Source organism: Mustela nivalis, assembly GCF_964662115.1.
Source record: "Mustela nivalis genome assembly, chromosome: X".
NCBI lineage: Eukaryota > Metazoa > Chordata > Mammalia > Carnivora > Mustelidae > Mustela > Mustela nivalis.
In genome coordinates, this window is record NC_139040.1 from 5,696,036 (window position 1) to 5,768,124 (window position 72,089).

Here is a 72,089-nt window from a genome sequence, read left to right on the forward strand (position 1 = left end):
TGAAATCATATGGTATTTGTCTTTCTCTGATTGACTTATTTCACTTAGCATAATATACTCTAGCTCTATCCACATCATTGAAAATGGCAAGATTTCATTTTTTTTCCCCATAGGAAAACTATTATTTTTAACTCGTTCCCGCTATTCTGGTTCATTTTTTTTTAATATAAATAATTTTTTTATTAAATTTATTTATTTATTTTCAGAAAAACAGTATTCATTCTTTTTTCACCACACACAGTGCTCCATGCAATCCGTGCCCTCTATAATACCCCCACCTGGTACTCCAACCTCCTACCCCCCCACCACTTCAAACCCCTCAGACTGTTTTTCAGAGTACATAGTCTCTCATGGTTCACCTCCCCTTCCAATTTCCTCCAACTCCTTTCTCCTCTCTAACACCCCTTGTCCTCCATGCTTTTTGTTATGCTCCACAAATAAGTGAAACCATATGATAATTGACTCTCTTTGCTTGACTTATTTCACTCAGCATAATCTCTTCCAGTCCCGTCCATGTTGCTACAAAAGTTGGGTATTCGTCCTTTCTGATGGAGGCATAATACTCCATAATGCATATGGACCACATCTTCCTTATCCATTCGTCTGTTGAAGGGCATCTTGGTTCTTTCCACAGTTTGGCGACTGTGGCCATGATTTCAAGCTTTATTACAAAGATTTCGTTATTTTTGATGGCTGAATAACATTCCATTGTATATATATATATATATATATACCACATCCTTTTTATCCATTCATCAGTCAATGGACATCTGGGCTCTCTCCATAATTAAGCTATTTATAATGCTGCTATAAACATCAGGGTACTTGTGCCCCCTTAAATCTGTATTCTTGTACTTTTGGGTAAATATGTAGTACTGTAATTGCTGGATTGTAAGGTAATTCTTTGTTTAACTTTTTTTTTATGATGAATAGCATTTACCTAGATTTACCAAATTAAAAGCATTATTAGTATTGCCAAATTTATGTGTTCTCCTTCTGTCATTCACAATTCTGAAAATTTGAGAAGATATTGCAGACATGATGTGGTTTCACAAATAAATATTTTAAGGTGCAGCAAAACACAAGGACATCTAAAATACAATCATCAGGGGCACCTGGGTGGCTTTTTTGAGGAACCTCTGTACTGTTTTCCAGAGAGGCTACACCAGTTTGCATTCCCATAAGAAATACAAGAGAGTTCCCCTTCTCTACATCCTCAACACCTGTTGATTCTTGTATTGTTAATTTTAGCCATTCTGACAGGTGCAAGATGGTATCTTATCATGGTTTTGATTTGTATTTCTCTAATGATGAGTAATATTGAACATCTTCCCATGTGTCTGTTGGCCATCTGAACATCTTTTTTGGAAAAATATCTATTCCTGTATTCTGCCCATTTTTAATTGGATTATTTGGTTTTGGGGTGTTGAATTTAATAAGTGTTTTGTAGATTTTGGATACTAACTCTTTATCAGATATATCATTTATAAATATCTTCACCCATTCTGTAGGCTGCCTTTTAGTTTTGTTGATTGTTTCCTTTGCTCTGTGGAAGCTTTTTATCCTGATGAAGTCCAAATACTTCATTTTTGATTTTGTTTCCCCATCGTTAGTATTTTTTTTTAAGATTTTTATTTATTTATTTGTCAGAGAGAGAGCGAGCGAGAGCGAGCACAGGCAGACAGAGTGGAAGGCAGAGTCAGAGGGAGAAGCAGGCTCCCTGCGGAGCAAGGAGCCGGATGTGGGACTCGATCCCAGGACGCCGGGATCATGACCTGAGCTGAAGGCAGCTGCTTAACCAACTGAGCCACCCAGGCTTCCCCCGTTAGTATTTTTGATGTTCAAATTATTCCAGACTTAGCCAGTGGGTGTCCCTTCAGTTTGGCTTCTGTGTCTTTATGACATGTTCCCATCACTCTCTGATCTTTTTCTTAATTTGTGATCCAGCAAGACACTCAGGCTCATCTTGTACTTTCCTTAAAATCAGCTACTTCTTTAAGGAAACCTGATTCATCTTCATGGGAAATGGTGTATAGAAACAAAGATCTGAGTGCTAGGCATGTTCACTGCTACTGGAGAGTTTTTCTTCTTATATTCTTTTGATCAATGTACAGAGATAAGGGGAAATATATGCCTAAACATACACATACATTTTAATCATGAGTTCAGAAGACTTCTGTGATAGAGTAGCCTTCTAGCAGACCAATATTCTAACAAGAAAACTAGAAAAGTCAGGTTTTAAAAAATATCTTTTGTGAAGCAATCAAAGGACCACTGAGGCAGCCAAGATTTGAGAGAGCAAATCCAGAAAGAAGAGAAGCTCATTAAGGTAAGCCTTACTTTCTGCATACTATTTTCCCCTCAGGTTCTTTTTGGCATAGGGCATAAGACAAGCCAGCAGATCAGCTTTAGGTTGCCTCATGGGGCTCAGAAGCATAAAACAGTAAAGTCTGGAGTTGTCAAGGTAGCTAACAGTTGAAGGACCAAGATCCTAGAGAGAAACGGAGGACACAAAATAGAACATAATACATGGAACCAGTTTTCTTCTAGAGGTATTTACGGTTTAAGCTGCACTGAAAATAAGGGCAGAAAGCATCAGCAAAGCAGAGCAGGTTTGTGACAGGCTTACAGTGCTGAGAGAGCAAAAGAGGTTATAAAGTGCTACGTAGAAGCCCTATCAAACAATCCTGATTTTTATTTTGAACTCCTAGAGCACTACCCCCTAGAAATGGGGGTGAACCAAAGGCAAACCTGGACATTTAAAGACTGCAAACTACCCTAGAGTCAGCAAAGTCTATAGTTGAAATAAGGTGATCAGAACCTCTGCTTCCTGACAGAAGGGAGGGGTAAACCTCTCTGGAGGAAGATAACATGATCTGGAGCCCTTATAATTTTCACACACAATGCTGGGCATTCAATCAAAATTTACTGGCATACAAATAAGACCAAGAGCAATAGAGAGAGGATAGAAACAGAAACATAGGTGATACTGAAGTTATCAGACACAGACTCTGGAATAATTGTGATGAATAGGTTCAAGAAAATAGATGGCAAGAGAGAAATTTTCACCAGAGAACTGGAAACTATAATAAAATGCCAAATGGAAAATCTGGAACAGAAAATAAAATAACTAAAACTAAGACCTCAACAGATGGATTTAACAGTAAATTGAGCCAAGTTGAAAACATGATTTGTGAACTAAAAGATCAATAGATAATATCTAAAAAGAAGAATGGGGAGCAAAAGGGATGGAAATGAGACATATGAGAGATGGTAAAGAGTGCATTTGGGAGATCCAGAAAAGTGAGAGAATGGGTCAGAAGCAGCCCTTGAAAAAGCAGACAAATTCCTTAAGAAACACAATTCAATAAAACTGACACAAGAAGAAAAGAGTCTTATATGAGTGTTAGAACTGCAGACCTAAATGGCTTCACTGGTAAGTTCTTTCAAACACTTAAATAAGAAATAACATTGATCTTTAACAAACACTTCCAAAGCTCAGACAAAAGGGGATATTTGTTATCTTATTTTATGAAGCCAGCATAACCAAAACCTGAAAGAAATTATAAGAAATGAAAATCACATAATAATAATAATAAAAGGGGCAAGAAGGAAATTTGGGAGGTGATGGATATGTCTTTGGTCTTGATGGTGGTGATTGTTTCAGAGGTATATACATATCCCCAAACTCATCATTAAATATGTACAGCTTTTAACATGTAAGCTATAACTTTAAAAAGTAGCTTAAAAAGAAATGAAAATTATAAACAATGATATATATGTTTGAATCTAATCCAGCGATATTTAACAATGATTAATACATCTCAACAAAGTGGGTTTATGGGAAGATCAATTAGTGTAATTAGGCATATTAATAAGAAAAGCTAGAAAATTATAGATGCAGAAAATGCATTTAATAAATTGTACTCCTATTTGATGTTAAAAAAAATACTCATAGCCAAAAACAGACAAACAAACAAACAAAAACAAAACAAAAAAAACAAACTCATAGATAACTGGAAAGCAAAGGCAACTTTCTTAGTCTGAGTAAATAGTGGCTGCAAAAAAAATCATGAATTTTTTTTAAATCATTATTTTTTTATTCCCCCCGAGATCATGAATAAGACAAGGATATCAGCTAGCAATGCATCTATTTAATGCTGTCCTGGAGGTCCTAGACAGTGTAATCTAGCAAGGAAAACATAGAAAAGGCAAAAGGAGTAAAAACGAAGAAAGAAAAACTATCATTTACACAAGATATGATTATACATAAGAAATCCAAAAGAACCTACAAATAATGTGAACTAATAACTGTACTTAATAATATTGATATAAAGTTAAAATGTAAAAATCAATTTATATAGATCAGGACGAGTAAGAAAAATTTTTAATTTATAATACTACCTGGTGTAAGGTGATATCTCAATGTAGTTTTAATTTGAATCTCCCTGATGGCTAGTGATGGTGAACATCTGTACCCCAATATTTATAGCAGCAATGGCCACGGTCGCCAAACTGTGGAAAGAACCAAGATGCCCTTAAACGGACGAATGGATAAGGAAGATGTGGTCCATATACACTATGGAGTATTATGCCTCCATCAGAAAGGATGAATACCCAACTTTTGTAGCAACATGGACGGGACTGGAAGAGATTATGCTGAGTGAAATAAGTCAAGCAGAGAGAGTCAATTATCATATGGTTTCACTTATTTGTGGAGCATAACAAATAGCATAGAGGACATGGGGAGTTAGAGAGGAGAAGGGAGTTGGGGTAAATTGGAAGGGGAGGTGAACCATGAGAGACTATGGACTCTGAAAAACAATCTGAGGATTTTGAAGGGGCAGGGGTTTGGAGGTTGGGGTACCAGGTGGTGGGTATTATAGAGGGCACACGGATTGCATGGAGTACTGGATGTGGTACAAAAATAATGAATACTGTTATGCTGAAAATAAAAAATAAATTTTAAAAAAAGAAAGAAAGCATTTAGAAAAAAAATTATAATACTACCTAAAAGACACCAAATACTTAAGAAAAATTTTAACAAAAGATCTGTAAGATCTTCACACTGAAAACTAGAAAATATTATTGAGAGAAATTAAAGAAAACCTAAATAAATATAGGGATATACCATGTTCATAGGCTATAGTCTCAATATTGTTAATACTGGGTTTTTTTTTTTTATAGGAAGTAGGATTTATTGGTGGGCATGAATAGGGAGAGGGCAGTGCCAAATTTCTCAAGAGTGCAGTACCCGCCATTTGTCCAAAGGGACATGATTTGACCCCATAACCATCTTGGATGAACCAATTTTTTGCCACCATATCTTCAAATTCATCCATATCAAACTTAGTAAAGCCTTAATTCCTGAAAGTGTGGATATTTTGGTGGCCAGGGAATTTGAACTTGGTCCTGCTTAGGGCCTCAATCACATGCTCTTTGTTCTGTAGCTTGGTACTGATGGACATGATGACTTGGCCAATATGGACCCTGGCCACTGTACCTTGGGCTTTGCAAAGGTATACTGCATACCTCTCTGGAGCCTAGTTTGGAGATAGCATGCATAAGGTCAGACATCAATGTCCACTGGAAAGGGCTATCTCCAAGGTCTCTTAGGGCAACCCATACAATCAACAGGCTGCATACACGATCAAGGAGGGTAGTGGTTGCTGCCATTGTACACTGGGACCCCATTTGGTACACTGTTAATATGCCAATTCCTCCGTGATTTATGGAGTCAATGAAATCCAAATAAAAACTGTAACTGGTTTGTTATGAAAACTGACAAGCCAATATTGAAATTTATATGGATACACAAAAGGTCAAGAATAGCCAAGGCAATTTTAAAGAATAAAGCTGAAGGAATTACACAACCAGGTATCAAGACCTACTATACAGCTTTAACAAGACAGTGTGCTTTTGGGGTCAGCATAGATAAATACATCAGTGAAACAAAATAAAAAGTATAGGAACAAACCACAATGATATAATCTCCTGATATTTACATCTTTTTTTTTTGACAGATAGAGATCACAAGTAGGCAGAGAGGCAGGCAGAGAGAGAGAGGAGGAAGCAGGCTCTCCGCCGAGCAGAGAGCCTGATTCGGGGCTCAATCCCAGGACCCCGGGACCATGACCTGAGCTGAAGGCAAACGCTTTAACCCACTGAGCCATCCAGGTGCCCCAGATTTTTACATCTTTTTTAAACAGATTTTATTTATTTATTTGGCAGAGAGAGAGAGGGGGCACAAGCAGGGGGAGCAGCAGGCAGAGGAAGAGGGAGAGGGAGAAGCAGGCTCCCCACTAAGTGGGGAGTCCAATGTGAGGCTTGGTCCCAGGACCGTGGGATCATGACCTGAGCCAAAGGCAGACACTTAACCAACTGAGCCACCCAGGTGCCCCTGATTTTTGTATATTCAGGTCATATCCTACTGAGATTATTCAGATTCAAAATTTACTTGAATTCTTTCATCTGTGATTAAGTTATCAATCTGATACACAAGATCATTTGTTTTTGTCTTTCTTCTATGATCAAGTTATCAATCTGATACACCAGATCATTTGTTTTTGTATGCATTCAACTTAAGATTCGCTTTTCTTAAATCTTTTTTGGATATGTCAGATATGTACATGATTCAAAAGTCAAAATTATATTAAAAGAGTAGAAATTATTATTTTTTAAAGATTTTATTTATTTTAGAGTGAGATAGAGAGTATGCGTTGAAGGAGGGGCAGAGGGAGAGAGAGAATTCCAAGAAAACTCCATGCTGAGTGCAGAATCTGATGTGGGACTCAATCCCAGGACCTTGAGACCATGATCTGAACTGAAATCAAGAGTCAGATGCTTAACTAACTGAGCCACCAGGTACCCCAAAAGAGTAGAAATTAAACAACACACTACTTCATAACCATAAGGTCAAAGAAGACATCACAAAGAAAATTGTAAAATAGTTTGAGATGAATGAAAATGTAAACTCAACATACCAAACTTATATGGTACAACTAAAACAGTATTTAGTTAAAAATTTATAGCTGTGAAGACTTATATTAAAAGAAAAAGATCTCAAATCAGTAATCTAAACAATAAAAGGAAGAGCAAACTAAACCTAAAGCAAGCTGAAGGGAGGAAATAGTAGATATTAGAACAGAAATAAATAATAGAAAGTTGAAAAATAAAGACAATGACACAAAAGGTAGGTTCTTTGAATAGGTCAACAGAATTGACAAATTTTAAACTATATCAACCAAGCAAAGAAGAGAGAAGATTCAAATTATTAAAATGAGAAATGAAAGAGGGAACCTTATTATCAATCTTACAAAAATAAAAAAGGATACAGAAATAAAATGGATACTATGCACAATTATATGCCAATAACGTTGACAACTTAGATGAAGGCATAAATTCCTAGAAAGGTACAGATTACTGAAATTCAAGAAGATTCAATTAGTAAATTAAAAACTATCCTCACACAAAAGCCCAGGTCCAGATAGCTTCACTGTATTTCACAAACTCCTTCAGATAATAGAAGAAATACTTCTCAACTCATTCTATGAGGCCATTATTACCTTCATATCAAAACCATATAGGTCTTTTCTGAAGACAGTACTGAAGGCAGAGAAAGAAGCCCCTGTCCCTCCCAAAGCTGAAGCCAAAGCAAAAGCTTTGAAGACCAAGAAAGCAGTGCTGAAAAGGGTCCACAGTCACACACACAAAAAAATGACACGTGTGACCTACCTTCCAATGGCCTAAGACACTGCTTCTCTGAAGGAAGCCCAAATATCCTCAGTAGAGCACCCCCAGGAGAAGCAAGTTTGATCACTATGCCATCATCAAGTTCCCCTTGACTACTGAATTAGGCATGAAGAAAAGGGAAGACAATAACACACCTATATTCATTGTGGATGTCAAGGCCAACAAGCACCAGACCAAACAGACTGTGAGGAAGCTCTATGGCATTGAGGTGGCCAAGGTCAGCACCCTGATCAGGCCCAAAGGAGAAAAGAAGGTATAGGTTTGACTAGTTCCTAACTATGATGCTCTGGATGTTGCCAATAAAATTGGTACCATCTAAATGAGTCCAGCTGGCTAAAGCTAAATCTAACTTTTTTTCACCTTAAAAAAAAGATATAGGGGTGCCTGGGAAGTTCAGTTGGTTAGGTGTCTGACTTCAGTTCAGGTAATGATCTCAGAGTCCTGAGACTGAGCCCCTTGTCAGGCTCCACACTCAGTGGGGTGTCTGCTTGTCCTTCTCCCTCTCCCCCTCCACTCATGTTCCCTCTCTCTCTCTAAAATATATAAATTCTTTTAAAAAAGACATAGACATCACAGACTAATATCCATAAGAAAAGCACAGACCAATATCCTTTATGAATATAGGCACAAAATTCCTCAACAAAGTACCCAATCCAGCAATATATAAAAAAATTATACATCATCACCAAATGGGAACTTGAGAATTAGGTTGGCACAACATATGAAAATCAATCAATGCAACATGCCATATCAATAAAATAAAGTAAAAATCCACATAATCTTGATAGACACAGAAAAAGCACTTGACAACCTCTAACATCCCATCAACAGCAAACTAGGAATAAACCCGGAATAAAAGTAATCTTCTTCAACCTGATAAAGGACAACTATGAAAACTGTACATTGTACTCAATGATGAAAGACTGGATGTTTCACCTAAGGATCAGGAACAATACGAGGCTGTCCACTCTTATCACTTCTGTTCAATGTTATACTCGAGGTTCTAGAAAGGGTAATTAGCCAACAAAGAAATAAAAGGCATTCATATCAGAAAGGAAGAAGTAAAACTGTATTTTCCAACTCCATCTATACATAGAAGATGTTATCTTTTATAAACAAAGTTCTAAGTAATCTGCTAAAAAAAAACTATTAGAACTAATAAATGAGGGGCAACTGGGTGGCTCAGTCAGTTAAGCTTGTGACTCTTTTTTTTTTTTTTTGCTTCTTTTTTTTTAAATTTTTAATTTTTTATAAACATATATTTTTATCCCCAGGGGTACAGGTCTGTGAATCACCAGGTTTACACACTTCACGGCACTCACCAAAGCACATACCCTCCCCAATGTCCATAATCCCACCCCCTTCTCCCAAACCCCCTCCCCCAGCCACGCTCAGTTTGTTTTGTGAGATTAAGAGTCACTTATGGTTTGTCTCCCTCCCAATCCCATCTTGTTTCATTTATTCTTCTCCTACCCACTTAAGCCCCCATGTTGCATCACCACTTCCTCATATCAGGGAGATCATATGATGGTCGTCTTTCTCTGCTTGACTTATTTCGCTAAGCATGATACGCTCTAGTTCCATCCATGTTCTCGCAAATGGCAAGATTTCATTTCTTTTGATGGCTGCATAGTATTCCATTGTGTATATATACCACTTCTTCTTTATCCATTCATCTGTTGATGGACATCTAGGTTCTTTCCACAGTTTGGCTATTGTGGACATTGCTGCTATAAACATTCGGGTGCACGTGCCCCTTTGGATCACTACGTTTGTATCTTTAGGGTAAATACCCAATAGTGCAATTGCTGGGTAATAGGGCAGTTCTATTTTCAACATTTTGAGGAACCTCCATGCTGTTTTCCAGAGTGGCTGCACCAGCTTGCATTCCCACCAACAGTGTAGGAGGGTTCCCGTTTCTCCTCATCCTCGCCAGCATCTGTCATTTCCTGACTTGTTGATTTTAGCCATTCTGACTGGTGTGAGGTGATATCTCATTGTGGTTTTGATTTGTATTTCCCTGATGCTGAGTGATATGGAGCACTTTTTCATGTGTCTGTTGGCCATCTGGATGTCTTCTTTGCAGAAATGTCTGTTCATGTCCTCTGCCCATTTCTTGATTGGATTATTTGTTCTTTGGGTGTTGAGTTTGCTAAGTTCTTTATAGATTCTGGACACTAGTCCTTTATCTGATATGTCGTTTGCAAATATCTTCTCCCATTCTGTCAGTTGTCTTTTGATTTTGTTCACTGTTTCCTTTGCTGTGCAAAAGCTTTTGATCTTGATGAAATCCCAATAGTTCATTTTTGCCCTTGCTTCCCTTGCCTTTTGCGTTGTTCCTAGGAAGATGTTGCTGCAGCTGAGGTCGAAGAGGTTGCTGCCTGTGTTCTCCTCAAGGATTTTGATGGATTCCTTTCGCACATTGAGGTCCTTCATCCATTTTGAGTCTATTTTTGTGTGTGGTGTAAGGAAATGGTCCAATTTCAGTTTTCTGCATGTGGCTGTCCAATTTTCCCAGCACCATTTATTGAAGAGGCTGTCTTTTTTCCATTGGACATTCTTTCCTGCTTTGTCGAAGATTAGTTGACTGTAGAGTTGAGGGTCTATTTCTGGGCTCTCTATTCTGTTCCATTGATCTATGTGTCTGTTTTTGTGCCAGTACCATGCTGTCTTGATGATGACAGCTTTGTAATAGAGCTTGAAGTCCAGAATTGTGATGCCACCAACGTTGGCTTTCTTTTTCAATATCACTTTGGCTATTTGAGGTCTTTTCTGGTTCCATATAAATTTTAGAATTATTTGTTCCATTTCTTTGAAAAAGATGGATGGTACTTTGGTAGGAATTGCATTAAATGTGTAGATTGCTTTAGGTAGCATAGACATTTTCACAATATTTTTTCTTCCAATCCAGGAGCATGGAACATTTTTCCATTTCTTTGTGTCTTCCTCAATTTCTTTCATGAGTACTTTATAGTTTTCTGAGTATAGATTCATTCATTCATCTATAATTGTCTCTTTGGTTAGGTTTATTCCTAGGTATCTTATGGTTTTGGGTGCAATTGTAAATGGGATTGACTCCTTAATTTCTCTTTCTTCTGTCTTGTTGTTGGTGTAGAGAAATGCAACTGATTTCTGTGCATTGATTTTATATCCTGACACTTTACTGAATTCCTGTATAAGTTCTAGCAGTTTTGGAGTGGAGTCTTTTGGGTTTTCCACATAGAGTATCATATCATCTGCGAAGAGTGATAATTTGACTTCTTCTTTGCCAATTTGGATGCCTTTAATTTCCTTTTGTTGTCTGATTGCTGAGGCTAGGACCTCTAGTACTATGTTGAATAGCAGTGGTGATAATGGACATCCCTGCCGTGTTGCTGACCTTAGCGGAAAAGCTTTCAGTTTTTCTCCATTGAGAATGATATTTGCGGTGGGTTTTTCATAAATGGCTTTTATGATATTGAGGTATGTGCCCTCTATCCCTACACTTTGAAGAGTTTTGATTAGGAAGGGATGCTGTACTTTGTCAAATGCTTTTTCAGCATCTATTGAGAGTATCATATGGTTCTTGTTCTTTCTTTTATTGATGTGTTGTATCACATTGACTGATTTGCGGATGTTGAACCAACCTTGCAGCCCTGGAATAAATCCCACTTGGTCGTGGTGAATAATCCTTTTAATGTACTGTTGAATCCTATTGGCTAGTATTTTGTTGAGTATTTTCGCATCTGTGTTCATCAAGGATATTGGTCTATAGCTCTCTTTTTTGATGGGATCCTTGTCTGGTTTGGGGATCAAGGTGATGCTGGCCTCATAAAATGAGTTTGGAAGTTTTCCTTCCATTTCTATTTTTTGGAACAGTTTCAGGAGAATAGGAATTAGTTCTTCTTTACATGTTTGGTAGAATTACCCCGGGAAGCCGTCTGGCCCTGGGCTTTTGTTTGTTTGGAGATTTTTAATGACTGTTTCAATCTCCTTACTGGTTATGGGTCTGTTTAGGCTTTCTATTTCTTCCTGGGTCAGTTGTGGTAGTTTATATGTTTCTAGGAATGCATCCATTTCTTCCAGATTGTCAAATTTATTGGCGTAGTATGTTTTTATAATAGTTTGTATTTCTTTGGTGTTAGTTGTGATCTCTTCTCTTTCATTCATGATTTTATTTATTTGGGTCCTTTCTCTTTTCTTTTTGATAAGTTGGGCCAGGGGTTTATCAATTTTATTAATTCTTTCAAAGAACCAGCTCCTAGTTTCGTTGATTTGTTCTATTGTTTTTTTTTGGTTTCCATTTCATTGATTTCTGCTCTGATCTTTATGATTTCTCTTCTCCTGCTGGGCTTAGGGTTTCTTTCTTGTTCTTTCTCCAGCTCCTTTAGGTGTAGGGTTAGGTTGTGTACCTGAGACCTTTCTTGTTTCTTGAGAAAGGCTTGTACCGCTATATATTTTCCTCTCAAGACTGCCTTTGTTGTGTCCCACAGATTTTGAACCGTTGTTTTTTCATTATCATTTGTTTCCATGATTTTTTTCAATTCTTCTTTAATTTCCCGGCTGACCCATTCATTCTTTAGAAGGATGCTATTTAGTCTCCATGTATTTGGGTTCTTTTCAAACTTCCTTTTGTGGTTGAGTTTTAGCTTTAGAGCATTGTGGTCTGAAAATATGCAGGGAATGATCCCAATCTTTTGATACCAGTTGAGTCCTGATTTAGGACCGAGGATGTGATCTATTCTGGAGAATGTTCCATGTGCACTAGAGAAGAATGTGTATTCTGTTGCTTTGGGATGAAATGTTCTGAATATATCTGTGATGTCCATCTGGTCCAGTGTGTCATTTAAGGCCTTTATTTCCTTGCTGATCTTTTGCTTGGATGATCTGTCCATTTCAGTGAGGGGAGTGTTAAAGTCCCCTACTATTATTGTATTATTGTTGATCTGTTTCTTTGATTTTGTTATTAATTGGTTTATATAGTTGGCTGCTCCCACATTGGGGGCATAGATATTTAAAATTGTTAAATCTTCTTGTTGGACAGACCCTTTGAGTATGATATAGTGTCCTTCCTCATCTCTTATTATAGTCTTTGGCTTAAAATCTAATTGATCTGATATAAGGATTGCCACTCCTGCTTTCTTCTGATGTCCATTAGCATGGTAAATTCTTTTCCACCCCCTCACTTTAAATCTGGATGTGTCTTCGATCTTAAAATGAGTTTCTTGGAGGCAACATATAGATGGGTTTTGTTTTTTTATCCATTCTGATACCCTGTGTCTTTTGACAGGGGCATTTAGCCCATTAACATTCAGGGTAACTATTGAGAGATATGAATTTAGTGCCATTGTATTGCCTGTAAGGTGACTGTTACTGTATATGGTCTCTGTTCCTTTCTGATCTACCACTTGTAGGCTCTCTCTTTTCTTAGAGGACCCCTTTCAATATTTCCTGTAGAGCTGGTTTGGTGTTTGCAAATTCTTTCAGTTTTTGTTTGTCCTGGAAGCTTTTAATCTCTCCTTCTGTTTTCAATGATAGCCTAGCTGGATATAGTATTCTTGGCTGCATGTTTTTCTCGTTTAGTGCTCTGAAAATATCATGCCAGCTCTTTCTGGCCTGCCAGGTCTCTGTGGATAAGTCAGCTGCCAATCTAATATTTTTACCATTGTATGTTACAGACTTCTTTTCCCGGTCTGCTTTCAGGATTTACTCTTTGTCACTGAGATTTGTAAATTTTACTATTAGGTGACAGGGTGTGGGCCTATTCTTATTGATTTTGAGGGGCGTTCTCTGAACCTCCTGAATTTTGATGCTCGTTCCCTTTGCCATATTGGGGAAATTCTCCCCAATAATTCTCTCCAGTATACCTTCTGCTCCCCTCTCTCTTTCTTCTTCTTCTGGAATCCCAATTATTCTAATGTTGTTTCGTCTTATGGTGTCACTTACCTCTCGAATTCTCCCCTCGTGATCCAGTAGCTGTTTGTCCCTCTTTTGCTCAGCTTCTTTATTCCCTGTCATTTGGTCTTCTATATCACTAATTCTTTCTTCTGCTTCATTTACCTAGCAGTGAGAGCCTCCATTTTTTATTGCACCTCATTAATAGCTTTTTTTATTTCAACTTGGTTAGATTTTAGTTCTTTTATTTCTCCAGAAAGGGCTTTTATATCTCTCGAGAGGGTTTCTCTAATATCTTCCATGCCTTTTTCGAGCCCAGCTAGAACCTTGAGAATTTTCATTCTGAACTCTAGATCTGACATATTACCAATGTCTGTATTGATTAGGTCCCTAGCCTTCGGTACTGCCTCTTGTTCTTTTTTTTGTGTTGAATTTTTCCGTCCTGTCATTTTGTCCAGATAAGAGTATATGAAGGAGCAAGTAAAATACTAAAAGGGTGGCAACAACCCCAGGAAAATATGCTTTAACCAAATTAGAAGAGATCCCAAATTGTGAGGGGGGAGAAAGGGGATAAAAAGAGGTTCAAAAAGCAAGAAAGAAAAAAAAGGGAAAAAAAAGAAAAGAAAAGAATTTAAAAACAAAGGAAAGAAAACAAATAAGAAAAATATAAAAAAGAAAAAATATATATATTAGATAAACTAGTTAAAAAATGTTAAAAAAAGAATAAGGTAAAAGTTAAAAAAAAAATTTTACCAGAAGGCGAGAAAAAAAACAAAAAATGAAAAAAAAAATTAAATTAACTGCAAGACTAAAATAAATCACAAGGAAAAATCCATGAGTTCCCTGCTTTACTTTCTCCTCCTCTGGAATTCTGCTGCTCTCCTTGGTATTGAAACCGCACTCCTTGGTAGGTGAACTTGGTCTCGGCTGGATTTCTTGTTGAGCTTCTGGGGGAGGGGCCTGGTGTAGTGATTCTCAAGTGTCTTTGCCCCAGGCAGAATTGCACTGCCCTTACCCGGGGCCGGGGTGAGTAATCCGCTCGGGTTTGCTTTCAGGAGCTTTTGTTCCCTGAGCGCTTTCCGTAGAGTTCCCGGAGGACGGGAATACACATGGCGGCCTCCTGGTCTCCGGCCCGGAGGAGCCCAGAGCCCAGGGCCGCACTCCTCAGGGCGCCCTCAGAGAACAACGCCCAGTCACTCCCGTCTGCCTGACCTCCGGCCGTGCTCCGAGCTCACCAAGCCTGCAACCGGTTCAAGGTCACCCCGAGCTGCGAGCTCACTGTCGGCTCTGTCTCTGCAGCCGGCTTTCCCGTTCCAATACCCGCAAGCTCTGCGACACTCAGACACCCCCGATCCTTCTGTGACCCTGCGGGACCTGAGGCCACGCTGACCCCGCGTGGGCTTCGCCCCGGTTTAGCCTCTGGCACGATGTCCCTCAGCGGAACAGACTTTTAAAAGTCCTGATTTTGTGCACCGTTGCTCCACCGCTTGCCGGGAGCCGGCCCCTCCCCCCGGGGTCTGTCTTCCCGTCGCTTTGGATTCACTTCTCCGCCCGTCCTACCTTTCAGAAAGTGGTTGTTTTTCTGTTTCCAGAATTGTCGTTCTTCTTCTCTTCGATCTGCGGATGGATTTTCAGGTGTTTGCAATCTTTAGATAAGCTATCTAGCTGATCTCCGGCTAGCTGAAGCAGTCTCAGCCTGCTACTTCTCCGCCATCTTGACTCCTCCCCCAAGCTTGTGACTCTTGATTTCAGCTCACATCATGATCTCAGATCATGAGATAAAGCCCCGCATCTGGCTCTATGCTCAGCCCAGTCTGCTTGAGATTCTGCCCCTCCCACTTGTGCTCTTCCTCTCAAATAAATAAATAAATCTTTTTAAAAATCTGGGCACAGGATCTGAATAGGCTTTTCTTGAAAGAGGATATGGAATTGACACAAACACATAAGAATAAACATAGAATAAACACATAAGACGCTCAACCTCAACAACCATTAAAGGAATGCAAATCAAAATCACAGTGTAACACAACTTCACACCCACTAGAATGACTACTGTCAGAAACAGAGAATAACAAATGTTGGTGAGGATTTGGAGAAATTGGAACCCTCCTACATTGCTAGTATGGCAGTTCTTCAACATGTTAAATACAGTCGTACCCTATGATCTAACAATTCCAGGTATATGCTAGTATATGAAAAAAACAAAAAGTTGTACATGAGTGTTCATAATCTCATTATTTATAATAGCCAAGAATTAGAAGGAAGCAACTCAAATGTCCATGAAACTAATGAATTGATGAACAAAAGGTGGTATATCCATAGATATTATTGAGCCATTAGGGGCCATGAAATACTGACACATGTTACAACCTGGATGAACCTTGACAACATGATACTAAGTGAAAGAAGCCAAGCACAAAATACCACATATCACATTACTGTACTTATAGGAAATACCCAGAATAGGCAAATTCATAGAGACAGAAAGTATATTAGTGGTTGCCGGCAGCTGGTGGAGGTAAGGCAATGGGATAAGGGCTAATAGGTGTGGGGTTTTTCTGACACTGATGATAACATTCTGGAATTGGATGGTGGTTAGTGATGAAAAACTCTGAGAATATACTAAAAATAATTGAATTGTACACTTTGAAAGGGTGAAATTTATGTATTAAATTATATCTCAATAAGGCTGTTTAGGAATATTATGCTAAAAGATATTCAGAGAAGTCTTATTATAATTCCTGTTATCTGTACCCTATTTCTACCCACCTCTTCTATGTAATAATTTGTCTTAGCTTCTGGTTTATCCTTCTTTATCTTTTTGTAAAAATGAGTATATATTCTTATTCCCTTTTCTTTCTTACACAAAAAGTAGTATATTATATAAATTCTCTTGTAACTTGCATCTTTCACTTAATAATATAGCCAGGAAATCACTCTATGTCAGCTTGGAGAGATCTTCCTTATTATTTCTACAGATGCACAGTAGTCCATCAACCAGTCCCCTATGAATGGCCAGTTGGGTTATTTCCAATATATTGCTATTACAAACAATGCTTCCATAAATAACCTTGTATGTATGTTGTTTCATATTTGTGGAGGGACATCTCCAGGCAAAATTACTAGAAGTGAGATTGCTGTGTCAAAGGATAAAAATCTTGCTAAACCTTTCTCCATAGGAATCATTTTATAATTATTCCATACTCCCACTAGCAATGTTTGAGAGTGACTGTTTTTACAGAGTATTGCTCACAGAGTATGATGCCAAGCTTGACAAAACTCCTCCATCCTAGCTCTCAACTAAAGATGTTGTTTCCTACTTAACTGAGAAAGCTGAAGCAATAGGAACCTCCACAGACTCCCAAGGCCACAGCTTTTGTTTGTGCCCACACTCTCTGCCTTCTTGCCTATTACCATAGGTGAGTTTTCCTTGCTCCTGTCTAATGCCAATTACATATCAGATCCCTCCATTCTCACCCATTGAAGCACATGATTCCAAAAAGTTTGCCTCTCTCTCCTGTATCATCAGTGTTTTATTCTGTACCAGGTCTTTCCCATCAGCATAAAAACATGCTGTTAGGGGTGCCTGAGTGGCTCAGTGGTTTAAAGCCTCCACTTTCAGTTCAGGTCATGATCCCAGGGTCCTAGGATTGAGCCCCACATCGGGCTCTTTGCTCAGCAGGGAGCCTGTTTCCCTTCCTCTATCTCTCTGCCTACCTCTGCCTACTTGTGATCTCTCTCTCTGTCAAATAAATAAAATCTTAAAAAAAAACATATTGTTATTTCTCCCATTAGAGATACAGAGACTCCTTTAGGATGAAGATACTTGAGCAACATAGAGATGGGAAGGGAGAGGGGGAAAAATACACCTTCTCCTCTTAATGAAGAAATGGAGATATTCTCTGTTGATTATTTTGAAGTACACTCACGTGATAATGGTGCTTTCACCAGCGCTTCTCAAATTTTGGTGTGCAGCAGAACCACCTGAGGGCTTGTCAAAGTAAAGATTTCTGATTCTGTAGGTCTTGGAGTTGTATGTAGGTGATATGGTCTGCATTCTAACATATCCCCCAAGTGATACTAATCTTGCTGTCCCAGGAACTTCACTTTCAAAACTGCAGCTTGATTCCATCTTTTTCCATTTGATATTCCATGTCTTAACTCAACACAATCTGCATTAATTGTGCATTTGTCAGTAAACTTCAAATAGGAAAATGATCTCTTTCTTTTCCCATTATGAAATACACTATCTTAAGAAAACCACACTTCTCTCTATCTCAGTCCCCACCACCTACCAACTACTGCTTGATTTCTTTATTTCTCTCTGAAACAAAATCTCTCAAGAGTTGCATGTATCTGTCTCTAATTCCTCTACTTAGTCTTCCTTGAACTCATGTGAAACAGAATTTGACTCCATCCACTCCACCACACTGCTCTCATCAAAGTCTACAATGACCTCAGTATTGATAAGCCTTCAAGTTGAAGCTCTCATCTTATTGACCTATTGGCAGTGTTTAGCCATGGATAACATCTTCTTTTCCTCCAGATTTCCAGATCATACACTTTGGGTTTCCTTCCTACCTCACTTGACATTAGCTGTCTCCTTTGCTGGTTCTCTTTTTCCCTACATCAATTTTGGTATACCCCCAAATATTACTCCTTGGTCTTCTTCTTTATCTTATTCATTCTATCCTGTAGTTTTCAATACCATCTATAGCTGACAATTCCCAAATCTTTATCTTGCAGCCCTGGATTCCTGACCCCTATATCCAATGACAAAGTCAACATCTCCAGTGAGCACCTAATAATCATGTCAAATTCAACATGGCTAATTCGTGTTCATCCCTTCAAATCTGCTCCTCCTGCAGCCTTCCCTAGATCAGTACTGAGAAAAACTCTATTTTCCAGCTCTTCCTGGATTCCTCTCTTCCTTTTATACCTCACACCTAATCTGTTAAAATATCAAAATATCCACAGAATCAGACCTTCTATATTTTTAAGATTTATTTATTTATTTGACAGAGATCACAAGTAGGCAGAGAGCCAGGCAGGGGGTGGGGAGTAGGCTCCCCACTAAGCAGAAATCCCAATGCAGGGCTCAATCCCAGGACTCTGAGATCATGACCTAAGCCGAAGGCAGAGGCTTAACCCACTGAGCCACCCAGGTGCCCCAGAATCAGACCTTCTTAACATCACTTCTCACCTGATTCCACTCTGGTTTGACCTACCTACATCGCTGCAACAGGCTCATCACTGATGTCCCTGCTCCTCCTCTTGCCATTCTAAAGTTTATTCTCAGCACAACGACCTAAGTGATTCTATTAAAACACAAGCCAGGTTCCACCTCTCTTCTGCTCAAAACCCCACACCAGCTCCCATCTCATACAGAGAAAGCCCAAGTCCTCACCATGGCCTAGAAGACCCTATCTATCCTCTGGCCCTGCCCACCCCTCTCACTCCTCACCTCCTACCCTTCCCCTTGCTGTCTGAATCAGCCACCCAGGCCTCTTTGCTGTTCCACAAACATGCCAGGCACATTATTATCTTATGACATTTGTTGTAGCTGTCCCCTCTGCTGGAATGCATTTCCCATGGATGTCAGCTCAGCTAATGCCTTCACATTTTTCCTGAAATTGTCCTTGCTTAATTAATTCTGTCTTGACTACTCAATAGTGCAATCCCTTCAGAGCCACCCTGAACTGCTCTCCTTCTGCTCTACTTTTTAGTTTTTTCCATAGTATTTATGACATCCTAACATATCACATAATTTATTTATTGTGCCTATTGTTTCTTCTCTGTTTTATCCTTAACACATGCTACATTCCAAGGAGAAATAGAAAGAAAGCTCTTCTCTCCATAGGACTTACCTGGTCTATGGGGCCAGTCACAAGAATAGGCACTCTGCTCACTCATCCATCACTAAGATTCTGCCCCTAGAAGCCAGACACAAACCTAACCAGGCCCCATGCCAGATGTAATGAACCTATGAAAATTGATGCCTAGTTATGTCTAAATCTTAGTTTTTACTCAGATATTAACTTCTACTACATATAAAAATGTTCCATCCTAATGGATTGGAAGAATAAATATTGTGAAAATGTCTATGCAACCTAAAGCAATCTACACATCTAATACAATCCTTATCAAAAATCCCATCCATTTTTTCCAAAGAAATGGAACAAATAATCCTAAAATTTATATGGAACAAGAAAAGACCTCAAATAGCCAAAGGAATATTGAAAAAGAAAGCCAAAGTTGGTGGCATCACAATTCCGGACTTCAAGCTCTATTACAAAGCTGTCATCATCAAGACAGGATGGTACTGGCACAAAAACAGACACATAAATCAGTGGAACAGTAGAGAGCCCAGAAATAGACCCTCAGCTCTATGGTCAACTAATCTTCAACAAAGCAGGAAAGAATGTCCAATGGAAAAAAGACAGTCTCTTCAACAAATGGTGTTGGGAAAATTGGACAGCCACATGCAGAAAAATGAAACCAGACCATTTCCTTACACGACACACAAAAATAGACTCAAAATGGATTAAGGACCTCAATGTGAGAAAGGAATCCATCACAATCCTTGAGGAGAACACAGGTAGCAACCTTTCCAACCTCAGCCACAGCAACTTCTTCCTAGGAACATTGCCAAAGCAAGGGAAGCAAGGGCAAAAATGGACTATTGGGACTTCATCAAGATCAAAAGCTTTTGCACAGCAAAGGAAACAGTCAACAAAACCAAAAAACAACTGACAGAATGAGAGAAGATATTCACAAATGACATACCAGATAAAGGGCTACTATCAAAAATCTATAAAGAGCTTAGCCAACTCAACACCCAAAGAACAAACAATCCAATCAAGAAATGGGCAGAGGACATGAACAGACATTTCTGCAAAGAAGACATCCAGATGGCCAACAGACACATGAAAAGGTGCTCCATATCACTCGGCATCAGGGAAATACAAATCAAAACCACAGTTAAATACCACATCACACAGATCAGAATGGCTAAAATGAACAAGTCAGGAAATGACAGATGCCGGCAAGGATTCAGAGAAAGGGGAACCCTCCTACATTGTTGGTGGGAATGCAAGCTGGTGCAACCACTCTGGAAAATAGCATGGAGGTTCCTCAAAAAGTTGAAAATAGAGCTATCCTATGACCCAACAATTGCACTACTGGGTATTTACCCTAAAGATACAAACGTAGTGATCTGAAGGGGTACCCGAATGTTTATAGCAGCAATGTCCACAATAGCCAAACTATGGAAAGAACCTAGATGTCCATCAACAGAAAAATGGATAAAGAAGAAGTGGTCTATATATACAATGGGATACTATGCAGCCATCAAAAGAAATGTACTCTTGCCATTTGCGACAACGTGGATGGAACTAGAGGTTATTATGCTTAGAGAAATAAGTCAATCGGAGAAAGACAACTATTATATGATCTCCCTGATATGAGAAAGTGGAGATGCAACGTGGGGGGTTTTGGGGGTAGGAAGGGAGGGAAACCATAAGAGACTCTTAATCTCATACAAAAAACCTGAGGATTGCCAGGGGTAGGGGGGTAGGGAGAGGGTAGTTGGGTTATGGACATTGGGGAGGGTGTGTGCTATTCTGTAAGCTATTTTATCATGAATATGCATCCCATGTCTGTCTATACTTGAATGAAGGACTTAACATTCTGACTGATCAATCATTCAGTTCATTAGGTGATTTTTTTCACCCTCCAGTGAATCAACTGGTCATTTGACTAAATAGTCTAAATAAACCAAATGTGGAAGAATGTTTTGGAAGGTCATCTCTCTAACTGCAGCAAGACACTGTGGCCTACATAAAAGTGAAAATGAACAAGTATTTTCAGGCTATATTTACCTACCCATTGTCTAACACATTACTTGGCAAGGCACACAAATGTCAATCAGCCCAAAACTCTTCTCCCAGCCTTGGTGCTCAACTAAAACAAAGTAGACCAAATATTTGGGAGTTACATTGCTTTCCCTAGGTGATGCTAGTCTACATTACCTAATTTTTGGTGTTATTTTTTAAAAAAACTTTTATTTTTAAATAATTATAGATTCATAGGAAATTGTAAAGATAGAACAGAGGGGTCCTACATATCCATCACCTAGTTTTACCCAATGGTTACATCTCATATAGCCATAGTTCAATATCAAAACCAGGAAATTCACATCAGTACAATGTGTGTGCATAGTTCTGTCATTTTATCACATGTGTAGGTTTACTGTTACCATTACAGCAGTCCAGATAAAGAACTGCTCCCTCACCCCAAAGATCTCTTAGTGCTACTCCTTTATAGTTATACTCACCCCCTCCTCTCTACATTACCTGTGTTCAATTCTTGAAAAAATAAACTGCCCCAGGGGCACCCCAGTGGCTCAGTCGGTTAAGGTTAAGTGTCCGCCTTCAGCTCAGGTCATGATCCTGAGGTCCTGAGATGGAGACCTGTGTCAGACTCCTTGGTCAGCAAGGGGTTTCCTTCTCCCTCTCCCTCTGCTCCTCCTCTCTGCTTGTGCTTTCTCTCACACACATGTTCTCTCTTTCTCTCAAATAAATAAATAAAATCTTAAAAAAAAAAAAAGAAGAAACTGCTGCAGATGGAAGTTCCCTACTGTGACACACATATCTCTAAAAATTCCAAGAACAGATCTCCTTCATTTTCATAACCAAGAAACCCCTGACAACTCATCAAAGCTGCTTTGAACCGGAGCTCACAGCTATCAATCTGTTTTATTGCCATTTAAAAAACAAACAACAACAACAACAACAACAACAAAAAAAAAAAAAAAAAAAAAAAAAAAAACCTGAGATGTATCAGAGCCTTTCTAGGAATATTTAACATTCAAATATATCTTAATTAACTTATTATATTCTTGTTCTGGTTGAAGCATGGATTTTACAAAATCCCCTTAGTAAGTGATTGTTTAAAATGCCTGCTCCAATGACCTAGTTACATGCTCAATAAGACAATGCAATCTGGATCCAGGGCTCTGAGAAATAACATTTGATCCCTTTCTCTCTCCAATGTGAAAGAAGAGTCATACAGTGTAAAAAAAAGAGAAAGAGCTATGGGTCATAAGTATCTAAAATACAAACCATCTCATTATAATGAGAACATTCCCTCTGTGTTACATCTCCCAATCTCCACCAGTTTTCTTCTCTTCCCCTACTCTACATCCTTCCACTTTTCCAACCTATCAGATTTCTTTTCTCCCTTACCCACAATAATCTACCCCCCTAAAGACACTAAAATCAATTCTATCCACAGAAATTCTACCATCTATCTCAAACATTTCAAAGATATGCATATATTATATTTATTTATAATAAAAATGGTACTCAATTGTACATATAGTTATATCGTCTTTTTCACTCTACATGTGAATATTTTCCCATGTCATTAAACATTTCATTATTCTTAAAGATTTAATATGGAAAAAAATCTGTCAAAAGAGTAGATTGAGCTGAAGTAGAGCCATGCCTTATGCTAAAAATATATAGGAATATTGGATAAAATACAATACTCAAATTTTAATACATAGATTAGCTTGAAAGGAAAGTAAATTTCCAAGGGAAGAAAGAAATCAGAGCCAGAGTTAGGGTGACTGCTTGGGTTTAGCAATTCCTGCATCCAAGAAAACCCCTCTGTTCCGGGCAACCAGGACAGTGGTTTTCCTTGTCTAGAGCAGTAAAGTTAAGGGAAGCTGATATACAATAGACTTGTTATAGACTCTAAGTGCTGGATATAACACTCTTAACTGTCTTTTTAGTCCCAATTGTTTGTTAATTCCCTTGTATTTTCTATGCAAATGAAAATATTGTTTGCAAATGAGAGATTTCCTTTTTTAGTCTTCAAAGGATATTTGTTTCTCTTAAATGATTTCCTTGGCTAGGTGCTCCAGTATTATGTTAAACAGCTGTGGGAATGTCTGGTTGGCTCAGTTGATGGAGCATGATACTCTTGATCTTGGGGTCTTGGGTTTGAGCCCCACATTGGGGATAGAGTTTAGTTAAACAAAACAAAACAAAAAATATATACTAGCTGTTATACCAGCCTTCATTTCCCTGTTCCGGACCTTAAAGGGAACACCTTTAAGTTGTCTTCATTAATACTTACTCTTTATTTTCTTTGAAAAGGTTAAGGGAGTTTCTGTCTATTTCTAGTTTGCTAAGATTTCTTTAAATCATAAATTGGTGACCGGCATCTGGGTGGCTCAGTGTATTAAGCATCTGCCTTCAACTCCTCTGTCTTCAGCTCAGGTCATGATCCCAGGGGTCTTGAGATGGAGCCCCAGGTTGGACTCCCTGCTCAGTCTGCTTCTCCCTCCCCCTCTGCCTGCCATTCATTACCCCCTGCTTGTTCTCTCCCTCTCTCTCTCTCTCTCTCTGTCAAATAAACAAATAAATAAATAAAATCATATATGGATATTGATATTTATCAATTGCTTTCTTCTGAAAATCATGTAATTGTTCTCCTTCAGTTCATTAATGTTATTATATTCTTATGCATTCCAGCATTGAAACATCCTTGTACTGCTAGAACAAAGCCTACTTAATACATAGTTGACTTCAGTACACACACACACACACAAACACACATGTGTAGGATTTTTGTTTCTATGCCCTTAAATTAAATTGGCTTCTAATATTCTCTAATATTCTTGCGTTATCTTCTGGTTGTGATCTCTATAGCACACCAGCCTCATAAAGATGGGCGGCTTTTCCTGTTATTCTACTTTCTGAAACAATTTGTGTAAGATTGGGATTATCTGTTCCTGAAATTTTGGTTATACTCACCTTTTGAAAATGGGGCCTGACTCTGGGGGCAATAAGGGGAAAGTAAAGAGTGCAACTAGAAACCCTTACCCTAACCATCTGCAGGCCCTGGCCAACGTCTGCATTTCCCTTCATGTATTTATCTTGTCCTAAGGCTTTTGAAGATTTTTAGTTGCTACATTTGACACTGAGTTCCATTAATTTCTCTATCACTTTGTTGGCATTGGCAGTGAATAAGGGACAGGGGGGACTAGGTTGGTAGAGATAGAGGGGCTATGTGATCACGCTCACAGAAATCCCAAAAATGCAGGGGTGTAAAGAAACCAGAGATAAGGGAACATACCAGACAACCTTGCCCCAGGTGTCTGAGAAGGGGAGTCTTATTTTTGATGGTCTCCTATGGTCAACAGAAAATAACCAGACCCTAAAAAAGAAGTAAGCCATCAAAAATGTTATCACTAGTGCTCAATCAATGGTGCAGCCAGTGGAGAAGTTAAAAAGATTTGAGTTCCCTGGTTAGTTTTCAATAAAAGACCAACACTACAAGTCCTCAGCGGCAACCCTGTTGGGACCCCTCTCACTCCTAACGTTTTCTGTATCCTTGCTTAATAAAATTCTATCATTTTATTCACTCCCTTTGGTCTGTGAGTTTCATTCTTCAACTCCATGAGACAGAACCTTGCTCTCCCTGCTTCATTTTGGAACCAAAACCAAGGATCACTCCCACTGAAGGGTGAGTAAAAGCAGCGTCTTTCCTCAAAAGAAGGAAATGTTGGCCTAACCCTACCCAGTTCTCTTTTCTGATCATTTGCTTTTCTTAAATGGCTCTCTCCCACCTCAGGGCCTTTGCCTATAGTAGGGCCCTTCCAACCTTTGAGGATCAGTATTCCCTTTTAATCAGGGATTCATTTCAGGATTTAGAATCACTTTTTATCCTCCACAGTTCCTTTTCAAAGCACCTGGGAATTTTGTGGCTTCAATAGGTCCTGCTGACTTTGTTATCTGGGAGAAGAATGTTGCCTAAGTAGATAAGACTTCTTCATTTAAAAGTGTCTTTGGGGGGCGCCTGGGTGGCTCAGTGGGTTAAGGCCGCTGCCTTCGGCTCGGGTCATGATCTCAGGGTCCGGGGATCGAGCCCCACGTCGGGCTCTCTGCTCGGCAGGGAGCCTGCTTCCTCCTCTCTCTCTGCCTGCCTCTCTGCCTACTTGTGATCGCTCTCTGTCAAATAGATAAATAAAATCTTTAAAAAAAAAAAAGGTGTCTTTGGCAAAACTTAGTTCAAGAGGAAAATCTTTTCCTCATTTATGTGGACTGGTAAGACATATGTTTTTCTGTTAGGAATAACTTAGGTTTAGTCACTACCAGGAATTATAACCCATGTTATCATCAAGCAGGGTTAGAGCTCTTTATCTGATCAATTGGAGTCGTCCCAATATTTCCTGGGCATTTACTCTCCTTGGAATACTTTGGGCATTAAGGAAGGAATTAGAAACCCCAGCCAATGTTTTGATTGGTTGTATTAGCAGCTGGGGCTTTAATGGGTCATATAGATGAGTTTTTCTTGTTTCAACAACAAAAATATCAAATTATGATGATGCTAAATCTCAGGGTCTGCACCCCTCAAACAGGGCCATGCTCACAAATGGGATCTCAGGTATAAGGACAGGAAAAGCCCTTGAGGGGTAAGGCAAGGACTCATAATTGAAATTGGCTTATAATTGGCCTGACTGCTGAGGTACCATCAAGTGAATTTATATGACCAAATAGTGAGAACTCAATCACAGAGCTCTTTTTTAAAATTTTTATTTATTTTTTAAATTTCTTTTCAGTGTTCCATATGCACCACACCCAGTGGTTCATGCAATCCGTGCCCTCCATAATACCCACCACCAGGCTCACCCAACCTCCCACCCTTCTCCCCTCCAAAACCCTCAGTTTGTTTCTCAGAGTCCACAGTCTCTCATGCTGCGTCTCTCCCTCCACAAAGCTCTTAAGAAAAAGTTCTTTAAAAGGATTCCCTGCTTTGTGTTAAGGTTCACTGGGGGGCAGGGGGTGGCGCACAAAAGGACTGGCATTCCAGCATTCTGAACCTGCTCTTTGGTTACCATTGGTGGCCTTGGGTGTCTCTGAGACACATAAAAGGATAGAGACCAGCTCTGGGGGGGGTGTCACACCCCAGGGAAGCTGCATCCATAAATAGCACATGCCTCCCACTGAGAGAACCTAGCTGTTTCATTCGCATTCTTAGCCTTCTAAAGAGATATTAAAGTTTAATCTCACGCCAAGCCCCTGGGTCGGAATCCTGAGGAGACAAGGAGGATCAGCTGACTGACCGGTAAGAGTGGCTATTCCCACTGGTCTGATCCCTCCTCAACCCAAGACGTTAGGCCAGTCTTTCACCTTGGGTAGGCAAACCAGTGGATGCCTTGGTTCACAGGGGAGAGCTAATATGTAGGGACACCTTCATAGTCACCTCTCTATAACAGGTACGGGGGACACCTACCAGGATCACAAGATGGGAAGCCATTCTACACAGGGATCCCTCTTTATTGGGTAGGGCAAAATTGGGTAATTTCCCCTTGTAAAATTTTCTAGTGTTTTCCAGGGATTAAATACCATGGGTTCTTCAAGGCAAGGTAAAATAAAGTGTGACCTCCATGGCAAGGCATGGTCTCTTCTTGAATTCCCAAAAAGACTCTCCATTGGGGTGTCTTTTAATCCACTGGAAATAATTTGGACTGCAAACTTTAGGATAGGACCAAGCTCCTATAACACTCACTGCATGGCCTGGGATCTATCAGATCTGTTCTGCAGGAAAACAGGGTCACTAGACAGAGGTAACCTAAGTCTACCCAGGCTTTCAGGGCTCTAAATCAGGACCCAGACCCAGGGGCCTCTTGCAGAACATGTTTGGTCATAACCAGACCAGTAAACTCCCTCCTGATGTATTGGATGATAATTACCTAAACAGGCCTTCTCTGAATAAACCCAGGTTGCTGGAGGAAACACAGGCTCTCCTTGGCAAAGGGGATGCCGACACTCTCTCACTGATCCTCCTAATAGATGTGGGGGCTTTTCCCTCATCATTTTCCAGGTTAATGGCTATAATTGGAGCCAACTGTGGTTAGTCTACCTCAGGATGGGGAATTTAAGGAATATTCCCGAGCAGTCATTTAAACTCTCTTTGTTTCAGGGAAGTTCCCTGTCTTCTCTGGCCTGACATGGACTGCCTAATCCCACTTGTTGGTGAAAAAAACATGGCTTTTGCTCATCTGCCCAAGTGGATGAGATTTAGAACCGGGAACACTTTTTCTCTGCCTTCTGGCTGCATTTTGCCTTCTCTGTCTCCCCCACCCCCTCCTGTTTCCGTGCCACCTTGGTTAAGGCCTGCATACACCACCCACCTCGGATTTCCCCACCAGTGTATCAGATAAAAATTGACAATGGGGAAAAAAACTGACTTTTAAAAGTGGACCCAGGTGAAACATATTCAGTATTTAAATTAGTTTAAGTTTGTTGGTTTAATTACGATAGACTTGTCTTTAAAATTATCAGCATTAAATATAAAATTTTTATTCTATCGAGGTTTGCAAAAAGTCAAGTAAGCAATATCTGTTGCAATGTGTTAGCAAAAATATGACTTAAAATAATGGTTAATTGGCTGTCTCAAAGTTCATGGTTAATTGTTAAGATAGCTTTCAAAGTCTTTAGTAACCTGAAACCTAAAAGTTCTGTTTGGATGATAAGTGGGATTAAAGTCACTGGACATCTAGGTCTTTTCCAAATAGGATAAAGTGCTAAAGTATTGACTGTTGAATATAGGTTTGTGCTTTTGACTTCTTTTTGCAGAGAAACGAAGGATATTTGAGTCTGTTGGTAAACATGCTTTCTACTTAACTGAATAAACTTGCCATCTAAAAATTCTGGTGTAATGCTCTGGTTTCTTTTCAGATCGCATAAATCTTTTGCCTTTTAAAAATTCTGGTGTGGGGCGCCTGGGTGGCTCAGTGCGTTAAAGCCTCTGCCTTCAGCTCAGGTCATGATCCCAGGGTCCTGGAATCGAGCCCCACATAGGCCTCTCTGCTCCGCGGGGAGCCTGCTTTCTCCTCTCTCTCTCTGCCTGCCTCTGCCTACTTGTGGTATCTGTCTGTCAAATAAATAAATAAAATCTTTTTTTTTTTTTAATTGTGGCGTAACAGTTCACGATTGGTTACTACTTAGCCTTCTTCACTGAAGACTAAATTTTCGAAGAGTTAAAATTCTGGTAGATGAAATTAATACTGATGGAAATAAGCAACACTATAAGATCTAAGATCTTGTAAGACGTTGTAAGAAGATCTAAGGAGTGGGAATGACTTTTTGTTAAAGGTAAAAGGAAGTAACTTTGTCCTAAATAAGACTAACTGTTTGGAGAGACATGGCTTGGGACAAATCTTAATGTAAACAAAGTTATAGAAGGTTTGTTTTAGGGAAATTTTTGGAAAGGAATTTTACATGTGGTCAGGACAGACTAAGATTAGAATGAAGGGATTTTAAAAGTACACGGATATAAGATTGAAAGTCTGCTTTCTCTCAGTCAAAAAGACAAAGTTTTCTTTTTTTTTTTTTAATTTATTTGACAGAGATCACAAGTAGGCAGAGAGGCAGGCAGAGAGAGAGGAAGGAAAGCGGGCTCCCTGCTGAGCAGAGAGCCTGATGCGGGACTCAATCCCAGGACCCTGGGATCATGACCTGAGCTGAAGGCAGAGGCTTTAACCCACTGAGCCACCCAGGTGCCCCAAAAGACAAAGTTTTCTTAAATGGTTGGTCTGTTTGGTCTGCTCTTGATAATAAAATGCAAACACTTGTTTTCTCTTTGCCCAAAAAACCCATTTTCTATGTTTTGCCTTCATCAGGTGTTTAATGATCCTAATCCTATTTAGGCATGTGCTTTAAAACATTCTTTTTTTAAAATTTTTATTGTGTTATGTTAGTCACCATAAAATACATCATTAGTTTTTGATGCAGTGTTCCAAGATTCATTCTTTATGTGTAACACCCAGTGCTCCTTACAATGCTTTCTAAGGTTTTCTTTAAATTATTATTATTTTATTATTTTTTATTAACATATCATGTATTATTTGTTTCAGGGGTACAGGTCTGTGATTCATCAGTGTTACACAATTCACAATGCTCAGCATAGCACAACCCTCCCCAATGTCCATCACCCAGCCACCCCTAAGGTTTTCACAAACTGCCCAAGATTTGAATTATAAACGAAGTCTCTTTGACTCACTAGGACTTTTATTTCCTATGGTGACTTACTTGGAAAGCACTGTCAAATAATGATAAGCCTTGGGTTATGCTGGGTAAATGCTATTACATTTCTAGGTATACAATTCCTAAAGTTTTAGTATGTTTTAATATAAGGTCATCACTTGATATTTTGATTATTGAAGTGTTATGTGTCACAGAAATAACCAGATTTCCTTGCCAGCTATATTGTAACCTCTCATCAGATCGTTGGGGTCATGTCCATTTTTATGTCTTTTGTCATTTCTTTTTTTTTTTAATTTTTTATTTTTTGTAAACATATATTTTTATCCCCAGGGGTACAGGTCTATGAATCACCAGGTTTACACACTTCACAGCACTCACCAAAGCACTCTGGAAAACAGCATGGAGGTTCCTCAAAATGTTGAAAATAGAACTGCCCTATGACCCAGCAATTGCACTATTGGATATTTACCCTAAAGATACAAACGTAGTGATCCAAAGGGGCACATGCACCCAAATGTTTATAGCAGCAATGTCCACAATAGCCAAACTATGGAAAGAACCTAGATGTCCATCAAGTGCTTTGGTTTTTATCCTGGGGATAAAAACTCATTAACTAAGATTAGAATGAAGGGATTTTAAAAGTACACGGATATAAGATTGAAAGTCTGCTTTCTCTCAGTCAAAAAGACAAAGTTTTCTTTTTTTTTTTTTTAATTTATTTGACAGAGATCACAAGTAGGCAGAGAGGCAGGCAGAGAGAGAGGAAGGAAAGCGGGCTCCCTGCTGAGCAGAGAGCCTGATGTGGGGCTCAATCCCAGGACCCTGGGATCATGAGCCGAAAGCACAGGCTTTAACCCACAGTTGGTTCATCACTCAGAAACCTGAAATTTATACTGTCCTTTCAACCTCCTCATTCCTTCCCCACACAAGCGAATAACCAAGTCCTATTAATGCTACATGCCAAACAGCTCTTAGATCTACTTACTTTTATCCACAGTCTCACTACCCTTGCCCAGGACACTGTATTTTCTCATCTGTGTTAATATAACAGCCTAAGTGATTCTCTTGACCCCAGTACTGTTCACTTCCAATTCTCCACACAATAGTTAGAGTGGCCTCTAAGGATATAGAGCTAAGCATACCCTTCTTGTGCTTAATGCTCATCATTGGTTCCCTTCTGTCTAAAAGATAAAGCCCATTTTTAAAATGTGGGTTATAACCAAAAAGAGGAAACCAACTAAAAACCAGACTCTTAACTATAGATAACTGGTGGTTATCAGAAGGTATGGGTGAAATAGGTAAAGGGGGTTAAGTGAACACTAACCTTTGGAGCACAGAGTAATATATAGAATTGTTAAATCACTATATTATACACCTGAAACTAAGTTAACATTGTACATTAACTATACTGGAATTAAAATTTTTAAAAGGGCCTAAAAAATAAATAAATGTAGGTTATAAAGTTCTCATCAGAGCCACCTGGGTGACTCAGTCAGTTAAGCATCCTACTCTTGATTTCAGCTCGGGTCATGATCTCTGGCTCTGGACTCAGCATGGAGTCTACTCCCAAAACTCCTCCCCCCACTTATGCTCTTTCTCTTTCTCTCTCAAATAAATAAATAAATCTTTAAAAAATAAAGTTCTTTTAATCTAACATCTAAATTGAAGTTGCTGCCATCCTGAACTATTTGCCATATTCCAAATATTCCATGTGCTTGAGCCTTCATATATGAAACGGTCCTCCCACCACACACTGACTGCATGGGAAACACCTGTTGGTCCTTCTTACCTTCCATTTTATGCCTCTTCCTGAAGTCTGGGCTAAGTGACCCCTGCTAAATGCTCCCATAGAACTTGGTACGCCTTCTCTCAGAGCCTTGTCATTACTTCTTTACCTGGCTTCCTCTCTAGCAGGTTTGTGAGCTCAATGAAGGAAAGGCTAGCTTTATCTTGCTTTTGACTACATCCCTGGCACATAGAAAGTGCACTGCCCATAGCAGAGGCTTAATTAATGTTTGTTGAATGAATGAGCAACAAGCCAACGTAAACTTGAGCCCCATACATTTCAAAAAAGGAAAGTGAATAATAAAGACAACTTTTTAAAAAACCAGTTAATGGGGGCGCCTGCGTTGGCTCAGTGGGTTAAATCCTCTGCTTTTGGCTCAGGTCTTGATCCCAGAATCCTGGGATCGAGCCCCACCCACATCAGGCTCTCTGCTCAGCGGGGAGCTTGCTTCCTCCTATCTCTCTCTGCCTGCCTCCCTGCCTACTTTTGATCTCTGTCAAATAAATAAATAAAATTTTTTAAAAAAATAATAAAAAAATAAAAATCAGTTGATGTATGTCATAGAACATAGAACATAATTTTAAAAAAACTAACAACAGTGTTCAGCTCTTGGTAGTAGGATTATGGATAATTTTTCCTTTCTTCAACATAACTTTATATACCAAATTTTCTATAATATGTGTGCCTTTTATGGTAGAAAAATAATGTTATATGTTATAAAATAAGAAGAAAAACCAATTACAAAATATTTTTATGTCTTTTCTTCAAAATAAAGACAGTATCAAATACAGTGAAATATGATCACTGGATGCCCCCATCTCCAACCCTTTGCTGGAAGGTGAATAACACCATGAAATCTCTGCCTTATTTCACCCAACAGAAGTATTATGCTGAAAACATAACCGAAGTTGCAAAAATCACATTAGTACCTAAGACCTGAATTGTCACCAGTGTTTTTCATATATATTTTTTAATTCTGTAGAAACTATTTTTAATAAGAAGAACTCAAATCCTGATTTGATGCACAGAAACATAACTATCAACTTTATTTTATATTCGGAAGTAAACATGACAAAAATAAGAACTCCATCAGATTTAGATGACTGGAACAGTCTCTCCTCTGCTCTGAATGGTTTGTGTTCTTTTCAGCGGGAAAATAATGCTACAGGAGAGAAGTAAAGTAGAGTAAAACAACTTGAAAGGACTAGTATACATACATCACACTTTGTTAGAAGAGGAAATGATTGCAACAAAGTTCTCAAACTCTGTATATTCAGTGCTATGTTTAACTTATCTATTTTCAGTTTGTCAGTGTATCATCTTATGTTACTGTGAGGCTAAGACAAAATATACTGTGGCAAATACAATGACAATTTCTGAATAACAAGGTGAACTTCCATGCCCCAGTAAATGGCCCACAGAAATCATATTGTTAGGACGTGTCTGTGTGTGCATGCATATACACATGTATATATTGCATTAAACTTATACAAAGCAATGATATATAGGTATGTATATACATGTATGATCATAATATATATTTATGTATTACCTTAGTTTTATATATATATATATATATATATATATATATATAATACCTTATATAAGAATTTTGTTTCTTCTGAGATAAGTCACATTTCTTATTCATCTAATCCAAACTTCTTATTTTGCAGTTCGGTGAACTGAAGCCCAGGGAAGTTAAGGGAATTGCCCAAGTTCCCACTGTACATAGTGACAGAACTGACACTAAAGCTAGAGTCTCCTGACACTAAGATCAATGGTCTGTTATTCCACTCCTCTGCTTCTCTGTAACTGAGGCTAGAACTTAACAATTTAAATGTGAGTACTGCACTGCAATTTTCAAAGCATTTTCACATACATTATATTGTTTAAGTGATAAAACAAAATTTCAGCTGATGGTATCAAGTTGTTGAAAGGTTAACTTGTCTGTGAAAATGCTATAAGATAATGGCCCGAGCCTCCTGACCACCCCCCAGTCCAATACTCTATTCCCTGATACCTCTCTTCTAACTGACCATTTTATTCTTAGTTGGCTCCTCCTAATTATTATAAGAGGAGGAATCTCCAAGCCTAGGAGATCTGTAAGCCTGAGGTCCAGGGAGTCCCTGCTGTATGATTCTGGGATCCCTCAACCACTCATAATACTAAATTATTTAAGTTTGGGGAGCAGGTAGTTGAAACTAACAGCTAGGATCCAGGATTGGGTTGCAGATCTGTCAGATTCCTGAAGCTACCCTCTTTCGCCTGCCTATCTGGCATGGTCAGTACATATGGGGAACTACAGCCATTACTATTTAGCGAAGGTGTCTTTCGTGGAGCTGCAGAGTCAGAGCAGACAGATTCCACCTATTTCTACTAAAGGGCTGAATTATGTATACCAAACAGTGTGGTACCCAAACAACTTGGCACCTTTCTTGTCCACCTTCCTAGAACCCAAATATCCCCAGTGATAATACTGTTTCAGAAGCTCATATCCTGTGATCCAAACATTTGTGGGATAAAAAACAAAAACAAACAAACAAAAAACCCAACTAACCAACAAAGTACATCAATTGAACCAAGATAGTGGTAAAAGAATCAAACATTAAATACTTCAATTTTATACCCTACTGCTAATTACCTTTGGTCTCCTGCTCTTTTTCATCACCTAAACCTTCCTCCTCTTCGGCCGCTGTCCGTAACATTTCAGCATCCCTCTTTATTTTCTTTCTTTGTTTCTTCAAACCCTTTAAAATTCTGTTGACTCTCCTTCGTAAAGGATTGGCCCATTTGCTGTAATGTTAAAAATTCAAAGTGAAACCTTATTTTTCAACAGTGATAGAACAATAACAATTAGGGTTATAAAAAAATGATGGGTTATAAGGAAAAGGCTATTAACCCACATAACTCTTTATACATTCCCACCTGATTATTTAACTCACCATATTTAACAAATCTGATAGAAAATATTGCACTTGGCTCATTCATATTTATCATTGTAACTATTACTATTACTGTACATAGTGTCATTTTGACCACTTGATCCTCTTCCACAATGGTAATGCTGCCGTACCCCCCTCTGCTGACATCAATATGACTCACACTTCAAGACCCAGCGTATATATTATTTGCCTAGGAAACCTTCCCTTTTACTCCTAGTCTATAGAGATTCTTCTCTCCTATTAATTTAAAAACTAAATGGTAATAGTTCACATTACATTATCATCTATAATTTTACAAGCTTACGCTTTCCCTGACTATTGCTATCATCTGGAATTCAGGTGCCCCAAGATCTCTTACTTTCTAAAGATCTAAGCACAAGCCAAGGAGAAAAACTAGAAATGCTCAAAGCAAAAGTAAGGATGGAAACCCAAAAGAGAAAGGAAGATTTCCATATGATGTTCTGACAAAGTAATGACAGATACATAGTCCTAGCCTCAGCTCAAAGCGAGGTAGTATACAGAAGAGGACACCTGGCTCCTGACAGTGCTACTGAGCAACCAGATTCTTAGCATGTGGGGTCCAGAGATTGATAAGCCTGCCTTTGAAATGATGACTTTGAAGGTAATATTCACTTTTCTCCCCTCAAACTGCATTACTGAGTTGTCACTGAGCTCCACCAAGTAAGACATATATGGAGCAAATAAATACTTTTTCCTCAGTTAATCATAAAAAAGTCTCCAGGTATAAATGAAATAGTGGATGAAGGCCAAAAATATATTTATGATTTACCTATGGCCTCTTTATGTTTTAGTGCTATTAACTTCAGTCTCAAAAAAATAATAACTGAAACAACTATATAGTTCTCAGTCTCTTGTGGCCAGATGTGGTCCAGAGTGCAGAATATTTTGGGTTTTAGAAAGGTAATATGACATGATATACCGAATATTACATGGCACTTCCATAAGGTCTGAAGCAACATCTCGCGATCAAACACAATAATATTTCTATGACAAAATATATGATTGTTCATTTTAAGCATTAACTGATGACTAGAAAATGTCTCAGTTCAGGTCAGCTCAGGTTTTGTTGCCAAATGAGTTTGAAAAAAGTTTTAGGTTTGTAGAACTTTTTGAACTTCAGAATTTTAGATAAGAAATTGGGGATTTATTATGCCTCCATCAGAAAAGATGAATACCCAACTTTTGTAGCAACATGGGCAGGACTGGAAGAGATTATGCTGAGTGAAATCAGTCAAGCAGAGAGAGTCAATTATCATATGGTTTCACTTATTTGTGGAGCATAATAAATAGCATGGAGGACATGGGGAGTTAGAGAGGAGAAGAGAGTTGGGGGAAATTGGAAGGGGAGGTGAACCATGAGAGACTATGGACTCTGAAAAACAATCTGAGGGGTTTGAAGCGGTGGGGGTTGGGAGGTTGGGGGAACCAGGTGGTGGGTATTAGAGAGGACATGATTGCATGGAGCACTGGGTGTGGTGCAAAAAGAAGGAATACTGTTATGCTGAAAATAAAAAAAAAAAAAGAAATTGGGGATTTATTCTGTTTTTCTAGTGTGACTTCAATATATTTTATTTTACGTAATTAAAATGACTATTTGTTTTATCCATAGATTTTACTTTAAATTTAATCGAGTACATTTCACCTTAGTTGACAAAGAAAAATGCAACATGGCCTTATTATTTTGAAATGCACAGCATTAGTGTAGTTTGCAGAGAACAATGTTTTAGATTCAGCCTTAACATTCATTACTGAGATCCAAAGTTAGATATTCTACCCAATATCTACTAAGAATCCCCAAGAGGAAAAGTAGGGGTGAAATGATTTGTCCAGAATCCTAGAGGTGATTTTCTTCTTTTTATGTAAAATGTCATATTGTGACCAGTATACTCGCACTTGAAACGTACAGATCAACTTATCTCATACTTATTTACTCGCTGACACATTTGTTCATTTATGAAATAAATACCATTCTAAATACTAGAGACATAAGATGAATAATATACATATCCTGTCCTCAAGAAGCTTAAAATTTAGAAGGGAAGACAGCTATATAAGCTGAATTATATCACATTGAGACAATCCAAACTGCAGTAAGCAGAGATTGGTAGGAGACAAAAAGGAAGAAGCCTGACCCAGTCTAGGTTGGTGGTCTGGGGTAAGCTTCCTAGAGGAGGTAACATCTAATTGAGGCCTGCATCCAGGGCAGGGAGAGCCAGATAAAGAAGAGTGGTGATGGTAAGATGCAAAAGAGCTTTTCAGTCAGTGGGTGGTACACTGTGTGCAAAGATCAGAGTGGCAAAGAAGTATGTTGTTTGTAAACACCAAGTAGAGTGCGGTGGCTGGAAACACTAATTGGATCACTGGGAATTTCTTGTTATACAGATCTATACAGTTGTGAGATTATTTTTCTCTAAGAAGTCCCAGGATGCTATAGATCTAGGAGCAGAGAAGTAGTGTGGATTCTATTTCATAGAAACAAAGGAGCTGGAAAGAATGGACTCATGTATCAGACTATAGGATCCAGGTTAGATAAAGAAATCAGATAATATTAAAAGATAGAAAACAGAAGTAAGGGAAAACAGAGTTAAAGACCCTAGAGGTCCCAATGAGAATAGGTGTAGCAAGAGTAAAAAAAAGAAAAAGAAAAAGAAAAGACAAAGCACCTATAGTCAAAGAGTAGTTTGAGGTTCAAAGTTTAAGATTTCAGAGACTCAGAGTTCAATTTGTGATGAATGACAAGATTTAGGATATGAGCATGAAACTGGGTGGCCAATAAAGAATACAGGAGAGATTCCTCAGAATTGAGTGCATCAGGGAACTCTGAAGCTATGGGCTTAGATGGCTCATAACATAGACAGTGAAGCTTCCCATGTAGATGACCAGATGGAGAAGAACACAACACATAGCAACTGCCCAGACCAAAGTAAGAGCTCGATAAATAAGAAATAAAAATAAATAATAATAAAATAATAAATAAAAGGTCTGGAATCCAGATATTCTTTTATTTTTAAGATTTGTATTTATTTATTTGACAGAGAGAAAGACAGAAAGAGAGGGAATACAAGCAGGGGAAGTAGGAGAGAGAGAAGCAGGCTTCTGCTAAGCAGGGAGCCTGATGCTGGACTTGATCCCAGGACCCTGGGATCATGACCTGAGCCCAAAGCAGATGCTTAACGACTGAGCCACCCAGGCACCCCTGGAATCCACATATTCTTGAATGCATTAGAAGATCTTGAATAATATAATAAAATGAAATAATACTATCTTTGGAAGATTAATCTGGCAGGACATTACAGGATGGAATAGAAGGAGCATAGATTAAGAATCCAGATATATGTCCAAGTGGGCTTGATAAGCATCCTTAATAATTCCCTCCTTCTTAAGGGCACAGCCATATATTCCTATCAAAGTGCCAGGAACCTTCTCCAGGACTCAACTCCTAGCCATCTTCCAAACCCCACTTACAGTTCCAACCTAGTTATATTCTCTTGTGTATAAACTCTTTGGATTAAACACCTTATTCCAGTGCCCTCTGCAGTTCTCAATGTTTTCTTTGCCCTTGGATGCTAGCTAGCCTTTTGTTACAGGACTGAATGCTTGTGTCCTTAAAACCCATATATTAAGCCCTAACTTCCAGTATGGTTATATTTGCAGACTGGGGTCTCTAAGTAATTAAGTTTAAATGAGGTCATAAGGGTGGGGCCCCAATCAGTAAAATGAATATCATTATAAAAACTAATTTTTCAGTTATTTATTATTTATTTATTTATTTTTTAAAAAGATTTTATTTATTTATTTGAGAAAGAAAGAGAGCACACAAGCAGGGGGAAGGGCAGAGAGTGAGGAAGAAGCAGACTCCCCACTGAGCAGGGAGCCAGCCCAGGGCTGGATCCCAGGATCGTGAGATCACGACCTGAACCAAAGTCAGACACTTAACCAACTGAGCCACCCGGGTGCCACAACTTTTCATTTTTTTAAACTAAAAACCAGAGATTTTGGTTTTTCCTCTCTCTTCCCCTTCTCTCATGCATCAAGGAAAGGCCATTTGATTACACAGTGAGAAGATGGCCATGTGCAGGAAGAGAGCCCTCACCAGAAATCAAATCCTCTGGCATCATGATCATGGACTTCTAGCCTGCAGAATTGTGAGAAAATAAATGTCTGTTGGTTAAATCCCCTGGTCTCTGGTGTTTTGTTATGGTAGCCCTAAAAGACTAATACAACTTGGCTCCTTTTTGCTCCTCTCCTGAAACCAGGTAACCAGGACAGAAGTTGACAGCATACAAGACCTGGAACAAGATGTAGAAACAGATAAATTTGAGAAGAGGCAAATCTCAGACTCATTCCAAAGGAAAGCAAAAAAAAAAAAAAAAATGACAATGGATTAAGAGAATAGATTACATATTACAAATAAAGGAAAGTAGTCACAGATGACTCTAAGGTTTCTAGTCTGGGAGACTAAAGAAATTATTGATAGAAATATACAGATGTCAAGGGGAGATGATTTGAGAGAAAAAAAGAAAAGTTCAGTTTTCCACATGTTGCATTTAAGGTACTAACAGAACACCTAATTCATGAAGGCAATTAGAAATTTGGAAGAGGTGGTAGAAGTAAGGATTTCAGGATTCAGATTTTTTTAAAGATTTTATTTATTTATTTGACAGAGAGAGAGAGATCACAAGTAGGCAGAGAGGCAGGCAGAGAGATGGGGAAAGCAGGCTCCCCACTGAGCAGAGAGCCTGATGCACAGGGCTCGATCCCAGGACCCTAAGACCATGACCTAAGCCAAAGGCAGAGGCTTAACCCACTGAGCCACCCAGGCGCCCCAGGATTCAGATTTAAAAAAAAAAAAAAAAAGATTTATTTAATTGTTTATTTATTTGGGGGGGGAGAGCATGAGAAGGGGGAGGGGTAAAAGGAGAGGGGGAAGAAGACACCCCACTGAGCAGGGAGCCAGATGTGGGGGCTTGATCCCAGGACCCTGGAATTAGGACCTGAGCCAAAGAAAGATGCTTAACTGATTGAACCACTCAGTCACCCTCCCCAGGATTCAGATTTAAAAGAGTTATTCACCCAGAGAAAATCGGAATATTACTATCAGAAAGGACCTCGGGAATTATCTAACTCAATTCTCTACTCTAACTTCAAGAGAAAACCAGTACCAAAAGAAGTTAAACTCACTATAAGACTGGTAGAAAAGACAGAACTAGAATACAGATCTTTTCAAATGTTCTTTCTGATACACACCTGTAATATTCTCTGGCAGATAAGAATAAGACTTTGGAAAACAACCATGGCTGGGAGAACAAAGAAAAGCAAACCGCGACGGGTCAGAATGGAAGGGGAACAATGAAATCCAAGGAAGGAAATTTTCAAGAAAGGAGCAGTCAACAATGTACTACTATGTGAGAAAAAGTTAAAGTTGGATGGGAATTGAGAAAAGGCCACTGCATTTTGCAATGAGGTTATTAGTTACTTGGCAACAAAATGTTCTTTTTAATAGTACCTACTATTCCAGAATTCTCTAAAATGCTGCCCTTGGAGTCTTTGCAATGGGAACACCTCAGACATATAATCCGCATATAATGAGATTCTCTTATTATTTCAGTAACTAAATTACTTTGAACAGAGTCCAAGAAGAACTGGCTTTATGTGAGTTTCAAATCTATAATGACTCATGTCAGAACAGGGTTCCAGTTTGCTCACATTTTCATCTGATCATGTTTTATCAAAGTTCTTAGACACTAGCCATACTTTTAAATTTTATAGACTTTATTTCCTTTCTCTGAATTCATATGTATATAATCCAGAAACTTCAAACCTTTCAGCAGTTGGTTAATTACTACATAAAGCTTTTCAAAATAACATTACTAATTATATTGTACAGTATAATGAAACACACAAACATGGGGATTCAAAAATGTAAATGCCTATTTTTAAAATTCAATGGGTGATGATTTTTAGGCAATTTTTGACACATTTATTCCCAATTCTTTACCTCCCTTTCTAAGAAACTAAGCGGTATTAAGACTATCTGCATAATGAAAACCACATTATAAATTCAGAGAATCACGCAGCAGGATTTGTCTAAATGTAGAAATTTTCAGTAACAGCCATCTGGCAAGAAACAACATTGAAAGTGTATGGGGGATGTTCTATTTACATCATCTGTGTATCAGATGATCTACAATCTTTAAAAAAATGGCTTTTTATTAGTTGAGAGAAAACATAGTTTTGTCATTTGCAGACCAAGTTCTGAATTTTTTCTTAATTCAAAGTTGCAAAAAAAAAGAAAACAAGAAAATGCACTCCATCTGAGTTTAATAGGCATGGTATTATAATATTTGAATTTTCCACCTTACCAAAGCTATGTACATACTCAAGTATCATATCACTATATAATACACAGATGTTTAACTCACCTATGCATAGAGATTAAACTTTACCTGAAAACAGATAATGATTAGAAACTTAATTTGACACTTGAGACTACTATTATTGGCATTCTATTACTGTAACAGGAACAATTCAGACACCGCTCTCCTCTCTCCACTAGAGCCCTCCTCCCCTGCTTCCTTTTGTCCTCATCCACCTGATCTTTCCCTTTCTTCATTTCTATATAAGTCTTAAGCCAGCCAGTGACACTTAAACCTAATGAGGCTTCTGATCCCTATTAATGAGAATAAAAATAGATCTTACATAACCTTGAAGATGTAATGAATTTCAAAACTCATCTTATATGCAAGTTTAATAAGGCTATTAGTAGCAAATTCTTAGAAAGTGTTTCACTAATGTTTTCTGCTCCCTTTTGTATATGTGCAACCAGCTTAAGCGGTCTCGAGTTCTCTGTGTACCTGGCTTGTACCACACCTGAACTCAAGTCAAGTAGAAGCAAACTAGAGATTCCATTATAGATTACTCCAGGGGCAAATTTCAACCACCTCTGCTTACAAATGATGAGCAGTTAAGGGGGAGACTCCATCTCTATGTACTGGATTCTGTGGAAGCATCCTTCAACCTAAATCTTGTCCTCCCTTCAAAACTCAGCTCAAATAGCACCTCCACTGCTCTCTCTCTGCTCTCTCCCACTCTGCTCTCTCTTACTTTTCCTGATCCCCACTGCCTCAGAACACTTTATTGCCAGCACTCTTTTAGTCCTTAATTATATTCCGTCTTGTACTGTTATTTAATATATCATGCTTGGGACTTATTTTAAGGTAGATTTAAAGTTCTTGAAAGTGGGGCCTATGTCTTGGACATTTCTATGTCCTCCCTAGCACAAGCAGTGACTATATACGGTCAATTATGGAAAGCATGAATTAGGCACCAAAAGAATGAAATGCATTTGGCTCTGGAAAGTGATTATCGTCTTCCCTTAAACTGTTTTCATTTCTCCCACCTGCTCATATTACTTCTTATTTTTACTTCCTCCAACTCTTGCCTGAGGCAATCGGTAAATAAGACTCACTGTCTAAATTGCAGGAGCTGGGGAATGTCAAGACATCACTTGTTGGCTTATAACTAAAGGCTGAGAGGGGAGAGGTACAACATCTGAAGGTGTGTATATTTAATGTATAGGACAGGATCCAGCAGGAGGAGGAGCTTAAGGGTATCTTTCAGTGTCTCAAGAGTTCTTCTAACAAATAGGTCCAGATCATGTTACTGCAGATCTGCTTTTGGCTTTTAGCCCCTCTGATCTAGACAAACTGTGTTTGGCTACTTTCTTTTCTTTTTAAAACCACTTCATATTGATTTTTACTGCTGCATCTACTTCCCTTTTATGTGATCATTTATTTTATCTACTGCAATATTTTATCTAACTCTTTATTCTTTGAAATGAACAGGAAGTGAGTTAAGGGGATAGTTCTAAAGAGATATCTTGACCCCCAAAAGGCAGAGGGATGGTTAGCAGGCTTTGGCTTCCATTTAAGCTCCTTGTTTGGTATCAAGGATAGGATCTTTATTCTATCACAATTACTACCTTTGCCTCTAACATCAGCTTACCAGGAAAAGCTTGACAGTGCCACATCCACCCTTGAACATCCATTGTTCCTGGAAATTAAGCTAAGCAGCAAGCTGCCCCCACAAAATCCAGGGTTGCAACAACCAACCCAGGACGTCTGAAGGAACATGCCACTCTTACACAAAATTGTAAAACAAATTTAAAAAATAAACAAATAAATAAATCATAGTAAACCAAAATCGTTGGTGTTCAATAAACATACTATTCACATTGTTCAAGTCCAAAGCAGTTTCCACTATGTAGAAAGAAGAAAATATATTCTTATCAAGGTATAATTCTTTGAATTTCATTTTAAAGAATAATCCAGTGTACCTGAATATCCCCACAAAACTCCTTGGCAGAGACACAATACAGAGGCTATAATTAAGTTATTGTACCAGGCCTGATATACCAGGCTCCAGATTGCATGGCATAATCCTAGCCACAATTTTCTAGCAAATATTATTTCATTTTTATTCAAAGTTATCTTTTATCTGAAATCAAACTTTGAAGAAGCAAAGGTCAAAAATTCCACTCCTATTCCCAATCATCTGTGGAAAGAAGAAAATGAGAGAGGCCTAGGGATTACACACTCAGTAATGGAAACTAAGTAAAAATGGAAAGAACTGTCAGCAAACTGGAGGAGTTGAAATGCTGTGACTCCATGTGTCTTCAGAATGGTCTGAGAAAATGATATAAGTGATGAAAGACTTTAAATTACTGTAAGACTGCCTTCCAGGCTAGCCAATGCCAGCTACTGTATTTCTTTATTCATTCAACCACTCATTTATTCAACAAAAATATATTAAGCACCTTAATATATGAAGCACCCTGCTATGGAATGAAAATACAGTGTTGAATATGACATACTCATCAAACACAAGCAAAATGTACAAAAAAGAAAAAAAAAAGACTTAATGATCTTTATGGAAAATAAGGTAACTTGTGTATAGTATAGTGTCAATCTTCCAGTGAAATCTAAACAATTTTTTGGTACCTCAAATACCACTTTCTCATTAACTTGAATAAAAACATCAGAGAAGCTTAATCTTCAGTAGGTGACTTTGCTTTTTCTTTTTTTTTTTTTTTTAAGATTTATCCAGTCATTTGAGAGAGAGAGGGGGCACACATGCATGGTGCAGGAGTGACGTGGGGGCGGGAGGTGGTGAGGGAGAGGGAGAGAAGCAGACTCCCCACTGAGCATGGAGGCTGAGGCAGAACTCCATCTCAGGACCCCGGGATCCTGACCTGAGCCAGAATCAAGAGGCGGACAACCAGCCGAGCCACCCAGGCATCCCAGGTACCTTTTCTTTCTCTGAGAACTGAAGAAAATACCTACATGCATGGTCATGCTAGTGCCCTTATACAAACCTGAGAGTGAGTGCCTCCTTAAATTTGGTGCTCCAGCTGTCTCACTCGTCCTGGCCCTGCTCTTTATCTCCACATCCACTGTTCCAGTAGGTAGAGAGGTATTTTTTAAAACCTTAGAAACATCGTGCCAATAGGTCACTGGGATTTCTTATAAGATGGTAAGAAGAAATCTGATACAAATTGGCTTGAAGACAGACCAAGGCTTTTAAGACACAATAGTAGATGACCAGCTACTAGATGGAGACAACACTTCTGGGAACTCTTCTGACTTGCAGTTAATAACCACTTCCACTCACACACTCCCAGCTCACTGATGTATTTTTCCTTCCAATTGTCTGATGAGGGAAGGTACAGACTATGCAAGAGAATGTCTAAATTTATGGAAAAATAAAATAATATGCACTTAAGCATATTATGGGAACTCTATTTTGGGTTTTTCTTAAGCTACCTTCTTTTAAACAAAAGGGACCCAAACATATTCCTTGTGTTTAGTGCATACGAATAAATGTGTCTACACAGAAATATCCAAATACATTCAGCAATCCACAAATAAAAGTTTATGTTTGCCTACCTCCTCCGGCAAAGAGTGCAGCAATAAATGGGCAGACATCCCAGGATGATCATGCTGATCACACCAAGTCCAAACATCCGGAACATCTGTGTAGGCTCTGTTGGTTTAATTATATCCTGTTACTTTTATGACTTAAGCAAGAGAAGAAAATCTGAGCTCTTTCATAAACTTTTTATTTAAAAAACTACCAGTGAATAAAGCAAAATAAGGAGTTATTCTTATATGACAGGTAAACATCTTTGCTACTCTATCAGAAACAGGAGTTTATGAAATGTTCTTGAAATACAACTAAACACTACACTTGAAATACATGCTTCCCAAAGGAAGCCTTAGCAAAATGATCCTACTGTTTTTGCTAACAGACTAGTAAGACTCATACTATATATTTCTTCCTATAGCTTAAGCGTGTTTTTTCCCTTGGCCACGTTATACATTCTCAAGCAGTCAAGGAGTGAATTAATCTATGAATTGTTAATTTGTTAAAGGAATGGCTTCTTAAATGTTTACTTCAAATTACAAAACATTGAAAAAGAAATTAAGAATTTTCAGGTCAATAAGCATATTTTATTCATTTTCAAGATTTTATTTATTTGTTTATTTATTTGCTTTAGAGAGAGACTAGAGGGAAGGACACAGGGAATGGGACAAGCAGACTCCATGCTGAATACAGAACCTGCTGAGAGCTTGATCTCGCACCACTGAGATTAGGACCTGAGCTGAAACCAAGAGTTGGACACTCAACCAACTGAGCCAGCTAGGTGCCCCAAGCATATTTTATTCTTATATTCATTTGGATGCATTCTAATATGACTGGGGAATTATAAGTCACGGTTCAATTTTCCCCTCTATAAAGACCAAATGTCTCTTCACACATAATATAAAGACTAAACTGATGAATGAATTATAAACAACATGTGACAGTGTTGAAATTGTAATACTATATTCATGATCAGGTTTCAGTCTCCATTATTAATACTAGATGTTCAACAAAGAGCTGTAAATTGAATAGGGACTATATTAACCTAAGACATTGTTTTGCATGCATCCTTTTTGTAGTATTTTTTAGTGTTTAATCATATCTAATATGCCCTCAAGGGACCAACTGGTAATATGTCCCTACTGTCCAAATGCAGGAGCAAAAACAGATGGTCTAGTTCTTAAAACTTTGTAAAGAAAAAAAAAAAAACCTTAAGAACCTGATTCAAAAATAATAGATCAAAAAGAAACTAATAAACAAACCTTAACAAGGAACATTTGAGTCTATTGTTACATACTGAGATGTTGAAGAAAAGATAAATGGGAAGAATTCTACTCAAGTAGGAAGAGAAGTTAAGATGAGAAAAATAAGCTAAGGCATGCCTGATTGCTATCTTCTCCCAGGCACTGAGGGTCATGTATCATAAAGTCTGAAATCTTTTGAAGAAGACGGAGAGTAGCCAAAGCAAAAGAAAAGATAAGACTAATTCTGAACTGCCAAAGTCACATCCAAGGGCTAAGCAGAAACTGTTCATGAATAGATGCCTGACAACCTCAGGACTTTCACAGAGAGTGTTGTTCTAGGGCTGGGAGCCCCCTTTATGTGTGAAGCAGGGAGACTGAAATTTAAATTTGTGCCATTGTGACATATTTATTTGATTTTTTTAAAAAGAAATAAAATAAATGTAAGAGGATGAACTTACTGTCTTTTAATGGGGCAAAACAGCTGAAGTTACTGGTCCTGAAGGATGTATAACAGCATTTGTATCCCAAACATTCACTCTTGTTATAATCTTGCAGCTCATTGCAAGCCTTCACCACCTGATTCACCTTTGGAATGCACGCTTTCAGAAACAAAATCCAAGAAAAAGAATTCAGTATGGTTAATAAGCATTTTCCCTAATTAAATAATGACTGCAAAACAAAAAAATACTCATTCAAACTGGTGCGTTTAAAGACTGAATAACATATACAAAGTGATGAATGCTGAAAAAAAAAAGAGTTAAGTTAAAAATTATCATAAAGTTATTAACATCACATTTCAATTCTAGATGAACTGCAGAAAAATATAAATTGTTAACAGGTCATTGGTAAGGTAGTTTTAAAAGGACTATAGATCATAAACTGAGTAGTAGGATACATATGTAAAACAGAAGGAGCTAAATAACAAGAAATATCAAATGTCTTTAAAACCGACACCTTGTTAAAATAATACCATTGATATCCTCTCACTCAATTTTTCTAAACTACAGAAATTCATTAAATATATCAATGAAGATAAATGTAAGTAAAATTCACAGCTTATTGCTAGAGTATAAGGTAAGTGGTACTACTGATATTGACCTACTTTCTGTGAACACTTACCATATTAGCACTACAGTATGTTTTAAGACTCTTCCTTTTGGCCTTAAATTATATCTCTATAATTTTGAATAAGCAATGATTTATAGCATGAACATCAAGGTTCATGCAACTGCAATAAATCCATACATATCTGAATCTATAAGATTTGCAAGCTCATGAATAGGTAAATAAATAAAGATGCACAAGCGCAAATACCTGATTTTTTAAAAATCCTGTTTTATAAGCAAATGATGTATAAACAAATGACAACCAAATAGACAGATATCATGTTTTATATTCGAAAAGAAAACTTCCACGGTATGGCTTAAGGCCAGCATAGATTCAGTTCACTCTCCAATACGATCAACAACTATAGACTTAGAAAAGTAATAACTGATATTTCATGATCGCTCCAAAGAACTTTAATGTCAACAAAGAACAATATCGTGGTTACAGGCATAATTTTTTATCTCTTAGTGTATATATATCTATATGTGTGTGTGTGTGTGTGTGTATTCATTCTCCTTTTTAAAGATTGCCTATTCCTAAAACTAAAGTAAAAGTAATAATAGCTACCATTCACTAGGTATCTTTTTGGGCCAGGTTCCTTGCTTTACACCCATTTCTAATTTTCACAACAAACTCTCAAAATGAGTTTCAAAACCCCCATTCTAGAAATGAAGATTCAAAGTAATCTGCAAGGCCATAAATTTAATGCATTTCTAGCTGACTTGGATATTCATTTCCCACACATTTTCTACATGTGAGGGTTTGGTCTACTTTCTTTTTATCTGACAGAGAGAGAGAGAGAGAGAGAGTTCACAAGCAGGCAGAGAGGCAGGCACAGAGAGCAGAAGCAGGCTCCCCACTGAGCATAGAGTCCGATGTGGGCCTCGATCCCAGGACCCTGAGACCATGACATGAGCCGAAAGCAGAGGCTTAACCCACTGAGCCACCCAGGCGTCTGGTCTACTTTCTTGTTATATACACTGGGCAATCTATTCTCCAATTTTGCCAGCCCCACAGTGATTTCCTCTCCGAGGCTGGACTGCATTGGGAATACCATGTTCATTCCTAGGCACCACACACTCAAAAAAGGATGACTAGAGTTAGGGCCTGGTCAGAGATGGTATGAACTTACTGTGTGTTGAATTTACTATTGGCATTGCTCAAAGACCAATTTCCAGGAAGGGAAGTCAAAGAAGAGATTTTAAATCACAGAAGAGACTGGACTGTATGATCACTAAGATCCCATCTAATGTTGAACTTCTGTTATTTTATACTGAAATTGCATCTGATGGACTTTATGTCAGATACTAAAATTAGCTTTCAGACTTAAATTACCAAGACACCTGTATTTTGAATAATAAAAAGGGTAGACTAATATTTATCAGGTTTCTGTATATAATTTTGTCCAAAGAGAGAAGGATCATGTGACCTCTTGAGCTTCCCTGCCAGTCTGTCTCAAGATTATCACTTTAATGAGCAAGAGATAAATCTTTGATGAACAACAGCCTGATGACAAAATGGCAAGCTTTTTTTTTTTTTTTAGTGCTTATGTGGAGAGAGTGTTCCTTTTCAATTATACCCGGGAGGAAATAAATTGGTTAAAAGTATTTCACATCTTATGAACCCGTAGTTATTCTTTTCAAAGAGATAGCATATACATTTCATAAATATTTAATCCCTGTTTTTGAAAGATTTGAATCAACCTGGGCCCAAAGTTTCTTTTAAAATGAACAGTCTGATTTTGTTGGGCGTCTCATACAATTGATTTTGACTCAACTTACTGCACCAGGTTGAAGGAATATTTTGGAATGCAAATATTCATATTTAAGCTATTTTTAAAAGTGGCTTCAGTGTTTGTATAATGTTATTAGAGGTAATTATGGGACAGTGTATGTCTGTTATCTCCATAAGCTCTAAAGCTTAAGTCATCATCTGTTGTTGTTTATGACCAACTTTGGCACTCAGCAACCATTTCTTAAGTTTCACAATATACCTTCTCAAATTTCTTTCTTTTTTTTTTTAAAGTTTTTATTTCTATTTTTTTAAAGATTTATTTATTTGTTTTAGAGAGAGTGTGTGTGAGCTGGGGTGCAGGGCAAAGGGAGAGGGAGAGAAGCAAACTCCCAGCTGAGTGTGGAGCCCCATGAAAGGCTCAATCTCATGACCCTGAGATCATAACCTGAGCTGAAATCAAGAATTGGATGCTTAACTGACTGAGTCGCCGAGGCACCACAATTTTTATTTTTATTTTTATTTTTTACAGTAAACTCTATGCCCAACATGGGGCTTAAATTTACAACCCCGAGATTGAGATGCTCTACCGACTGAGCCAGCCAGGCAACCCCTCAAATTTCTCTTTGTTCACTCAACTTGACCATGGCCGTTTTTAAAGTTTAAGGGCCTCATTTATTTTGTTATTCTCATTAGTAGTAGGTGTTATAATGCCTGTTTTGTACTGGATGAAACCAATATAGAGAAATGTGAAGAGATTTATGCAAGATCACAGAAAAATTAAGTGGTAGACCCTGAAATTAAACAATGGATACAATTTTGTGCTTATATATGTACATCAAATTTTGTTAGAATAAATTCTCATGATTTTTAATAAAAGCTTCATCCTTGTAATTCACATATCAATTTATTTGAAGATTCTCCTTGAAAGGGCACCACATGCTGTAGAAAATGAAACGTGTTTATTTGTGGTTAATAATTCTCAGGGGTCATCATGTGCTTGATAAACACATTATATACAGAAGCACAAAAATATGATGTGACTTGAAACCTGAACTTTTTATCATTAAAACAGATGGGAGAACATCTGGTATATTCCATAACATCAGAGCCACACAGTTCCCTGATTAATGCTAAAGAAGATATTGATTTCACAATATTGGGTCAGTGACTAAATTTCAGGCAATGCCATTAAGATAAACTATGAAAGGTTTAAATATTTGTGAAGGAGAAGCATTTCCATAAAGAGCTAACATTTATGGAATGTCTTAAAAGTACAGTTTCAGATCATCCTCACAATTCTTTGTGGTAAATATTTTCATTTTAAAGATGAGGACACTGAAGTTCAGAGATGTTACCTCGCCTAAGACAAAGAGCAGAATCAGCATTAAAACTCAGGTCTGGCTCTCCCCCATGCCAATAACCCACACTGCCTCCTAAACATGTAATTACTCTTCAAAAGGAGAACAGTGGGAGGAAAAAAACAAACAAACAAAGAACTTACTTGTTGGAAAGAAAAAATTTAACAGAGCTTCCCAAATGGAAGTTTTTTCCATAGACCGTCCATTAGCATTTTCACCGCTCCACAGAATACGTTCACTTGGAGACACAGAATTCGAGAACCCTTAAGAAAGAGTGAAATTATTAATCCCAAAGTATAAAGCATTAATCACTTTTTATGACCCTTTAGTAGTAATTACCTTTTGCTTAGTTAAATTAATTATGGAAAGTCTAAGGACTAACAGGTATTATACTTACATCTCATAACAGTTTAGGTACTATTAATCAGAATGTAATTCTGCTGAAAACTGAAAAGCTAAGTATTAATATTTTAAATTTTTTTTAAATAAAAAATAATTAATTTTAAAATGCTTAAGCCATAGGCTAACACATCTTATTATTGTGCTATAAACTGAATTACAATACTGAATTTGCCTCTGACAAACAACATTAACATTCAGAGGCCCAACCAATTAAAAAGTTGGGAACAGTATGTATCCCAACTAAATCAGACCCCATCACAGAAACTCTTGGCCTATACTGATGGCTTCTTTATTTACTGATAAAAATGAAGCCCTTAGACATTGTAAAACTCTCCTTATCCTTCTTCCTCAACACTTCAAACAGACTGTTGTTAGTTTTATTTGCATCATTCCCTCTTATACAAGAGGAAAGTATATCTGTCTTTGTTCCTGTAGCATGGATTTGTCCATATCATTCAATATTTTTCAAGACAATCTTTAATAATTTCACAGTATTCCATTATATGGCCCTATTACAACTAAGTTAACCAATCCCCCATAGAAAGACATTTAAGTTATTCACAAGATATTGATATTACAAAGAATACTGCATAGAACTCATAGATACAAAAGTAAAACAAAACTCATAGACAAAGAAGAGATTGGTGGTTGCCAGAGACAGGTGGTAGGGATAGGTGAAATGGGTTAAAGGAATCAAAAGGTACAAAATTCCAGGTATAAAATAAATAAGTTCCGGGGACATAATGTACAACACGGTGACTGTAGTTAATAATACTGCATTGCATATTTAAAGTTGCTAATAATACTGTATTGCATATTTAAAGTTGCTAAGAGAGTAGATCTCAAAAGTTTCCATCACAAGAAAAAATCATTTGTAACTATGTACGATAATAGATGTTCACTAGATTTATTGTGATCATTTTGCAATATATACAAATATCTAATCATTATGTTGTACACCTGAAACTAATGTAATGTTATATGTCAATTATACATCAGTAAGAAAAGAAAAAAAGAAAGAACACTGTAATGATAACCACTGGAACTATATATTTGCCAATAGCTATGAAAAATACCTTAGGATGAATTAGTAATGAATTGCTCTTGATTTTGGTGACACTACCCTCCAGCAAGCCTGCCCAAAAGTACACTTCTACCAGTAGTGCAGGTAAATACCAGTTTTCTCGCACCCTCGACTTTTTGTTGCTGTTTGCCAGTTTGATGGCGAAAATAATGGTATTTCTTTTGTTTTAATTGCACCTTCAGTCATCAGTGAGCTTACGTCTTTCATACATTTGTTGCATAATAGAGAACTTAAGCTTTAGTCTGTTACATATGTTACAAATATTTTTCAAGGTAGTCAGCTATCTTTATATTTTTTATGATGTTTTGGTAAGTTCAAAAGTTTCAACTGTTTTATGTAATCGAATGTATCAATCTCTTCCTTTACTATTTCTGCCTTTTGGGTCATGTTTAGAAAGATATTCTAAATTCCAATATTTCCTTCTAACACTTTTTTTTAAGATTTTATTTATTTGTTTGAAAGACAGAGAGTGAGTGAGAGAGAGCACAAGCCAGGGGAGGCACAGAGAGAGAGAGAGGAGCAGACTCCTCGCTGAGCAGGAGCCAGATGTGGGACTCCATCCCAGGACCCTGGGATCATGACCTGAGCTAAAGGCAGGCACTTAACTGACTGAGCCACCCAAGTGCCCTCCTTCTAACACTTTTGAAATTCATATCTTTAATCCACAAGGAATATATTATGAAGTAGGGATGCTTTTTTTCTAGTTGTTCAAATAAATAAAGTCCATCCTTTCCTACTTATGATACTACCATCATATTCTCGGCCATTAAAGAGTTATAAATCTTATTCTTGAATTTTCTACTCTGTTCCATGACTCTATGTGTTCATGAACCAATAGCACCACTGTTATAATTTATCTTACACTGTTATATGTTTTAATAACTGATCTGGCAATCCTTTCATTAGTCTTCATTATCAAAATTGTATTCTTCTTTTTTTTTTTTAAAGATTTTATTTATTTATTTGACAGAGAGAGATCACAGTAGGTAGAGAGGCAGGCAGAGAGAGGGGAAGGGAAGGAAGCAGGCCCCTGCTGAGCAGGGAGCCCGATGCGGGACTCGATCCCAGGACCCTGAGATCATGACCTGAGCCAAAGGCAGCGGCTTAACCCACTGAGCCACCCAGGCGCCCCTCAAAATTGTTTTCTTAACTCTGAAGAATGTTTTAGATGAAGCTTAGAATCATTTTATCAAGTCAAAAAAATTAATAATATTTTTATTGCAATTTTGTTCACTTATTTAAATTTCATTAAAAATATTTATTATGTGTCATGTGCTTGGCATAAATTCAGTTATATGCCAGCTCATTTGGAATGAGGTGATAACTGTACAATATTTTTTCACCCAATAATAGGTTTGTTTTCTCCACTCATTCAACTCTCTTCTTCCCTCCCTGAGTAAGGTTTATTGTTAGATTCATGCAGGTCCCATGTCTTATTCTTACTATGTTAACTCCCTTATATCCTATATATTTTGCTATGTGAATATAATCTATCTCATTACATTTTTTAGCTGATTTACTGCTGGTATGTAAGAAAGCTATTGATTTGGGTTCATGTATATTCTGATTTACTACCTTAATTGATGCTCTTTAGCTCTCCACTGTTCTCCATTTTCATTCCAGATCTATACAATCATATTATCACTAAATATAGATGGTTTTGCCTCCTTCCTTTCCAATACTAACAGCTCATTTCTTTTTCTTCTCTCACTTCATTGGTAGAATTTCTGAAACTATGGTGAAAAACAGCTATGATAATGGGCATACTATAGTCGATCCTGACTCTAATGAGAATACACTAGTGTTTCAACATTAAGTATTACTGGCTGTTGACTTAATGTGTATATATACATATACATAAATATATATATGTGTGTGTATATATATATATATATATATATATATATGATAGGATATCAAAATTACCAATGACACCAAAAAAAGTTGACATAACTCACCATACAGCAAACCTTTATAAAATCCCCCTTAACATCTCTGTTCTTTCGTTCCAGGGAGCACTTAAACTGTCCTTTCCTCTCTCCAAAATCTCCCATCATCCCTCATCTAAGTCTACTCAGATCTTCCTCTTCACCCTATTAGGCTCCAGACTCTTTCTCCTCTGGCATTGTTTTTCATAGGCAGAATAACTCCATCCTCTCTGCCTCTAATTTGCATGTGTACACTTATTATGCTCAGCAAACAAAAGATTAGGCACCAGCTTCCTTAAAAGGCAGGAAGAAATGGTAAAAAATATATATATATTTCCCCATCACAAAGAATTTTATTTTTTAATTTCCCTGTTACAAAAAAAGACTGAAAATCTAACTACATTTAAAAAAGAAAAAACAGACTCAAAGCTGCAGGATCCATGGGTATAAGACCTGTGCAATCTGCAGTCTGGCTCTTAGAAGGACCCTACTCTTGGGGTCCTAGTTCTGCTATCATCTTGAAATATGTAATAAATTTTGAACATGGGACCTTATATTTTCATTATGCAAATTATGTTGCCAGCCCTACTCAGCAGGAAGGTCTCTCAGATGAGGAACTGTAGTAAAGAGTGAGGAGACAGAATGGGAGTAGTGGCTAATGGTATCACATTGGAGAAGATTCGGTTGGGACTTTCTAGGCTTTGGTCTCAAATAGACCTGAATTTGCATTCTGGCTCTGTTACATAATCATTGGTGATCTTCAAATCAGTAAACTTCTCTTTGCCTCAATTTATTCATCTGTAAAATGGAGATAATGTTTATTTTTAAGGATTATAAGGAGTAAATGAAGTAAAAAATAAAGTGCTTAGTACAATGTAAAACAGGTAAATATTTTGTCATACATCCTCCATTGTTTATTTTAATTTTATTGCTTATAATTTTAAATTTAATAACATTACTTTGTTTTCAGAATATTTATTTTTATAAATAATTGTCATAGTAGCAAATGTGACCAGTTTTCAATTTATAATTGTGCTACAGTTTCCTTTTAAAATAAATATATTTATGTAAAAAAGTGGAGCGGTTCAACAAAAGATGAAAAACTGGTAACATTAAGATAATCAAGAACTATGCAGATGTTATACAAATGACTGAGGCAGGAGAAACACTTATCTAGTGAAATCTCAATTTTTAAACAAGATAACAGAAACCTAAAGAGGTAAGGTGACTCATCAAAGGTCACACAGCATGTCAGTGGCAGAATCAAGATAACTTGGGTCTCCTAACTCCTAATTCAGAGCTCCTCCAAACACACCACATGCACAAATGGTTAAAACAAGAGCAAGCATGGTGCTTAATGAGGTACATGGCAAGTAGCCAGACCTTCTTTCTTTTTTTTTTTTTTAAAGATTTTGTTTATTTATTTGACAGGCAGAGATCACAAGTGGGCTGAGAGGCAGGCAGAGAGAGAGAGAGAGGAGGAAGCAGGCTCCCCGCTGAGCAGAGAGCCCAATGTGGGGCTCCATCCCAGGACCCTAGGATCATGACCTGAGCCGAAGGCAGAGGCTTTAACCCACTGAGCCACCCAGGTGCCCCACCAGACTTTCTTTCAATATGCACTGCCTCGTTCATTCCCCAAGGAGAGCAGGTAAGTGAAGAATTCTAATATAATAATAGAGAAACTAGTCACATGGTTTTTTCAATGGAGCTGAAGTATTTTGAAAATACTACCTATTAGTAAATCTTTATTTCTTGTTTTATGTTTTAAATCTCCCTGAAAAAGATGCACAATGAAGACTGATTCAATAGGTTACAGAAAATTGGTAAAATAGGTGGGATCAAATTCTCAGTCCCCAATCTGCTAGTCTCCTCATCCTGTATGTCACCAGTCTTTATGTCTTCTACATAAATACAACCTGAAAAGTAAAGTGGCTTGGGAACCCAAATGAAAATATGAAACTAGAAATATCCCGGAGCTACCTCAAGTCCTTCAACTTCAAATTCTATTGGTGACATTAAGTCTAAAAGAATTCGGAAGTGTCTGTCTAGGAAAGAGAAGCAGAAATTTAGCTCTAGGACCATGTGCTTGCTTTCACCATAATCCTCCAGGCCATGGCCGCACTATTTTACTCTTCAGTGTGTATTAGTTTGCTAAGGTTGTTGAAACAAAGAACCATCAACTGGGTGACTTAAACAATAGAAACTGATTGTCTTACAATTCTGGAGGCTAGAAGTCCCCAAATCAAGATGTCAATAGGATTGGTTCCTCCTGATGGCTGGGAAGAAAAAACTCTCTCCTTGGCTTATATACAGCGGTCTTATTCCTGTGTCTATTCATTTGGTCTATTCACTGAGTCTATTCACTCAATGAATGTCTAACTCTGTGTCCAAATTCCCCCTTTCTATAAGGACACCACTCCTATTGGATTAGGGCTCACTTCATTTTAATTTGATTACCTCTATAAAGACCTTTTCCCCAAATAAAGTCACATTCTGAGGTACTTTGGTTTAAAATTCCAACTTTTTTTCTGGAAGGGACACAATTCAACCCATAACACACTGCATTTAGTTAAATTAATCAAGTTAAATCATTTAAAATGCAAAATGATACTTAATCCATCCAGTCACATATCACCTCCTGGGAATCTGGGAAATCTGACAATGTAAAGAATGAATCATGGATTATTTTAGGAGAAAACATGTTAAACCTATATTGGAAAAAGTCCCCAAGGAAATAAAGAAATCACACTGAATAACAGTATTCTTTTTTTGTAAGAGTTCCACTCAAAATAGAAATAGAAAATGAAGAAATCATGGACTAAGAAAAAAATGATGTACAATTTATAGTTTTGTTTTTTAACTTACTTTTTCAGAGAATGAAAAAGCTCTCAGTTTGTAAGGCTCTCAAATGTATTTGTAACTAACATTTACAAATACAGTAAAAGTAATTCAGAAATACTTTGGTATTTTAGATGAATAGAAGAAAAATAAATATGAATAATTTGAAGTAATATGATTTGCAAGCAATCATTTAAAAAGTATCTTAAGATATTCGTGTAAAAGCAAAAATCATATTTTCCCAATTTATGGAAAATAGCTGATAAAAGAATGAACAGCATATACTTTATTTAACTTTGAATTTCATCCCCCACCAAAAGTTACAAACCCACAAAGTTATGACATAGTATACAGAGATCTGTTTCATTTACTTACAATGCCTCTGCTCAATTTTTGCCTCCTTCTTTGACTGTAGGAGGACCTTGGTTGGGGGGATGAAGGTCCTGGAGCAGGCAGGGAAAGAGAAGTCCTTGAGCTTAGAGGTGGAGGGATCAGGTTGGAGCTTGAGCGAGGGAGAAAGACTGTGGGAAAGCCAAGGCCTTTATGCAGATGAGGAGACAGAATACCATTGAAGGGAGCTGTGAGGGGGGGGCAGGCCAGGGGTTAAGGTAGGGAAGGTACTTTTGAGAAGGCCAACGGGGAGCTGAGGAGAGAAGGCTGTGGGGAAAGAAGTATTTGAGTGAGGGACAAGCAATGTCTGAAGAAGGAAGTGGGAAAGACTTTGAGGAAAACAAGGCAGCAAGACCATAGAGTAGATGGAAAAACAGGTTCTGGGGCTGAAGGAGAGAGTACCTTTGAGCAGTGAAGGAGGAAAACTTAAGGGTAGGGAGAAGGAGGCCTTTGGGGGGGCTGAAAGACGGCCCCAAAAGGCTAGTGAGCCAAGAAGGCCTGAAGGAGGGTAAATAAGGAGGCAAGAAGGATTCCGAGCGACGGGAGGGAGGACTTCTTAACAGTAAGTTAGAGAGAGGACAACGTGAAGTTAGTGAATGGAGGCCTGGAGTGAGGACCTGGAATGAGGGGCGTCAAGGGCTTCGTGAGATAACGAAGAAAGGCTTTTGAGGAAGGGGAGAGGAGGCTTGGAAGGTGAGCAAAGGAAAGGCATCCTGCGGAGGTGAAGAATGAAAAGACCTTGACTGAAAGTTTGAGCGGTGAGGGAGGGAGTACATCTACCAGGTAAGGGGACAGAGAGAAGGCCTTTAGGAGTATAAGTAAGGAACACGTTTTCAAGAAAGGGAGGAAATCACAATTCTGCTCCTACGTATCTGCCCAAGAGGGCTCAAATCACATTGACACAAACACTGTACACAAGTATTCACTGCCATATTACTCATAATAACCGACCATCAGAAATAACCCAAACGCCCAGAACATAATCAATGGATACACAAAATGCAGGAATATTATTCAGCCATTAAGATGAAATGAAGTACTGATACGTGCTACAACAGGCGAATATCTCAAAAAACGTCATGCTAAGTAAAAGAAGCTGGATTTTCACTTGGGTGGATGAAAACATTTTGGAACCAGGTAACGGCAGTGGCTTTGCAACAGTGAAATAGACTAAATGCCACCGACTCATTCGCTATAAAACGGGCCATTTTCCGGAAGGGAAATTTACCTCCGTTTTTCCAAAAGAAAAAAAAAAAAAAAAAAAAAAGGCAGGGGGCCGAGGGAGATTCGAATTTTAGAATTTTGTAGGGGGGAAGTCGGAGAAGCGAGGTCGCGATGACAGGCCCCGGGAGGAAAGGGGTTTGGGAGGGGCTCTGAGGGGCGCGAAAGGGGAGAGATTGGGGAGAGGAGAAGCGGGGAGGTGGGGGGGGTGGAAAAGCGGGGGACGGGGCGGAGCAGGGGCGGGAGGTAGAGACGCGACTGCGTGGCTAGGCAGAGGCTGGCCACGGCCACTCACCGGTGTTCAGGTAGTAGCACAGGAAAAGCAACATCCAGACGGTGAGCAAGAGCAGCCCGAAGCACTTGTGGGCCCACATCTTCAGCAGAGAATGGCGCGTCTCGGCCCGCAGGCCTCGCAGAGACGCTTGCCAGCCGGGCTGAGGCGTGGCTGCCATGAGGGCCTGGTGCCCGGGGATGCTGCCCCCTGGGTACGACCCGATGGCTGCATTATCCGCACGACACCCCGCCTCACAGCCTAGCAGCCTGGAGCGAGCGCCTCGCAGGACCCTGGGCTTTGACCTAGTCCTCCCCTGCATCAACCTCCCCTCGGAAGCCATGGCTCTGGGTCGCTGCCTCACCGAAGTGACGCATCAGTGCCACGGACCTGTGACTCAAAAGCCCCCGCGGTGATGACGCAGACGTGGCCCCCCTCAGTGTCACGTGCCAGGCCCCGCCTCTTTTTAACGGCCGTCCTACTGTCTTGTGCCCCCTCCCCCACCCGAGGGCTGGCCCTGCTGAGGCTTTGCTTGCGAAATGCCCTTGAATGAATGACTGCAGCCTGGAGTCGGGTCCTGGGACGTGACAGCTTGTCATGGATCCACCAGATATTTCAAGGGAATTCAGACCCCAGCCTTGGCTGCTCCTTCTTCCCCAGATCCAGCCCGGTGACGCGTGCCGTACTCTGCGGCCACTGCCGTTCAGTTAGTCCCCACAGGAGCCACTAGGCGAATACGGCGGTTTAAATGGCAATTTTAATTAATTAACATGAAACACAGTTAAGGAACCAGTTCCTCGGTCACAACAGGCATGAATCAAGGGCTCAGTGGCCAGACATACCTCGCAGGGACCACATTGGTCCGTGCCAGTTGGGAGCGTTTGCAGCGCTGCATTCATAGTGACCAGCGAGTACGGTAGATGACTTAGGACGTTCTTACCCCGTAGGAGGAGCTTTTAAGTGGAACGACATGCGATTTGCCTTCAGAGATTTTAAGGTTTAGTTACCAATAAATGAAACAGGACACCATGAGGACGAAGAATGTGTAAGGAACACTACGAAGCGACTCAGAGCACTTAGATTTTATTACTTTCATTTGCCACCGATGAATGGGGGTAGCCCTGACTGTGTTCCTACTTGGCCTCAGGGCGGCAATGTGTAAATACAGAGTTAGCATCGTCTCTAAGCCCCCTTTTGACTCGAAAGTCTGACCCGTGGGCAAAATCCCAGTAGCTTGCATGGTTTGGGCGTGTCTGCAAAAGAAACGTGTAGTAGAGGCTGGCTTACCTATAGCCTACCTCACGCCAGTTTTCAAAGGATGTGAAAACTACCCCACACAACTGCATTTCCATCCTTGTTCTTACAGCATTTTACTCTGGCTTTCCAAATAGTTTTCTACTGATTTTATGCTATTGTTCTTTCCGATGTTAATAGGCATTCCATAGGGGGAAGGACGGAGGAAAGTTTCTATGCAAATAATTCTTGAGGCTTAGCCCACGAGACCCCACCCTCACATCCAGCAGCAACTCATAATGCTCTTTAGTTTCTTAAAGGATATGACAAGAAAAGAACCTGCTTCCCTCTCTTTGTATTTTTTATAATTTTTTTTTGCCTCAACTTTTCCCAAACTAATTTAACCAGAGGACACCGGTCCCACTTAACAGCTTCTGAAGCCACTGCTTGCAACTCTGAAAAACTGAATTTACCTGACTTTACCCCACTTGTGAATAACAAGATAAGCTACTGCAGTTTCAAGGATGCTGGCAGAAGATGCAAGACAACTGGGGCAGAGGCAAAAGATGAAAGCTCCCCTGAGACACGCAGACACTTGAGAAACCCATGAACAATTGCCTACGAACAGCAACCTTGTTCATGTCATGGCACACATGGAAAATGATCCTCTGACCAGGCACCATGCAACCACCCTGAGGGCTCAGGGGATTAAGCTAGAACACATGGGCTAGGCACTCAACTCTTGACCACTTCACAGTTTGTGCTCTCTGAGACTTAGTTTCCCCTTCTGCAAATTATGGGCTACGGGCAGCCTGATTATGAAGATCCCTCCTGCTCTGCTTGCTGTGACTTGTACTGGACAGTAGCATTTGGGGTTGCTGTAAACAGGCAAGGCATGGCAGTTCTCCAACAATGCGCTACTCCTAAGCAAGCCACATTCTGCCATTTGAAACCCAAATTACTAACTGGAACTCAGAGGGACAAAAATCCCTAAGATTATGCCTGAGCAATCCCTGGATTACATAACACTAATTCAAGATTGGAGACACAAAAAGCCATGTGAACTGTCCATTTTGAAGATTATCAGATGGTGATTTAAAATTCTGCACTGGCGTCCCTCTTTCATTCTATATTCTAGGGGTAGCTAAATTTGATACTAGACCCAGACCTAATTAGGGAGGAAAATCTGTTGTATGGGCAGGAATACAAGAACTGCCTCATGATATGGTACATACCACTGCTCAGAAGGCCACTACTGTTCTTGTGGAAAATTGAGAATTGACACTATTTTTTAAATATTGCCATAGACAGAACGGAAAAGATGCTCAACCTCTGGTAATCAGGGGAATGCAAATTAATCAACAATGAGATCATTTTATGCTCATCACGTTGACAAAAATTAAATATTCATAAGAATATGCAAAAATAGAAATTCAGTCATTGCCGGTAGAGATGTAAGTGGGTACAACCATGTTGGAGTGCAATTTGACAACACTTTGTAAAGTTAAATATCCATATAGTTTGTGATGCAGATGCAGAAATTCTACTTTAGGGATCTATCCTGTCATCCATGTGTAAAAGGAGACATATACAAAGACATTCATTGTTTTAGTGAAAGCAGTGTAAAGGATGTCTCACAGTGTAGTTCCATCATATAATGTAGTATACTACTAGTATATAGTATTTAATGGCAATGGCAATCAAGATCGATCACCCTAGCCAACATAGTAATTCTCTCTCTCTCTCTCTCTCTCTTTTTTTTTTTTTTTTTTTTTGTTGTTGTTGTTGCTTTGCCTAGTGGCATGAAGTGGCGGTTTCAGCTTCTAGTTCAGTGGAAGCATTGTTGTGTTCCCTGAAAGAAATTGTCCTCTCCTAGATAATAAACTTCCAAAAGAACAGAAGCCAGAGTTGTGAGAATGAGAAGAAAAGTGCAAAATTTTTACAAGTGGGTCATTAGGTATTTCTTACCACTACCCCTTAATTCTTAGCCTCCTGGGTCCTGTTATGGGAGAAACCACAATGTATGTTTATGGGCCCTAGTTCAGAGTGTTGAGAAACAGCACCTCAGATTCATGGAGTGCTTTCTCCTAGGTGGTGTCATACCAGGTTTTCAAGAGGTGATTTCATTGTTCTATTAGGCCAACCTCTTTTTGTCAGCTTTATTAAGGTATAATTGCTTTAAAAAAAGTGTAAAATATTTAAAATCTACACATAGTGATTTGATACATACACACTGTGAAAGGATTCCCTCTAGCTAGTTAATTAAGACAGCCATTACCTCACATATTTACCTCTATATTTTGCTTTTGTTCTCTTTTCTTTTCTTTCTTTCTTCCTTTTTTGGTGAGAACACTTAAGTTCTCAGCAAATTTAAACGATATAATACAGTGTTATCAACTACGGTCACCATGTGTCACGTTAGATCCTCAGACTTTATTCATCTTATAGCTGAAAGTCTATACCCTTTTTTACCAACCTCTCTCTATTTCCCCCACCTTCCAGCTCCTGACAATCACTTTCCTTTCTTTCTTCTTTCTTTTTTTAAAATTAACATATAATGTATCATTTACTTCAGAGGTGCAGGTCTGTGAATCATCAATCTTACACAATTCACAACCGTTACCATAGCACATACCCTCCCATTGTCCATCACCCAGCCACCCTATCCCGCCCCCCCCCCCAGCAGCTTTCAGTTTGTTTTATGAGATTTAGAGTCTCTGTGGTTTGTCTCCCTCCCTGGTCCCATCTTGTTTCATTTCTTTTTTCCCTCCCTACCCCCACAACCCCCCATCCTGCCTCTCAAATTCCCCATATCAGGGAGATCATATGATAATTGTCTTTGTCTGATTGACTTATTTCGCTTAGCATAATACCCTCTAGTTCCATCCATGTCATTGTAAATGGCAAGATTTGGGGGACATTTTTTGGTGGCTGCATAGTAGTCCATTGTATATCTATACCACATCTTCTTTATCCATCCATCTGTTAATGGACATCTAGGCTCTTTCCATATTTTGGCTATTGTGGACATTGCTGCTATAAACATTCAGGTGCACATCTGGCAATCACTTTTCTAATCTCTATTTCTATTTCTATGAGTGACTTTTCTAAAAAGTTAAGATTCCACATACAAAAGATACCGCAAAGTATGTGATTTCTCTGCCTGGCTTATTTTCTGAAAAAAAAAAAAATTCACTGGATTCACAGCAAAAAATGGCTGTAACTACTGTTGAGTTGTAATAGTACATATATAAGCTTCAATTCAGAACATTTTAATCGCATATTCTTTAATCCACACTGTATTTACATGGAAGTTAAGTTGGAGTAATTCCAGTTTTAGAAAACTTCCAGTTGGTCAATGCCTAGCACCTGTTGGATCCAACAACATATGGTCATTTTTTTTTAAAGATTTGATTTGATTTGATTTCAGTGTTCCAAGATTCATTGTTTATGCACCACACCCAGTGCTCCATGCAATACGTGCCCTCCATAATACCCACCACCAGGCTCACCCCACCTCCCACCTCCTCCCCTCCAAAACCCTCAGTTTGTTTCTCAGAGTCCACAGTCTCTCATGCTTTGCCTCCCCCTCTGATTTACTCCCACTTACTTCTCCCCATCTCCTAATGTCTTCTTCCATGTTATTCCTTATGCTCCACAAGTGAAACCATATGATACTTGACTCTCTCTGCTTGACTGATTTCACTCAGCATCATCTCCAGACCCGTCCATGTTGATCCAAATTTGGGTATTCATCCTTTCTGATGGAGGCATAATACTCCATTGTATCTATGGACCATATCTTCTTTATCCATTCGTATAGACCGACTTTTGAATGACCTGTACTTTGAACTGTCTACTGCACATCTAAATCAGGCCAGCAATTTTAAACTATGTATCTAAAAATAAATTTGTACTTGATCAGATCCTGTTTTAAAAACCAGCTATAGAGAAGTCACTAGTTGTCAGTAAACGCCTTAGATCCCTTTGCCTCGGGCCATAGTTTCACTGCCTATGGTGGAGTCTTCTGTTTGGGAACTCACATTATCTGATTATACCATCTGTTTCATTTTTCTACATCCCAAGGGCCTACTACTACGAAATTCTATTCTCTACTTCTCTTCTACTTCTTCTTTACATCTCAATTCTCAACCATTATCTTTGCAATGAAACTGGCTACATGGCTCTTTCACCTTCCAATTTTCAAATCAGAAGGGCACTGAAGTATCTATCCTCCTCAAACACTTTGCTGCATTTGAAACTGTTAATGTTCCTCCTTCTGTGAGGGAAGCTGTGTCCCTACAGTGTGGTACATTCTATGGGAGCAGGGATCTTGCTTATTTATTGATGTATTTTTAGTGCCTACACAGTGAGTGGCACATAGTAGCCACTGCATAAATATATTTTAATGGTAATTGCTATGACAGATCACAATTCTCACATCCTTCTAATCCCTAGCTCATTGGCTAAATGTAGGTATTTCTTGAGATTTAGCCCTCTGGTACCTATTTGTGCTGTCTTTTTTTTTTTTTCCTGAGTGACATACTTATTTTCTTTTCTTTGGTGGTCACTCTGTGTCAGCCATGCTGTCTTCTTTATATATCTAGCCTCAACCCTGTCCTGAGCTCCAAGCTGGAGATCAACCAAGCAAGTTCAATGATGTTGCTTCTGGGAGAAGCAGATGGAATAAGTCAGAGGCCCTGGGCTCTGGAAGTTGCACTCTAGTGTGGGAAGCAGGCATGTAAAATGCAATTATAACAGAGTATGATGAATGCTCTTAAAAACAAAGGTATGAACAGAGTGTTGTAGGAACACAGAGGAGAGGGCAAATAATTCAGCTTAGAGTTGTCAGTGAAAGCTATTGAAAAGTGACATTTAATTTAAGTTTTGAAGATTGAATAGAAAATGTTCAGGCAAACAAGATGGGAAAGATTTTTTTTTTCATGGAGGAGGCCAAACAGAGCCCCAGAGGAATGGAAGGACATGATAGATATGGTATGTTTGAGAGTCAGGGATAAATATTCTGCCATACTTCAAAGTATGTACAAACCTGAGCTTTTGATCTTTTTCTCCCAAACCAATATCTGCTCCTGCCTTCTTTTTTTCCTGTGGATGTTCCCATCCTTCTGATCCTTTTGATTGACAACCTCATGTCCAATTAGATGCCTGTTGATTTTGCTTCAAAATACTCCTCAGTTCCATTCCTCCTTTCTAGTTCTACCTAAAGAGTCCTAGCTTAGACCTACATTACTTCTTCCCTTGACCAGCAAAGGTCTCCTGAGAGATCTCTACAAGTAGGGTCTCACAGTTCTAATGCACCCTACTCACTGCAGTCAAATCATTCTTCCTACTAAAATAACCTCTGCTGGATCCCTAAAGGCTACAGTATAAATGATAACAATAAATCTGCTCCCTCCTTCAGGAAGCAGTCTCTCTCATTTGTGCTGGGCTTGCTGTTAGGCCGTCTTCTCTTTGCTTCTTCACTCTACCCTGTCCCTCCAAAGGATCATGTACCCTCCTGCAGCTGACTTGCCATTATGTCCTGATTATTCACAAAACTGCAGTTCAGATCTCTCTCCTGAGCCCCACCGAAGCATCATTTCTGCTTGGCTGACTCATAGCACTTAAATCTGCTCACATCCCAAATTGAATGATTATCTACCACAAATCTGCCCTTCCTTGGCTGTTCACTATCTCAATCGGAGGTACTACCTTTTGTCCAGTGGCTTAAGTGGGAAATCTGGGAGTCCTCACTGAGTCCTCCATAGCTTTCAATCCCCATCAGTCAATCAACAAAAGCTCGCTATTCTAACTCTGAAATTAAGTGTGATGGTTAGTTTTCTGTGTGAACTCAGCCAGGCTATAGAACCTAGTCATTCCATCAAACACTAGTCTAGGTTTCACTGTGGAAGTATTTTATAGCTGTGGCTTAACATTTACAATCAGTTGACTTTAAGTAAGGGAAATTTCCCTCAGTAATCATGGCGGACCTTATCGAATTAGTTGAGAGACCCTAGAGCAAAATTGAAATGTCCCTGAAGAAGAAATTGTGCCTCAAGATGGCAGTATCAGTTTTGGCCTGCATTTTCAGCCTACCAGCCTGCTCTAGGAATTCTGAACTTGCTGGCTTCCACAGTTGCACAAGCCAGTTCCTCAAATTAAATCAATATCTATTCTGTAAATTTTGTGGGTTCTGTTTCTCTGGAGAAACTTGACCGATACACAATGTCTCTATTCCGTCCACTGCTCTTGTTTCTAGGTCACTCTCCTTTTCTGTAAACCTCGTTCCTTATGGCCCAGAGGCCTTTCCTTGGTTCCTGGCTCATGAGCTCTCACCTGCTCTGCATTTGTCTTAACCCCCTGGCCTCAGCTCTTGTCCCTCTCTGTCATTCCTTGATGGCCGCACATGACTTGCCCAGACTCATGCTTGAATGTGAAAAACCGAATTCATAGTGAATTCAGAAAAAGAAAGATCTGCTCTGTATTTATCACCTCCTCCACTCATTGTTGGGGTTTTTTGCAGGTCAGGATGACTTTTCTTTGTTTACACTTTGTTTACTGTTTACACTGAGTTTGAATTCCTCTGTTAAACACACATACTTCTAAACCTTCCATCCATTTTTTTATCACCCTGTCAACAAGGGGGGGAGACTGAAGAATGCCTATTTTCCCCAGCTGGAACTGGCATGAGACACCAAAGTGTCTAAAAAAGTCTCCGATTCTTCAGGGTTTATAAGGGTGGGCTAAAGAAGATAAAATGCCAAAGTCTTAGTCCCTTAACACAATAAAAGTTTATCGTTTGCTCATGCTACATGCCCCACACAGGTGGGCAGGGACACTCTGCTCGTCGTTGTCCCTGTTACCCAGATCAATGGACGTGACGCTGTCTTATGATGCTGTCATCTCAACTTGATCTTCCAAATTGCCGTGTCCGGGTTAGAGAGTGTGGAGAATCACAGCATCTTGGCTTGTCATCTCATTGGCCCAGAAAGATTGTGCTTCCTTTCTGCTTTCACCTCATTGGCTACAGGAAATTACAGGGCCAGGCTTCAGTCAAGGGAGGCATGTGCCTGGGAGGAAAGAAGAATCAGGAACTATGGTGAGCCCTAGAAATATGTAACATTAGCATGAATACAAACAGCAGTCCTTTGGGGGAGGATGAGCCATGTACAGCGCAGTGTGCTAAGCACATTACATTGATCCTTCTAACAGGCCTGAGGCAAGTGTTAATATCTCCATATTTGGGGGGAAACTGAGGTTCAGGGAGATTGCGTGATTTGTTGGAGGCTGTGGGTGATATTTAAGCTGGGATCTGAACCTGCCAGCTGCTGCTCACTCCCGATGCCGTACCCTCGTTCTTAATGCCCTTTCCAGAACTCTGTGCTTTTGCGCCCATGATGCCCTGGGCCTGACCAAAGGAGGAAAAGTGCATTCTTGGCAAACTCCTGTTTACCCCTGCTGATCCATTTCAAACCAGAAGTCCTCTGTGAAACTTCTCCTGACTTCCTCCTGCAGAGCTCATTGCCCCAGGCTCAGCCGCACTCAGCTCAAATCCCTAGCAGAATCCTCATCATATGGTTTTGTTATTATCTGTTAACCTGATTTTTTCCACTAGATGGTGGATCCTTGAACAAGGGAGCCATGTCCCATTTCTCTTTGTATTTCCAGGCCAAAGGCAGAAGAGCTGAAATCCAGCCAGCGCTGGTTAAGCAGACATGCCAGACACAGGTCTCCGTGCTCTTTACACATGCCAGTTTCACTCTCATGCCATCTCGATGAGTTAGGTGCTGTTATTAGCATCGTCCATTTTACCAGTGAGGAAACTTACACTAAAGAATGTTTAAATAACTTGCCCAAAGCCTCACTGGTAGTAAATAACTGTGCTGGGATTAGAACTCTCGCAGTCTAACCCCAGAGCCAAAGCATGCTTAGCCACTCTGCTACTGCTAGAAAGTTCTTCCAGCTCATATCTTTGCCCTTTGCTCCTAAATACTTCATGTATTTCCTAAAATTGGGAATATTCTCATAGTACAGTTATCAAAAATGGGAAATTAGCATTATCTTATTATGTAATCTATAGACCATATTCATAGTCAAGTTTCCCAATAATGCCTACTGTAGTAGAAGACAACAATATATTCTGGTTCAGGATCCAGGGCAGGGCCACATGCTGTACTTAACTGTCATGCCTTTTTAGTATGCTTCAACTGGCAACAGTTCCTCGGTGTTTCTTTGTCTTTTATGACCTCAATAATTGTGATGAATACAAGCCTTTAATTTTGTAAAATGTCCATCGATTTGAACTTGTCTGATGTTTCTGCATTATTAGATTAAGCTTATTAATTTTTCTAACAAGAACACTGCTGAGTGAGCTGTGCCCTTCTCAGTGCATCATATGAAGAGACATGATTATCTCTTTGTCCCTGTAATTATCTATTATCTTATGTTAATTTTTCTGTTTCCCAGTGTAATTTTCTTCTGCATCTCCACATCAAATACACTGACTCATGGTGTATTTTTTTAAGATTTTATTTATTTATTTGACACAGAGAGGGAGAAAGGGAACACAAGCAGGGGAAGTGGGAGAGGGAGAAGAACCTGAAATGGGACTCGATCCCAGGAACCTGAGTCATGACCTGAGTCAAAGGCAGATGCTTAACAACTGAGCTACCCAGGCACTACATGGTGTATGTTTAATAAACATTAGTTGTATGAATAAATCCTCATTCCTCTAAAAGAAAACTATTAATCAAGCCCAAACTATGTGAATCATAACCCTAGTTTCTTCCCTTTCTCTGTACCCACATAATAATCACCAAGTCCCACTGATTCTCTCTCCTCAATATCATAGTGAACCCACCATCTCCATTCTTGATGCTATTGCATTGGCTTGTTATTCAAACAACCTGGCCTCCCTGCCTCTAGTCTTGCTCCCTTTAATGTATCTCTGGAAGGTGAGTGAAATAAAACACCAGTCCTGTATAATGGACACAAGAATAGGTTTAATTGTTAAGTGTTAGTAAGATGAGGTACACGGTCTCATGTTCTGTCATTAACCCACAGTGAAACCTGTCTTCTCATTGGGACCAGAAATTAATTGGATTTGTCAGTGGGATTTCTAGAAGTGGTAACAATGGCAAAGAAGGCATTATAAAAGGAAGAGGGTCCCAAATGAGATACAAAGTTCATCATGAAAACTGTAGGGCTTCTGTAGGAGGTGGTTGAGAGCCATGAGGCTAGCTCCTATAGTTGATGTTAGATAATGCCACTTGCAGTGAGGTAGGTATTCAGGCAGAAACAGCAGGAGCTGTTGGCCACAGTGAATACTGCCTAGTCAGTAAATGAGCCAAAGCTATGCAGTTATCCAACAAAGCAGAGGCAGGGAATCAAGAATATCTTTGGTAGTGAGACCCTAACTATCTCATTGGTAATCTCGTGGAGTCAGCCTTAGAAACATCTCCTGAGGGGAGGAAAACCCATATAAAATGGTGATAAACTGTGTCCCTCATGCCCTCAGGTAGATCTTGCTAATGGGACCAGAATCTGGAGATATATAGTCTGTGCCCACTGGCTCTTTGGCTACGAAAGAGTTGTATGGCTGTTCTTAGGAAGTGGGTAACCTTGTATCTAAGTAGGAGGCAGGGGAGACAAAGGAGGTGGTCCCACTACATAGAAAAACTATCCCTGGAAGTGGGTGAGAAGGGCACAAATGCTGCTTTGAATTGGGTCCAAGGTGAATCTCTGTACCCGTTTGGCATGGACATCACAGGTGATGGATACATGAATGTAGAAAATCAAGGCAGAGTGGTTGAGTCCCCTGCCTGGTAGAAGCAATATCAGAGGTCTTATATGATAGTGCAGTGCTGATAAGATTCCCCCATAGCCAAATCAATTGGGGGTGACAAAGCTAGCTTTCTGATAGTTAGTAGTATGGTCACTGCCCCAGACAAGTACAGTCTATCCATATCTGGACTAGGAAAAGAGAGGTTATTTGCCTCTTGATCCTCCACTTGTTTCCCAGAGTTGGATCTGTCCAAGCCTAATCAGTTGGGGTCCATAAGCTCCCCTCAGTAATGAACCAGGCCATACTTTATATGCTGGAGTGAAAAGCTCCACAGAGACCAGGGGCTCACAATTCCATTACCAAAGGAAATCAGTACCTTGACATCAAGGAAGATGACTTCAGTGTAAAGGTGACTTACTGCATGGGCAAGAGTGTCCTCAACCTGCAGAGGAGGGGTATGAAAAACCCAGTGTCAGAGTTGTCTGTCTGGTGGGGAAGGACACGAGATGCCATTTTAAATTTGTGTTCATCCACATTTCTGTGATCTATGTAGTAAAAATTTTCCAGTTACTCACTATGGTCAGTGCAGGTCCAAAGAGAGGGGGAAGTATTATTACATAGTGTGGTGCCCGTGCAGCTGTGCCTGAGAGCCCCACTTGCTACCCTTCTGCAGCCAGGATTGTATTTGTGCCAAGGTCATGTTTCCTTTAGACCACTTCCAGCCCTTGATTGAGCAACAGTGGGGGTACAAATGTAGATCCATTCTTAGGAGGAGGAGAACCCCTGTAACAGCTAACTTTAGTTAAAGAACTCCCCATCAGCCTGGTTGAAACTTGCTTGGAACTGTAACATAGCCCGAGATCCTTCCTACCCCATCCTTCTTAAGGCCCGTGAAGTATGTTTGCCAGTATGAGCCAGTCCTATCTTCCGTAGTATGAAAAAGCTCACCCTGAATTACAGTTTAGGATGCTGCCTGTGAGTGTAGCTTCTTTGTATGTCAAATGACAGCCCTTTATGCTGGTTTTGTCACTGTGCTGGGTCTGGACATAGATCTAGTAGGCCACCATGGATATGGATATGACTGATGTCTCACAGGCTCAGTTGACTTACTTCTTGCAGGTGCTTTGCTTTTCTGAGGATGTGGAGACAAATACATACGTGACTTATTAATTGAGCTTGGGGGTGAGTTGTATTTGTTTTCTTCATGTTACAACTTGACTAGTCTCAGCCTGGGTCGCTTAAAGGCCTGACTGGAGTGAGGCCACTTGCAGTAGCCCATGAGTCCATGAAAATGTGTATTTCATCCATTGAGGAGCAGAATGCTTTATTACCAAAAGCAGCACTTTTCAGGTCGCCCCATTGTGTAGAGCAACTAATGCCACGGGTTGTCAGCACTTACCATCTTTATAACAGATGGGCTGGTATTCTACGGAACTTGTTCACCCATCAGTAAAAGAAGTTTCCTTGTATGGTACTGAGTCTCTAAATGGAGGCCCCTATTAAGCCAGTCACTCGGGGCAAGTAGCCAGTGGGGACATATCGGTTTCTGCTGAGTGGGTAGCCATCTATTCTTGCAGGTGGCTTAACCCAGGATTGGAGGTACTTCCATTTCACATTTTCTCAGTTTGTGGCACGTTGTCAATGATTAAGCGATTGTCTCTCAGTTCCAGACCATCCTTCCGTGTTCTTCTCTGCTCTGTCACCAGTGCTGCCTATTGGGTTCTGCCCCTAAGAGTCTCTAGAGGGAGACTGGAACACTGTGGTCCATGGTTCTTCACTCTGGCGGGAATGGTTTGCTCCCGTAGCAGCAGATGAATCCAATTTCTGATTTCCTTCCCCCCACTCTGCTGCTGGAGAATAAACATCATCATGTCTGCTTGGAGACCCCAGCATCAACCAGTTGGCAGGTGCTCTCTCTCAGTGCTCTAAGTCTCAGCCCCATGGGGGTCTTCCCATGAGTTACCAAGGTACCAGTATCAACCAACAGCATCCCTTTCCTGGAGGTCTGGGTTTGAATTCTGTGGGTCTCTCCTTTGAGCCTTATCCCTTTGTTCCTGAAGGCCTCAGGATGGCGGATGCTTCCTGTGGACCCCAACCTCTGTGTTACCTTAATGTTCCTGTTCTGAATTTTCAATCCTTAAATGTATGTCTAGCCAATCTCTATATTAAATTCTCTGTTAAAAGCACTAGTGTGATTTTCAGTTTCCCAACAGGACCATTACTGATAACCCGATGTGATGGAATTTGGTTTTGTGACAACAACCCATCATAGGATGGGAATGTTGGGATTGAGAATCACACTTTTTTCCTATAGTGAGACAATGTGTCCCCACCAGGACAAATAACTGTCATTCAAAAGGCAGGTATCATTCAGTGGTGTAGCTAGTATTTGCAAGGCCAACAGTTTTTCCTGATTAGGCTGCGGAATAGCTCTTTGGGCAGTTGCTTATATAGCCAAGCCAGGCACCAGTGGCCTGATCCTGGTCTCTATCCTAATTCAAAGTCTTGCCACCTGTGCAGAGTTGAGGGCATGCATAGAGAGCTGTGAGGGCCACCAGAAAATTAACATCAAGAGAGGGGCACCTGGGTGGCTCAGTCAGATAAGTGTCTGACTCTTGATTTCGGCTCAGGTCTTGATCTCAGGGTGGTGAGTTCAAGCCCTTCATTAGGCTCCACCCTGGGCGCAATCTACTTAAAAACAAAATATCATCAAATATAATGTAGTGGACTTGCCCAACTCATTACTGATACGTTGCAGTTATTAAGTATTGCTGGGGAAGTTCAAAATACCCGAGGCAGGACAATAAAGGTAAACTTCATGCTTTGTCAAGTGAAAACGAAATAATTTTTTTTCTTCCTAGAGAAATCTGGAGAAGACATGAGGAATGTCTAGGGCAGCTCTGTCTGAGAATAATAAAACGTAAGCCACATATGTAATTAAAAACTAAAAATTTTGGGGGCACCTGGGTGGCTCAGTCCATTAAGCATCTGCCTTCGGCTCAGGTCATGATCCCAGGGTCCTGGAATCAAGCCCCCCATCAGGCTTCCTGCTCAGCGGGGAGTCTGCTTCTCCCCCTCTCCCTCTGCATGTCTCCCCAGCTTGTGCTCTCTCTCTCTGAAATAAAGAAAAATTTTTAA

The 72,089-nt window shown here is 39.2% G+C and overlaps 1 protein-coding gene across 1 annotated transcript; it reads right to left on the reverse strand.

Annotated features, from left to right (window-relative positions):
- Window positions 1-32,504: 32,504 nt before the first annotated feature.
- FMR1NB (FMR1 neighbor) lies at window positions 32,505-58,327 on the reverse strand. Its single transcript, XM_082716589.1, has 6 exons — window positions 57,959-58,327; window positions 49,944-50,063; window positions 46,060-46,200; window positions 44,381-44,477; window positions 34,115-34,266; window positions 32,505-32,635 (listed from the first exon to the last, which is right to left on the reverse strand). The coding sequence occupies exons 1-6, from the start codon at window positions 58,275-58,277 to the stop codon at window positions 32,619-32,621; spliced, it is 846 nt and encodes a 281-aa protein (XP_082572715.1). The 5' UTR covers window positions 58,278-58,327; the 3' UTR covers window positions 32,505-32,618.
- Window positions 58,328-72,089: the final 13,762 nt, after the last annotated feature.

Bases quoted from the DNA above. Each gene is read 5' to 3' on its own strand.
- FMR1NB (XM_082716589.1), bottom strand. From the start codon at position 58,277: ATGGCTTCCGAGGGGAGGTTGATGCAGGGGAGGACTAGGTCAAAGCCC. The intron at 50,064-57,958 runs GTGAGTGGCCGT...CTCTTTCTTAAG, and splicing joins GTGCTACTACCTGAACACCG to GGTTCTCGAATTCTGTGTCT. The intron at 46,201-49,943 runs GTAAGTTCTTTG...TGTTTCTGAAAG, and splicing joins AAATTTTTTCTTTCCAACAA to CGTGCATTCCAAAGGTGAAT.